The following is a 71,490-nucleotide window of genomic DNA, read 5'->3' on the forward strand; positions in this document are numbered from 1 at the left end:
TAGCAGGGTTGGGTAGGGTTACTTTAACTGGATTACCTTAAATGACTTTTGGATTACTCCAACACCAAATATGCTAATAAAAGACAAAAGAAACTAAATATGAATAAACTGACTCCATTTTGTGCAGGCTTGGGGAGTAACGGAATACATGGAACGGCAAAAATGATGTTGGCAAGCTGTTTGGATTTATTTTCATTTTGTTTCTGTCGCATTTTGTTAGTTTTGCTGGAGATCAAAGACATCAAAGCCAGGAGTGAAAGCTTACCACGTGTTGTGAGTCATCATTTTATTCATATTCGGTTTCTTTTGTCTTTTATTAGCATATTTGGTATTGGAGTCATCCAAAAGTCATTGAAATCCAGTTAAAGTAACCCTACCCAACCCTGGTAGCTGGGTATGTAGCTGGGTAGGTAGCTGGGTAGCTGGGTTGGTAGTAGGTAGCTGGGTAGGTAGCTGGTTAGTTAGGTAGGTAGTTGGGTTGGTAGGTAGGTGGCTGGGGAGTTAGGTAGGTAGCTGGGTTGGTAGGTAGGTAGTTGGGTAGGTAGGTAGGTAGCTGAGTAGGTAGCTAGGTAGGTAGGCAGGTATCTGGGTAGGTAGGTAGGTAGGTAGTTGGGTAGGTAGGTAGGTAGGTAGGTAGGTAGGTAGCTGAGTAGGTAGCTAGGTAGGTAGGTAGGTAGCTGGCTTTTGTTTCTGTCGCATTTTATGTTCGTTTTGCCGGAGATCAAAGAGATCAAAGCCAGGAGAGAAAGCTTATCACGTGTTGTGAGTCATCATTTCATTCAGATTTAGTTTCTTTTGTCTTTTATTAGCATATTTGGTATTGGAGCAATCCAAAAGTCATTGAAAGTAATCAAGTTAAAGTAACCCTACCCAACCCTGGTAGCTGGGTAGGTAGGTAGGTAGGTAGGTAGCTGGGTAGGTAGGTAGGCAGCTGGGTTGGTAGTAGGTAGCTGGGTAGGTAGCTGGTTAGGTAGGTAGCTAGTTGGGTTGGTAGGTAGGTAGCTGGAGAGTTAGGTAGGTAGCTGGGTAGGTAGGTAGCTGGCAGGGTTGGGTAGGGTTACTTTAACTGGATTACTTTCAATGACTTTTGGATGACTCCAATACCAAATACGCTAATAAAAGACAAAAGAAACTAAATAGGAATAAAACGAGTGAATTTTGTGCAGGCTTGGGGAGTAACGGAATACATGGAACGGCAAAAATGATGTTGGCAAGCCCTTTGGATTCATTTTCATTTTGTTTCTGTCGCATTTTGTTAGTTTTGCTGGAGATCAAAGACATCAAAGCCAGGAGAGAAAGCTTACCACGTGTTGTGAGTCATCATTGTATTCGTATTTGGTTTCTTTTGTCTTTTATTAGCATATTTGGTATTGGAGTCATCCAAAAGTCATTGAAAGTTATCAAGTTAAAGTAACCCTACCCAACCCTGGTAGCTGGGTAGGTAGCTGGGTAGCTGGGTTGGTAGTAGGTAGCTGGGTAGGTAGCTGGTTAGTTAGGTAGGTAGTTGGGTTGGTAGGTAGGTGGCTGGGGAGTTAGGTAGGTAGCTGGGTTGGTAGGTAGGTAGTTGGGTAGGTAGGTAGGTAGCTGAGTAGGTAGCTAGGTACGTAGGCAGGTAGCTGGGTAGGTAGGTAGGTAGGTAGGTAGTTGGGTAGGTAGGTAGGTAGGTAGGTAGGTAGGTAGGTAGGTAGGTAGGTAGGTAGGTAGGTAGCTGAGTAGGTAGCTAGGTAGGTAGGCAGGTAGCTGGGTAGGTAGGTAGGTAGCTGGCTTTTGTTTCTGTCGCATTTTATGTTCGTTTTGCCGGAGATCAAAGCCAGGAGAGAAAGCTTATCACGTGTTGTGAGTCATCATTTCATTCAGATTTAGTTTGTTTTGTCTTTTATTAGCATATTTGGTATTGGAGTAATCCAAAAGTCATTGAAAGTAATCAAGTTAAAGTAACCCTACCCAACCCTGGTAGCTGGGTAGGTAGGTAGGTAGGTAGGTAGGTAGGTAGGTAGGTAGGTAGGTAGGTAGCTGCGTAGGTAGCTGGGTAGGTAGGTAGGTAGCTGGGTTGGTAGGTAGGTAGCTGGGGAGTTAGGTAGGTAGCTGGGTAGGTAGGTAGCTGGCAGGGTTGGGTAGGGTTACTTTAACTTGATTACTTTCAATGACTTTTGGATTACTCCAATACCAAATATGCTAATAAAAGACAAAAGAAACTAAATAGGAATAAAATGACTACATTTTGTGCAGGCTTGGGGAGTAATGGAACGGCAAAAATGATGTTGGCAAGCTGTTTGGATTGATTTTCATTTTGTTTCTGGCGCATTTGATGTTAGAGTTGCCGGAGATCAAAGAGATCAAAGCCAGGGGGGAATGCTTACCACGTGTTGTGAGTCATCATTTTATTCCTATTTAGTTTCTTTTGTCTTTTATTAGCATATTTGGTATTGGAGTCATCCAAAAGTCATTGAAAGCAATCCAGTTAAAGTAACCCTACCCAACCCTGAATATAGTACTTTAGCATACCATAGTAAGTACAACTTCTCTTCAATACATTTTAAAGGAGATTTGTGTGTATTTGACCTTTTAGATGTCGCTAAATCACAAATATTACACCCAAATTAAAATAAAACTAGAGATTAGATCAACCATGTAGCCTTTATTTTAAGTTATAATTCCTTCTGATGTTAAACCACTCATTTTTAAAGTATTTGTTTTTTAAATGCGCTATTTTAGCGTCATAAAACATTTGAAAACAACCAAAAGAAAACCCGTTTGACAAATTCTAACACACGACTGACCCCTGCTGGTTGGGGAGGAACACGCACCCTGTTAACGCGGTATTTAACAATAACATAACTTGCTTGGTTATGAATTTTAAAAACTATAAACTTAATATAATGTTAATATCGAGGCTAAACTAAAGAAATATAATAATTAGGTGTAAACGTTGGAGAATTATGTAAATACAAAGCCGAGTTTACGCTCACCACTTTGCTTTCATAGACGAGTCTTGAATTATATAATATAACGGTTGTTTTAATCGCGTTAATCTCATTTTTAATCTCCAATAACGCGACAAAAGGTTTCTACCAGACTAACCGCCGAATGTTGAATATAACTCTTCACTTCGAGCCATAAAAGTCATATCACAATCGAGCTAAAGTTCGTTAGCCTAGCAAGAAAAGGAGGAGGGGGGTTTTACCTCTTGTGGTCTGTATTGTCTCGTTGTCTTCAATCACTCGTGAAAAGAAAATGGATGACTAGAAAATAATATAAATACGTGATTTAATAATGGCGTTAAGACAGCTTGAAATACGTGAGAAACAGCTAAACCAGGGGTGTCAAACTCGGGGGGCCACACCCAAACAAACATTCTCTCGGGGGCCGGACGAGTCGATTAGAGAGGAGAAAAAAACAGGGAAATAAATAAAAGAAAGAGAGGGGAGAAAAGTAGAGAAGGTGGGATAAGGGAAGAGAAAGGGAAAGAAAGAGAGAGAAAGAACGAAAACTGAAGAGATAAAGAAAGAAAGAAAGAAAAAGAGAAGGAGAGAAAAGAAAAGTCGAGCATAAGAGAATGGGAGAAGGACAGAAGAAGAAAGCAAGAGAGAAAAAAGGAAAGCTAAAGAAGGTAAGAAGACACCGAGAGAAAGAGACAAAGAGGAACAAAGAAAGAAAAAGAGAGAGAAAGAGTGAAAGAGAGAGAGAGAGATCTAGAGTGAGAGAAAAAGGGAGCAAGAGAGAGAGAGGGAAAGAGGAAGTGACAGAAAGAGAAATAAATAAGAGAAAGAGAGGGGCAGAAAAGTGGAGAAGGTGGGACAAAGAAAGAAGAGGGAGAAAGAGAGAGAGAAAGAACAAAATCCAAAGAGAAACATAAAGAAAAAGAGAAGTAGAGAAAAGAAAAGGAGAGAACGAAAGAAGGGGTAAAAGACAGAAGGAGAAAGCAAGAGACCGAAAAGAGAGAAAAGGAAAAAGGAGAGAGCAAAAATAGGTAAAAAGACAAAGAGAGAAAGAGACACCGAGAGAAAGAGACAAAGAGGAACATAAAAAGAGAAAAAGATAGAGAAAGAGTGAAAGTGAGAGAGATAAAGAGTGAGTGAAAAGGGAACAAGAGATAGAGAGAGAAAGAACAAAATCCAAATAGTAATAAGAAGAAAGAAAAAGAGAAGGAGAGAAAGGAAAAGTCAAGAACGAGAGAAGGGGAGAAAGACAGAAGGAAAAAGCAAGAGAGAGAAAAGGAAAAAGGAGAGAGCAAAAGAAGGTAAAAAGACACAGAGAGAAAGAAACAAAGAGGAACAAGGAACAAGAAAAAGATAGAGAAAGAGTGAATGTGAGAGAGTATACCACCTGTCCCGTTTTTGCTCCCGTCTGTCCCCCGGCTTCGACCCGTTTTTGATCCTGACTACGTCTACTCTTCCGTCCCGGCTTTCGATCTTTTATGTCCTCAACCACGTCTACTCTCCTTTCCTGGCTTACAACTCGCTTCCGACCCTGACCACGTTTTTCCTCTCCCGTCCCGGCTACTGATCCGTTTTACGCAAATGGGTCCTGTCTCCGTTCTTGTCTTGACAGAAATGACATGTAGAACAGTGGTTCCCAAACTACGGCCCGCGGGCCGGATTAGGCCTGACTCTACATTTGGACTCTACATTTTGCTCCCGTCTGTCCCCCAGCTTCGACCCGCTCATGATCCTGACCCCGTCTACTCTTCGTCCCGGCTTTCGACCTCTTTTTGTCCCCGACTACGTCTTACGACTCGCTTACGACCACGTTTTGGCTCTCCTGTCCCGGCTACTGACCCTTTTTTTTTCTGTCCCCCGCAATGAATGATACACAGAGCTTTAACACCTTAATGATGTCGTTTTATTTGAAAAACAACAAAACCAGCAAGATTTTTTTTGCTGCAAATTTTATTCGCTTGTTCAGTAATAAACAGGTGAAGATCCGACATTCAGGAACAACTTCTACGTCATCCAAGAGCTAGCCAGAGCTTTATTAGCCGAGTATTATCGTGCAGCGATGGAAAATGTCTTACAGGCTGCAGATCCCGTTCGGGTACAGTAGTCCAAAAACCGAAGGACGGTCTGTTTTTGCATGCTTTTGTATCCCGATCCAAGACGTGTTGAATTTTATTGCTCGCCGTAAAATCACAGTGATACAGAAGATCAGTGTTACCATTTTTTAAATTTGCATAGTACTGCTGCGTGATACTCTCAATAAATTGCATGAAATACAGTGATATTCTAACATGGGGTTTACATAGAATACTGTCATTTCCACTTGAATTTTGTGCAGTCCCTTCTCAAGGTTTCTTCGTTTGCCTCATGTTGAGGTTTTGAGTTTTTCCTTGCCCTCATGTCGCTTTTAGATCAGGGGATGGTGTCATAATAGTCTGTAGTTTGTAATAGTCTGTGGTCTGTGAAGCCCTTTCAGACTGTCCCTTCTCAAGGTGTCTTCATTTTCCTCATGTTGAGGTTTTGAGTTTTTCCTTGCCCTCATGCCGGCTTTAGATCAGGGGATGGTGTAGTAATAGTCTGTAGTGTGCAATAGTCTGTGTAGCCCTTTGAGACTTTCCCTTCTCAATGTTTCTTCGTTTGCCTCATGTTGAGGTTTTGAGTTTTTCCTTGCCCTCATGTCGGTTTTAGATCAGGGGATGGTGTCATAATAGTCTGTAGTTTGCAATAATCTGTGGTCTGTGCAGCCCTTTAAAACTGTCCCTTCTCAAGGTTTCTTCATTTTCCTCATGTTGAGGTTTTTGAGGTTTTCCTTGCCCTCATGTCAGTTTTAGATCAGGGGATGGTTTGACAGTAGTCTGTAGTCTGTAGACCGCCAATATTATTTTCATGATCATTTCATTATTATTTTTACTGTTTCATCCCGATTTTTCTTCAAGCACAGGTGTCTCTCTCAGACCAGAGAGCTAATTATCAAGTTTTTTTTTTCACAAAAAAAAAAAACATCCACCCATCCTTTTTTTTAAATCTCAAACAAAATACCAGATTATTTTCAGTCAAACAAAGACACCGACTGACCAACAATAAACTCTACGTTCTCTATTCACAATACAGTAATCCCTCGTTTTTCACAGGGATTGCGTTCCAAAAATAGTCAAAACCCACAAAGTAGAAACCTTAATATATTTATAAGGGTATTTAATTATTTCATACTCAAGAATAAACCCGATTTACCGGCTCAAGTATTTGTTTAACAAGTAGAAATACGATACTTTCTAAAGATGTGTTTTTAAAACTAAATAATATTACTGTTTAATTGCTGTTTGGATTAGGCAGCCGATCCACTTTCTTTGACACGATACTTTACGCCATCATTTGGACGTTATGGAAAACTGCATTCACCTCGTGGTTCCATCCTACAGCAACGACATATTTTTCCATTATCAAACATTTTTGAAAAGAATTGAGCCAGTAGAGAGCACCAAAGTCCCGCATGTGGCTCCAGAGCAGGTTTAGCGGGTGGAGAGGGCTGCCTTTGTTGGCTATAGAAAGCGTCTTTCTCTGTTTAGCCAATCGGGATGCAAAACATAATGCACAATGGGGATTACTGTACTGTATTGCTTATAGAGAACCAGTTATTATTCATAAAATAATGAAAATAAAAATTATGTCAATACATTATCTACTGCAGAAACAGACATCCCCCACTTGATCCCCAGCAATCGTCCCGCACTCCCGAGGTAATAATTTACAAATGTATAAATATAAAATCCCACTGCAATAGTTGTACAGTACATTCATCTCCTTGTGCGTCTTCCGCCTGGTGATTATCCTCGGCACAATTTACCCACAAGCCCCTGCTACTCCAGCGCCCGGTGTGCAATATGAGCGCTAGTCATCAAAGGCCTCCTTTTAGCTTCACTATAAAACAACTTTTATAAAACTAACCTCTGCGATAAGGAAAATACAGCCGGTAGGACAATTAAGGGTTGGACGCGGACAAAGAACATGGCGGTCGGAACGGAATCTTATAAGATTGCACTACTTTGACTGTACTAGATCCTATAAATGCGACATACAGGCCTTGTTTTGAACTGCATTTGTTATTTTTGATAAAAGCAGCAGGACTTGTGAGCATTGTCTAGTTAATTCTAGTATTCGCAGCACTTAATGGTAATATTTTAGTGTGTCGTGTGTACTTTAAAAACACTTGGGTCAGAAATAACCCAACTGTGTCAAAATGGACCGATCCACTTATGAGGGGAAAGGGGATTGTAACTAAACCAATATTATTGTTGCTCAGTATCCACAAATCATAGTACGTTAGGTTTACTATCCATCCATCCATTATCTGCACCGCTTATCCTCAGTAGGGTCGCGGGGGAGCTGGAGCCCATCCCAGCTATGTTTATAGTTGCCAAACCAAATTGGGTCACACTATAGAAAATAAACACCCAAAAACACAAAGACAGTGAGAAAGAGATTAAAAGTGTTATATTAAACCTAGGCAGGCTGGGTTCAGGGTTCATGTCCAGCTACCCGTAACCTCCCCGTGCGGAGTTTGCATGTTCTCCCCCTGCGTGCTTGGTTTCCTCCCACATTCCAAAACCATTAATGTTAGGTTGATTGGCTGGTCTGAATTGTCCCTAGGTGTGTCTCTGTGTGCCTTGTGATTGGCTGGCAACCAGTTCAGGGTGTCCCCTGCCCACTACCCGAAAACGGCTGGGATGGGCTCCAGCACCCCCGCGACCCTACTGAGGATAAGCGGTGCAGATAATGGATGGATGGATGGATTTATTTATCTATTTATTAAGGTTTTCGATTAAAAAAATGACGGGGTCAGGGTTTCAAAATAACCCAGGAAGTTGGGTCGAATGAGCCAAAGTAGTTGATAAGAAGGGTGGGCGTACCGATTCAAATATAGATATCATCGATACTTTTTAGTGCCTAAAATCTTTTTTATTGTAATGACAAACTAATTCAAGGGGGGAAGGGTTCAGGTATTGAATGATCACGACCTTTCCGAGCGAAAAGTATCGATATCGGATCAGTATGGATACTACCCTGTATTTACTCGGATCAAATCGTTACCAAAACTCCCTGGTAGATATTGAAATCGTTTCCCAAATGTGGTAATTTATGACCCAATTATTTTTAAAGTATGTCCGCGAAAATGTGATTAAAAGTATTAATACTCCTGTATCCTGTATCCTGTATTCTGTATGCTGATTCTGTTTCCTGTTTCGATCCCCGATCCGAGCTCTGTTCTCCTGTCCCAGCCACCCGTGTCCTGATTCTGTTTCCTGTTTCGATCCCCGATCCGAGCTCTGTTCTCCTGTCCCTGCTACCCGTATCCTGATTTTGTTTCCTGTTTTGATCCCGGATCCAAGTTCCGTTTTCCTTTCCCAACTTCCCGTATCCTGATTCTGTTTCCTGTTCCAATCCCCAAACCAAACTCTATTCTCCTGTCCCAGCTACCCGTATCCTGATTCTGTTTCGATCCCTGATCCAAGTTCCGTTCTCCTGTCCCAGCTACCTGTATCCTGATTCTGTTTCCTGTTTCGGTCCCTGATCCAAGTTCCGTTCTCCTGTCCCAGCTACCCATATCCCGATTCTGTTTCCTGTTCCGATCCCCGATCCAAACTCTGTTCTCCTGTCCCAGCTACCCGTATCTTGATTCTGTTTCAATCCCTGATCCAAGTTCCGTTCTCCTGTCCCAGCTACCCATATCCCGATTCTGTTTCCTGTTCCGATCCCCGATCCAAACTCTGTTCTCCTGTCCCAGCTACCCGTATCTTGATTCTGTTTCGATCCCTAATCCAAGTTCCGTTCTCCTGTCCCAGCTACCCGTATCCTGATTCTGTTTCCTGTTTCGGTCCCTGATCCAAGTTCCGTTCTCCTGTCCCAGCTACCCATATCCCGATTCTGTTTCCTGTTCCGATCCCTGATCCAAACTCTGTTCTCCTGTCCCAGCTACCCGTATCCTGATTCTGTTTCGATCCCTGATCCAAGTTCCGTTCTCCTGTCCCAGCTACCCGTATCCTGATTCTGTTTCCTGTTTCGATCCCCGATTCAAGCTCTGTTCTCCTGTCCCAGCTACCTGTATCCTGATTCTGTTTCCGGTTTCAATCCCTGATCCAAGTTTCGTTCTCCTGTCCCAACTACCCGTATCCTCAACAAAGCCATGTTTGGCACATGTGCTTAGAAAATAAATTCTCAGTACCAATTGACACAAGTGAGGTGTAAATAATGAATTCCAGTATCTTTGGTTGTGTAAGAGATGCTAGAACTGTGCGCGTTTGTCAAAAGCATGTACAATCCTGTGCATTGCGAGTACATTTAAAAGGCAAAGCCAGGCAGGCACCGTTTTTCCTCCCCTCCGAAAACTACCGTGCTTGTATGCAATACAATAAAGCACCTCTAGGGTTAAAACGCATGCATCTCATTTCTGTTTCGGAGGTTTGGGTTTGGGTTTGGAATCCACTTTCGATCCCGAGAGGCCGTTTTCTGTGTTGTCGATCCCTGATGACGTAACCAGGCACTCCTTACTGCTCGGAGGAAATGGGAGACGGGTTTGGGTTTTTTTTGGGTGGGTAAGGAATTGAGGAAGAAGAAAAGACATCAACAGTCTCTCAAATGTCAACAACCGGGAAGCGGGAGCTTACTTTTTCTCCCTGAGCTTGGAAAGAACAAAGAGGGTGAAGTTCTTGAGCAGCATGAAGCCCATGAGCAGAGCAATAGCGCCCCCCACAGCAGAAGCGATGATGATGGTCAGTGTGTTGTCCACTTCTCTCACTGCACAAGAAGTTAGCAATAAGGAACTAGATATTAGAGGAATACTACATGTTAGAGCAAATAAGCCCAGCACAAAAATAACTTCGACATTATTTGCTTCGAATAATTCACCTTGGAATGGATGGAACGACTATGTCCCCTTTTGGACAGTTAGCCACATTCCAAAACGATTTTCTCACCCTATGTAATTATGTCAAATGGAGGGACATTCACAAATACAGGAAGTTATGCAAATTTCTCACTTCTTTGGCTTTATAACAAGTTTAGCAATTTCAAACACCGTCACCCGATACTGAGTGTATCAGATATCTAATGCCATGCCCATAGAGACATTATCTGGTCGAGTGTCACCGGTCCATATGAAAAGATTTAGCTGAGCGGTAGCCGGTGTCTTTTCTTCTGCCTGGCTGGTTCGTCTCGCACGGCGGCTGCGGCCTTGAGTTTAGCACGTGGGCCATAAGTTGCAACCACCTGGAGCACAAGACCAAATCTCTCCGCAACAAGGAAGAGGATGGTTTCAGATTTACCACCATGTTTGCTCGATCTTGGGAATGAGTGTTTTTCTCTGTACAAGGGAATCACCACAAATCGACTAGCATTATTGCACGAAACCTTGTTTTTGTGCTAGTAACTTCCAGACTTTCAGCGGTCAAAAACTCCCATAATCTCCGGCGCTTTACTCTCCCCTTTTTTTATATCATTAATTCTCTGTGTTAATAAATTGTGTGTGCTATTTCACACAGCCTGGTTCTTTAAATCTATTTTCTTGGGATTAGTCATTCATATCAGAACTCAAATAACTCAAAGTAATAACGGAAATTAAATTCATATCAGTGTCGGAAATTCTAGCATCCTTCAGAGAAAAAAGATTTATGGTGGAGCACAAGCAACACCTAGAGGAAAGTTCGTTTACTTATTACAGTAACGAATAACTTGTTTCAATCCTAACAAGTGTCGTGTCCAGCATGGTCGCCGTGGCAACCGGCTGGCCCCGCCCCCTGGGCAACAGCTGAAACAGATCGCCTAATTTGCGTGTTTGCTTCTTAAGTGGGGTTTGGGGTTTTGCGGGGGCTGGCTCATTGCATTTTCTGTCTGCATTTCCCGTTCTGTTTTGCTCTGTCCTGTTTTGTTTGAGTCGGAAGAAACCTGTGTTTGCACGTTTTTTTGTTAAAGCCTGTTTGTTCTGTCTTGTCCCTGAGTTTTGGACGACTTTTATTTTGGTAAATAAAAGTTTTGATCGTCAACGCAATTGAGTTCTCCCTTCCTGCCTCCTGCCTCCGTTCTGGTCCGGTCTCCCTCGTGACAACAAGTTTAAAGCTAGAAAAATCCCTACATACGAGAGAAAAATATTGAGTAGGGATTCAAAAACATTACCTTAGAATTAATCCTTTATTTTGTTTGTACTGGTAGGGGATTTTTTTTCCAATAGTAATACATGCACCCAAGGGCGTAGTTTTGGCATAGACAGAGGGGACATGTCCCCACCGATATCGTCCAATCATTGTTCTGTCCCCCACCAATATAATGTGATTACTCCAATTCCAAGCCCAAAACCTTAAAGATATGGCCCGCAAGCGGAATCAGGCCAGTTTGATGATTTATTCTAGCCCGTCATAAATTTCTCGAGCGCATTTCTACCAAAAATCATGATTTTTTTTTTTTTTTAAATAAATACAACCTAAATGGGCAGCACGGCGGCGCAGTGGTTAGCGCATCTGCGGCACAGTTCATGTCTTGGGAACCTCCTGCGTGGGTTCAAATCCAGCTTCAGACTTCCTGTGCGGAGTTTGTATGTTCTCCCCGTGCTTATGGTTTCCTCCCACATTCCAAAAACATGCATGTCAGGATAATTGGCCGGTCCAAATTGTCCCTAGGTGTGAATGAGCGAGTAAGTTGTCTGTCCCCGTGTGCCCTGCTATTGGCTGGCAACCAGTTCAGGGTGTCCCCTGCCCACTGCCCGATGATTGCTGGGATGGGCTCTAGCACCCCCGCGACCCTACTGAGAATAAGCGGTGTCGCTAATGAGATGAGATGAGACAAACTAAATGGGGCCACTAGAGGGCAGTAATTGGAGAGGTGGGTCGAGTAGCCAAAAATTTTACTCAAGTAAAAGTACTGTTACTTCATGTTACTCAAGTAGAATTACAATGTAGTCATCCAATTAATTACTTGGTGAAAAAATTACTCAAGTACTTAGTAACTGGGGCAATGTCTATTTCTTCCTTAAGTAACTATTCAATCAGATCATTTATTCATCAAAATCCATCTGATCAACAATAAATGACACTTAATTAAAATTGAGATTAGAATAATTAAAGTAAATTCATCCAGCCATCCATTTTTGTGCACCGCTTATCCTCAGTAGGGTCACGGGAGTGCTGGAGCCCATCCAAGCTGTCTTCAGGCAGTGGGCAGGGGACACCTTTTAATCATCCTGTATTTGAGAGAAAATAATTTAGACATCGGGCAGCACGGCGGCGCAGTGGTTAGCACATGTGCGGCACAGTTCATGTCATGGGAACCTCCTGCGTGGGTTCAAATCCAGCTCCTGTGCGGAGTTTGTATGTTCTCCCCGTGTTTGCGTGGGTTTCCTCCGGGCACTTCCTCATTCCACATTCCAAAAACATGCATTTCAGGTGAATTGGCCTGTCCAAATTGTCCCTAGGCATGAGCGAGTAAGTTGTCTGTCCCCGTGTGCCCTGCGATTGGCTGGCAACCAGTTCAGGGTGTCCCCTGCCCACTGCCCGATGATTGCTGGGATGGGCTCCAGCACCCCCGCCACCCTACTGAGGATAAACGGTGCAGCTAATGAGATGAGATGAGATAATCAAGGTAAGTAAGTTCATCCATCCATTATCTGCACCGCTTATCCACAGTAGGGTCACGGGAGTGCTGGAGCCCATTCAAGCTGTCTTCAGGCAGTGGGCAGGGGACACCCTTTAAATCATCCAGTATTTGAGAGTAAAGAGTTTAGACACCACTTACACTTGTCTACCACAATGAGTTGAAAGATGGCGCTATGGTTCTTGTCTTTTTCTTTAGGGTTCCGTCCAAAGCAGGTGTACTGGCCCCCGTCCTCAAAAGTGATGTTCCACAACAGGATGGATATATTTTGTTTTTTTCCAACAAAATCGAAGCGATCTTTGTAAAACTTCACTTTTGGCACCACGCCCTCTGACGGAATCACAGCGTCGCACACCTGGTGGGAAAAGAAGATGTGCGTGTTAAGGTTTGGGTAATGGACCCATGTGGGGGAGGGAGGAACTAAGGCGGGACTGATCAAAACAAGGACGGTATTTATTAACAAAACCAAGACCAAAGTATTGAAAAGACATGTCATCACAAAGCGATTAACAAAATGACCAAACAAGAAAGCAGAAACAAAAACCAAACCTAGGAGTCAAGTAACAAAGAAACAAGAAACGAGTGGACGCAACACCTAATCACTACAAAAGCTATCTGTTTAGGACAGGGGTGTCAAACTGGTTTTAGCTGGGGGCCACAAAAGCTATAAAAAAATCTCACAGGGGGCCAGACTAGTAAGTTAAAGAGAAAGAGAGGGAGAAAAAGAGAGAGAAAGAGAGGGAGGGAAAGAGATCGAAAAACAGATAGGGAGAACATTAAAAAAAAAATCCTTCAGTACTGGGAGAGCAAGGCGTGGTCGGGGTCGAAGGCGAGTCGTAAACCAGAACGGGAGAGAAGACGTGGTCAGGATCAAAACGGGTCGAAACCAGGGACAGACGGGAGCAAAAAAACGGGACAGGTGGGGGTCAGGGTTGAAAAAGGCTCGCCTAGTGTCCATTGAGGTTCGGACTGACAAAAGGGGACAGACAGGACTGGGTTCAAATACTGACTGCGGCAGTTGGCGCCAAAGGAGCGGACCCAACTGAGTCACATCAGTAATCATGACACTTCCTTGAGCTGTGTAGCACTCGTTTTCTGCTGCACCAGATAACACAGCGACATCTAGTGGTTAAATAATACACACTGTCACTTTAATCTTAGTCCAGTAAATGATGGATTCATGTATTACTGATTGGGTTTTTTCACATTCATTCTTAAGATAGCCGAGGACAGCGGAATGTTTTTATTGAAGGTTTTCCCGATTGGGTCCAACCTCACCCGGACCCTAGCATGTAAATGGGGTCTGAGACAATGTTCCCTGAAATTTTGCAGGGGTCTGAGCGTTCACACAAAGTCGGTGAGCAACGCTTGAAACAACAGTGAGCAATAGCAATCCCAAGTGTGGCAACTAAGTCATTATCAAACATGTCCAAAACTTGACATCAAGTTACATTTTGCTGAGTTTCCGGCAATGAAAAAATATTTTTCTCTTTTGAATGAATTGACTCATGTATTATTGCAAACGTCGTTTGTTCTTACAATTCTTTTACAAGATATCCATTTCTTTGTATTTCCTGAAATATTTTGTCGCATAATATTAACATTTTTGGGGGCTTATTTCGTCGGAACTGTACTTAATCACGTTTTTGAGCGGAAGTACAATGTTGGCGACACGATTCCCTTGATATCGTTGGAAATTATTTGAATGCAACACAAACTTTTTCTTCTTTTTTTCCGTGTTTTTTTCTACTTTTTTTTAAAATTCCTTTAAAAAAATCTCATTGTGTTTATTTTTTCCGAGCTGTTACTTTTTTCGTTTTGTTCTCGATTTACTTTTTTCCTACATTTCTTTTTTTCTGGCTTTTTTCAAAATTTTTCCTTCTTTTTTCTCTTCCTTTTGTTTCTTTTTGTCTCAGCTTTTCACTACTTTTTCATTTTGGTATTTTTTTCTTTTTGGTTCTATTCCCCCCCTTCCTTAAAGTCGTTTTGTGCATCATTTTACATCATATTTGGTTATGTTTGGATTAAAGAAGCAAAAAAAAACCCGAAGAGCCGTTTAGGACCCGGAAGAGTCGGTTCCTTGAGCCGAGCCGAAGAAGCCGGTTCCCCGACAAACTCTACTAACTTTACTCAACTTCGTTCTCCTTCGACTCGACTTCAAAATAGCGCATTTAGGACACAACGTCAGGGGAACCCGTGTATTTTGACCTTCATGCACTGTCACTTTGACTTAAGTCGCTTCTTACTTAGTAATTTTGAGCCCTCATTTTTGTGCGCTGGCGAGATTTTCTTGTGCGCTGAGAATGTGCGAGCAGTGCGCGCAATTGCGCATGCGCGCAGTTTAGAGGGAACACTGGTCCGAGACCCCTCCCCACCAATCTCCCGGGCTTACCGTCTGCATGGTGCCGTTGTCGTTGAACTGCCATCGGAAATAAAGGTTCTCGATGCCGATGCAACTGGAGTATGTGCAAGGCAGCGTGACCGTGCTGCCGTTGACGGCCTCCAGGAATGGAATCTTCCCGACGGACATCTCCAAACCCTGAGAGAACTTCACAACTACAAAACAACACATTTTTTTTTGTATTAGATTGAGTTTACTCATTTTGTTACCGCGTCAAAACAATTCTTAATACACACACAAACACATATAGCTGTCATGAACCAGAACTGGATCAGGACCCAAGCGCGTGACGTTACTCACACAAGCCTTTTATTTTAAGGGAAATGGGGATTCATGCACGTTAGGGAGCAGTCTGGCATGAGATGATAGGCAGCCAGAGGCCGACGAGATCGATACCAATTGCCCGAGTTGATATCGGACAGATGGGGTCGATACTGGACAGGACGCGACAGAGAGGACAGATAATGAAACAGGATATCGAAAACAAACAGAACAAACTAGACAGGAACAAAAACTGGAGAGAGTAATAAACAAGACAAAAATAGACGGGAACAAAACTGGAAACCGATAATAAACAGGACAAAGATAAACGGGAAAAATACCGGACAGAGAAAACCAACAGGAACCAGGACCGAGTCAAAAGCCACGTCTTGCGGGATCACCCACTAAACACGCACACACTCAGCCCTCCGCAACCTGCACCCTTGATAGCATCTGCTCTGTGTTGTGTGCTGTGGAACACCGTGCGTGATGAAAATCGAAATATCGAAAATAATCAGGACAAACTAGACGGGAACAAAAACTGGAGAGAATAATAAACAGGACAAAAATAGACGGGAACGAAACTGGAAACTGATATCAAACAGGACAAAAATAAACGGGAACAATACCGGACATTAAATGCCAACAGGAAAACAGGACCGAGTCAAAACCCACGTCTTGCAGGGCACACCCACCTAACATGCACTCACTCAGCCCTCCGCGACCTGCACCCGTGATAGCATTTGCTGTGTGTTGTGTGACCATGCATGATGACAATTGAAGTATCGAAAATAAACAGGACAAACTAGATGGGAACGAAAATTGGAGAGAATAATAAACAGGACAAAAATAGACGGGAACAAAACTGGAAACCGATAACAAACAGGACAAAAATAAATCGGAACAATACGGGACGGGGAATACCAATAGGAAAACAGGACCGAGTCAAAACCCACGTCTTGCGGGGCACACCCACCTAACACGCACACACTCAGCCCTCCGCAACCTGCAACCATGATAGCATTTGCTGTGTGTTGTGTGCTGCGGAACACCATGCATGATGAAAATCAAAATATCGAAAATAAACAGGACCAACTAGGCGGGAACAAAACCTGGAGAGAATAAAAAAAAACAGGACAAAAATGGACAGGAACGAAACTGGAAACCGATAATAAACAGGACAAAAATAAACAGGAACAATACCGGACAGGGAAAACCAACAGGAACCAGGACCGAGTCAAAACCCACGTCTTGCTGGGCACACTCACCTAACACGCACACACTCAGCCCTCTTCAACCTGCACCCGTGACAGCATTTGCTGTGTGTTGTGTGCTGCGGAACACTATGCACGATAAAAATCGAAATATCGAAAATGAACAGGACAAACTAGATGGGAACAAAAACTCGAGAGAATAATAAACAGGACAAAAATAGACGGGAACAAAACTGGAAACCGATATTAAACAGGACAAAAAAAAAACGAAACAATATTGGACAGGGAATACCAACAGGAAAACAGGACCGAGATAAAACCCACGTCTTGTGGGGCACACTCACCTAACACGCACACACACAGCCCTTTGCAACCTGCACCCGTGATAGCATTTGCTGTGTGCAGTGTGTTGTGTGCTGCAGAACACCATGCATGATGAAAATCAAAATATCGAAAATAAACAGGAACAACTAGACGGGAACGAAAACTAGAGAGACTAATAAACAGGACAAAAATAGACGGGAAAGAAACTGGAAACCGATATTAAACAGGACAAAAATAAATGGGAACAATACCGGACAGGGAATACCAACAGGAACCAGGACCTCCGCAACCTGCAACCACGATAGCATTTGCTCTGTGTTGTGTGCTGCGGAACACCATGCATGAGGAAAATCGAAATATCGAAAATGAACAGGACAAACTTGACGGGAACGAAAACTGGAGAGAATAAAAAAACAGGACAAAAATAGACGGGAACGAAACTGGAAACCGATAATAAACAGGACAAAAATAAACGGGAACAATACCGGACAGGGAATACCAACAGGAAAACAGGACTGAGTCAAAACCCACATCATGCGGGGCACACTCACCTAACACGCACACACTCAGCCCTCTTCAACCTGCACCCGTGATAGCATTTGCTGTGTGTTGTGTGACCATGCATGATGACAATCCAAATATCGAAAATAAACAGGACAAACTAGACGGGAACGAAAACTGGAGAGAATAATAAACAGGACAAAAAAAGACGGGAACCATAACTGGAAACCGATATTAAACAGGACCAAAATAAACGGGAACAATACCTGACAGGCAATACCAACAGGAGAACAGGACCGAGTCAAAACCCACGTCTTGCGGGGCACACTCACCTAACACGCACACACTCAGCCCTCTTCAACCTGCACCCGTGATAGCATTTGCTCTGTGTTGTGTGCTGTGGAACACCATGCATGATGAAAATCGAAATATCGAAAATGAACAGGACAAACTAGACGGGAATGAAAACCGGAGAGAATAATAAACAGGATAAAAAAAGACAGGAACAAAACTGGAAACCAATATTAAATAGGACAAAAATAATTGAAACCACGAAAAGCAATATTGTGATGGATTACTACCTTCTCAAGGTTTCTTATTTTCTTCATGCTGAGGTTTTGGAGTTTTTCCTTGCTAGCATGTTGGTTGCAGATCAGGGGTGTCATTGTATTCCGTGCAGTTATTTGAGACATTTTGAGATCAACAGCGTCACAAATAAATATGAAATATGAGTCTGTGACTGCTTGGCAGGGGCATCCATCATTTTCCTCCCCACCCGAGCTGAATGCTGCCATCTAGTGTTAATTGAGTGAATGACATTGTGACCGAGCTTTTGTGCAGAAATTTAGTTAGAGTGACGCAGAGTAAGGGCAGCACGGCAGCGCAGTGGTTAGCGCGTGTGCGGCACAGTTCTGAGGTCATGAGATCAAACCTCCTGTGCGGAGTTTGCATGTTCTCCCTGTGCTTGCCTGGGTTTCCTCCGGGCACTCCGGTTTCCTCCCACATTCCGAAAACATGCCTGTCAGGTTAATTGGCTGGTCCAAATTGTCCCTAGTGAGTTGTCTGTCCCTGTGTGCCCTGCGACTGGCTGGCAACCAGTTCAGGGTGTCCCCTGCCCACTGCCCTGAAGACAGCTGGGATGGGCTCCGGCACCCCCGTGACCCTACTGAGGATAAGTGGTGCAGATAACGGATGGATGGATGGATAATGGACGCAGAGTGAGCGCATTTAACCCAATATAAGAAAAAAATGGCTGTCGTTTGCGAGGCGCATTTAAATATACAGTGTGATGACCTCAAGGTCATAATAAGGTCAAGCATGACTGCAGCAAATATAGAGAGTCAAGGAATCAGGTCTTTCGGGAGTCCGAGAAACTTATTGATTCCTTTGCCATCTCAACTGCTGCATGCTGAGTTTGCAAACTCTACTAAAAAGGAAACATTAAGAGGAGCCGATGGAGAACAAAACCCAGGCGCATGCGCATGAATTCTTTGGTTTCTGCCGGCCGCGTCCGTCTCCCCCAAAATAACCGATTCGCTTCATGCTAACTGAGGAAAATCCGAAAATAAACATGCAAAAGAGTTCCATTTGAAAATGAACATTACCCAGCAGCACCGTGACCATCAGGTCAAAGCGTAGAAGGCCCAGGGCATGGCACCGGATTCCGAGGACCTCCATGACCATCACGGTTCTTCAGTGGAAAAACGTCCTTCACCCCCTCTCAGCCTCCGCAGTTGAATCTGAAGAAAACAACAGAAGCCAAACTACTTGCAAGTAAAAAGTTAAAAGTCCAATCACAAAGTCCAACCTGCCCGGCGTTCCCTGCGGCCCGACTGCTGCAACGTCAGGGTTCACTCAAGGAGACCGCTCCAGTCCGCATTCTCACTGCAGCGGTTGCAGAAGAAGCCGGCTCCGGAGACAATTACGACAGAAACGTCGCAGCTCGGAGACCCCCCCGCCCAGGAGATGGCTCCTCCCTCTCCTGGCTTCGCACCCCTCCGGGCTATCCGACAACTTTTGCCCGTCCTCTAAGCTGGCGCCGGGCCACTTTTCACCCCCGCCCTCCGCTCCTGTCTCCCGACCGTCACCTTCTCCCCCCGTCTCTTCTTGCTGACTCGGGGTGTGCACGGGGAAAAGTTCTGCAGTGCAGATCGGGCTTGTGTTACGCAAGTCCCGGGGTCGATCGCAGGGATGCTGTACTACCCATTACTCATCGGGATCGTGCGGCACGTTTTTAGAGGACGTGCGTCCTGTCCGACGCGGTAAAGGTCAACCTCTCATGTGTCCCACGGAGTTTACTTGACTCGGGGTTGTGCAGCTGCAAGTGTGGTTAAAGGTATTCCCAGCAGAAAAGATTTAGAGACATTTCGTTGACCCATCTGGCTTGTTTCCTAAACAGCTGTAACATCATTGAATCCCTTTAACACAACATGTGAGGCCAACTCCGAAACAGACTCCTTTTAGGTAGGCAAGTGTGGCGTTTCGTCTGTGTTTTTAATCGCAGTTGGTATAACTTTGCCCGGTTAGCTTCCTGTTCGTGTCGTAGCTTCCGAGGGCTTTCCTGTTTTGTGTGTTCCCGTTGGTTGCCCGGTGTTAGCGCCGGTTTTGTTGTGTCCCTTGGTTTATTCCTAGCGAGCTTTGCGTTTTGCTTCGTAGGTGTAGCCGCTTTTCGTTGTTGCTAGCCTGACCGCACTCTGCGTGTTTTGGGGTCAGCTAGCCTCGCATTTACCCCCCGAGCCTGTATTTCGTTGCTACGTAGCCCCTTTTGGACTGCTCAGCCCTAGTCGTACCATTACTTTTCTGTTAGCCTGGCTGCTCTCTGCGTGTTTTTGGGTCGGCTAACTTAGCATTTGTCCCGAATGAATTTCGTTGCTACGTAGCCCCTTTTGGGCTGCTCACCCTTAGTCGTACCATTACTTCATCTACCTGTAACATCATTGAATCCCTTTAACACAACATGTGAGGCCAACTCCGAAACAGACTCCTGTTAGGTAGGCAATTGTGGCGTTTCGTCCGTGTTTTTCGTCGCAGTTGGTATAACTTTGCCCGGTTAGCTTCCTGTTTGTGTCGTAGCTTCCGAGGGCTTTCCTGTTTTGTGTGTTCCCAGGTGGCGCTCGTTGGTTGCCCGGAGTTAGCGCCGGTTTTGTTGTGTCCCTTGGTTTATTCCTAGCCAGCTTTGCGTTTTGCTTCGTAGGCGTTGCCACTTTTCGTTGGCGCGTTTTGTTTTTGCTTTTCGGTTAGCTTGGCCGCTCTAATGCGTGTTTTTGGGTCGGCTAGCTTCGCATTTGCCCCCCCAAGCCTGCATTTTGTTGCTACGTAGCTCCTAATGGGCTGCTCACCCTTTGTCGTACCATTACTTCATCTACCTGTAACATCATTGAATCCCTTTAACATAACATGTGAGGCCAACTCCGAAACAGACTCGTTTTAGGTAGGCAATTGTGGCGTTTCGTCCGTGTTTTTCGTCGCAGTTGGTATAACTTTGCCCGGTTAGCTTCCTGTTTGTGTCGTAGCTTCCGAGGGCTTTTTTGTTTTGTGTGTTCCCAGGTGGCGCTCGTTGGTTGCCCGGTGTTAGCGCCGGTTTTGTTGTGTCCCTTGGTTTGTTCCTGGCCAGCTTTGCGTTTTGCTTCGTAGGCGTTTCCGCTTTTCGGTGTTGCTTTTCGGTTAGCCTGGCCGCTCTCTGCGTTTTTTGGGTCGGCTAACTTAGCATTTGTCCCGAATGCATTTCATTGCTACGTAGCCCCTTTTGGGCTGCTCACCCTTAGTCGTACCATTACTTCATCTACCTGTAACATCATTGAATCCCTTTAACACAACATGTGAGGCCAACTTCAAAACAGACTCCTGTTAGGTAGGTAATTGTGGCTTTTCCTCTGTGTTTTTCGTCGCTTGTGTTGCAGATGGTATAACTTTGCCCGGCTAGCTTCCTGTTAGCGTCGCAGCTACAGAGGTCTTTCCTTTTTTCCCTGTTCCCAGTTGGAGCTCATTGGCTGTCCCCTGTTAGTGCCGGTTTTGTTGTGTCCCTTGATTAATTACTAGCCAGTTTTGCGTTTTGCTTTGTAGGCGTTGCCGCTTTTCGTTGTTGCTTTTTTGGTTAGCCTGGCCGCTCTCTGCGTGTTTTTGGGTGGGCGTGCTTCGCATTCGTCCCCCGAGCCTGCGAATGCATTTTGTTGCTATGTAGCCCCTTTTTTGACGAGGTTGTGTCAAGGTTGCAATGGCGCCCAATTGGCCCCGCCCATGTGGCGCCAGCTGCGGCTCCTTGACAGATTGGCTTCCCTTCTATTTAAGCTCAGTGCTCTCACTCACCCTTTGTCAGTTTGTCAACAAACCTCTGCCCCGCAAGACGTGGGTTCCCTGCCTGTGTTTTCTGTCTGGTATTGTTCCCGTCTATTTTGTCCTTTTTAATATTGATCTCCAGTTTCGTTTTCGTCTAGTTTGTCCTGTTTAATTTCGATATCCTGTTTTGATATCAATCCTGTCTGTCCCGTCCTGTCCGGCATCGACCCCACCTGTCTGATATCTGCTCGGGCAATTGGGGTCGAGACAGGACGGTACAGACAGGATTGATATCAAAACAGGATATCGAAATTAAACAGGACAAACTAGGCAGCGCAGCACGGCGGCGCAGTGGTTGGCGCGTGTGCGGCACAGTTCTAAGGTCTTGGGAACCTCCTGTGTTGGTTTAAATCCAGCTACCGGACTTCCTGAGCGGAGTTTGTATGTTCTCCCGGTGCTTGCGTGGGTTTCCTCCGGACACTCCGGTTTCCTCCCACATTCCAAAAACATGCATTTCAGGTGGATTGGCCGGTCCAAATTGTCCCTAAGTGTGCATGAGCGAGTGAGTTGTCTGTCCCTGTGTGCCCTGCGACTGGCTGGCAACCAGTTCAGGGTGTCTCCTGCCCACAGGAGATAGCTGGGATGGGCTCCAGCACCCCCCGCGACCCTACTGAAGATAAGCGGTAGAGATAATGGATGGATGGACGGATGGATGGAAACTAGGCGGCAACAATAGCGGACAGGACCGAGTCAAAACCCACATCTCGTCTCGGGGCGGCAATAGCTCAGTAGGTGAGCGCTCGTCTTGGGATCAAGGGATCCCAGTTCAAATCCCGGCTCGTCCGTGTTACATGTCGAAGTGTCCTTGGGTAAGACACTGAACCCACAATAAGCAGGTTAGCGCCTTACATGGCTGCAAGGCCGCTATTGGGAAATGTGGAGCACATTGTAAAGCGATTTGGGAAGTCATTGACTTGAAAAGCGCTAGATAAATGCAGATCATTTCATTTCATGTCTCGCGAGGCAGAGGTTCCTTGACGGACTGACAAACGAAGAGTAAGAGCACTGAGCTTCAATCGACGGAAAGCCGATCCGTCAACGAGCCGCAGCTGGCGCCACACGGGCGGGGCCGATCGGGCGCCGTGGCAACCGTGACAGGTAGGGAAATACGGCGTTATCCAAATTGAGGTTGGAATGGATTGTTGTGTGATGGAGGTCGGAAAAGAGAAACATGTCTCGGGTATACCACCTTGAAGCTCAGGAATAGTAGAAACTCTTCTCAAGCCAGCAGCATAAAGAATCTGAAGTCATGAGGTATTTGAGTGACAGCTGCTGCTACACCCAAAGTGCCTGTTGAGCTGACTGTACATTCGTTTCAAATATTTCCTTAAGTAAACCTTCAGGTTCCAAAAACACCAGAAAACCCACACAGCCACTTCAGTAAAATACACATTTACTTAGCCAGGGGGCCTAAAGGAAGACTCTAACACAAAAAAAACATCTCACATCGGTTTAAAGCAGGGGTGTCAAACTCATTTGAACTCGGGGGCCACACGATACAACAAACATTCTGTCGGGGGCCGGGCTAGTTGATTAAAGAGAAAGAAAAAGAAAGATAAAGAAATAAGAGAAAGAGGGAGGGAAAAGGAGAGAGGGCGGGACAAAGAAAGAAAAAGAGAGAGGGAGAAACAAAAGATAAAAAGTCGTGAGAGAGGGGGAAAGAAAGGGAGAGGAAGAAAGAAATCCAAAGAGAAATAGAAAGACAGAAGGAGAGAAAAGAGAAAAGAAAGCGTGAAGGTTAGGAAGAGAGAAAGAGAAAAGAGAGAAAAGGGAAAAAGGAAGTTGGAGCAAAAGATGTTTAAAGACACAGAGAGAGAAAGAGACAAAGAGCAACAAAGGAAGAGAAAAAGAGAGACACAGAGAGTGAAAGAGACAGAGACCGAGTAGGAGAAAAGGGATGGAAAAAAAGGACAGACAGAGATAGAGAGAAATAAATACAAGTACAGTGTCTTTGTTCGAGGCACCTGGCTTTGGCAACATCAAGTTGACATATTTCAACCTGCAGCTCGTTTTTCTCTTGCGCTTCTCTGAGTGTTGTCTCGCGGGCCGGATTCAATCCCTTAGCGGGCCTGATCTGGCCCGCGGGCCGCCTGTTAGACACCCGTGGTTTAAAGAATGAATTCATTATTCTTCCTCTGGGTGGTTGTGAAAGGGTAATCCAATCGCTGAGATGAGCAGTTTTAATATAACAGAATATTCTGGGCACAAAGGAGCTACAGGACAATGGCTTGTGGGATTTAGGAGTGTGCCGTCAGAATGGCTGACGTTTACTTTCATACTGGGAGGGCGAGTGATGGGAGGATTGTCAATACATTTATTATTAATTTACTACAATGTTAGAATTGGAACTAGACAATTCCCGCGGCAATTGTAAGAGTTGTGATTGATCTGGAAGATGTTGTTAGAGAACCGGCAGCGTTGAGTTGTTAGCATTATGAGTTAGCATAAAGTTTTTAGCTTAGAGAGATGTTTCTGTCATTTTTTACTTGGTTCTGTGGGGGGACTCCTCGTTAAAATATTGCCTTTACCAAAAAATTTTAGCATGAAGAAGTTAGCATTTAGCCGTTAGCATCACTTTTTAGAATGTACCTGTTAGCATAACTCATTAACATGACGCCATTAGCATAATTCGCAATCACAACTAATTCGATTTTTTTTCATTTTATATGGTTCCAAGAGTTGAGTGAAATGTTTTCCTTGGTTTAAAAAGTTTTATTACCTTTTGAACCACTCAACCATTCGCCTGAGAAGAGAAGCTGCTGCTTTGTTGTGTTTATCTGTTCTGTTTGATGTTTCTTGTTTCTTGATCGTCTTTTTGATGATTCTTGGTATGGTGTCCTCTGGTTTTGTTTAACTCTCTTCCTGATTGACCCTGTGACTCAACTGTTTGCAATTAAATAGGGGAGCTGTTGCAGTTCTGGTAAGATGTGAATGAGGCTTTGACTATGAAGCATTTCCTCGTGAGAAGATTGGTGTCACTCGTCTGTCTTATTGTGTGTTTTATTTAGGGATGTAATGTTGTAAACCATAGCGAAAATGAAATTATGGAGGTAGTGGAAAAATCCCTTATTTCCCGGAGCATTTTATCTGACTGCAAACTAAAACCACGTATCAAGAACGGAACTGGACGAGAACCCAAATGCGTGACATTTCTCACACAAGCTTTTATTTTACGGGAAATGGGGAGTCATACACGTTAACCCAAACGCCAGTGATTCGGCGATCGTTGGGTGGAAGACGTAAGGCAGCAGCCTGGCGTGGGATGACAGGAAGCCAGAGGCCGGCGAGATCGATACCAATTGCTCGAGCAGATATCGGACGGGACGGGACAGACAGGATTGATATAAAAACCGGATATCGAAATTTAACAGGACAAATTAGACGAAAACGAAACTGGAGATCAATATTAAAAAGGACAAAATAGACGGGAACAATACCAGACAGGAAAAACATGCAGGGAACCGGACAGAGTCAAAACCCACGTCTTGCGGGGCAGAGGTTTGTTGACGGACTGACAAAGGGTGAGTGAGAGCACTGAGCTTAAATAGAAGGCAAGCCAATCTGTCAACGAGCCAGAGCTGGCGCGACATGGGCGGGGCCAATTGGGCGCCATGGCAACCGTGACACAACCTCTTAAAACAGTGCGAATAACAAGAATGAATGGATATGTCAAGTAATTATTTCAAAATTTGAATAATTACACTCAAATACATGAATAATCATGAAGCGCATTCATGACGACGTAATAAATGAAAGAGTTATGAATGAGTGAAATCATGAAAAGGTAAAAAATGAGGAACACAGCAGTGGATCTTCCGTAGCGAGCGATGGCAGTGTCAGGGACGGAAAAACAGGTCAATAGCAGGGACAAAAGAGCAAAAACGTGGTTGGGGTCGGGGTCTGAAGCGTTTCGTAAGCCAGGAAAGGAGAGTAGACGTGGTCGGGTACAAAAACAGGTCGATAGCCGGGACAGGAGAGCAAAAACGTGGTCGGAAGCGACTCGTAAGCCAGGAAAGAAGAGTAGACGTGGTCGGGGACAAAAAGAGGTCAATAGCCGTGACAGGAGAGCAAAAACGTGGTCGGAAGCGACTCGTAAGCCATGAAAGGAGAGTAGACGTGGTCGGGTACAAAAACAGGTCGAGAGCCAGGACAGGAGAGCAAAACCGTGGTCGTAAGCGACTCGTAAGCCAGGAAAGGAGAGTAGACGTGGTCGGGTACAAAAACAGGTCAATAGAACGTTACTTGAATCTTACTAAAGCGAGTCAGGTTCCATTTTGTTCAATTATTTGATGTGCTTCTTCTCACGGTAGTCTGTGAGGGATAATAGTTGAATAAAGTCCAGGAGACAGGAGAGCAAAAACGTGGTTGGGGTCGGGGTTGGAAGCGACTCGTAAGCCAGGAGAGTAGAAGTGGTCGGGTACAAAAACAGGTCAATAGCCGGGACAGGAGAGCAAAAACGTGGTTGGGGTCGGGGTCGGAAGCGACTCGTAAGCCAGGAAAGGAGAGTAGACGTGGTTGGGTACAAAAACCGGTCGATAGCCGGGACAGGAGAGCAAAAACGTGGTCGGAAGCGACTCCTAAGCCAGGAAAGGAGATAGACGTGGTCGGGTACAAAAACAGGTCGATAGCCGGGACAGGAGAGCAAAAACGTGGTCGGAAGCGACTCGTAAGCCAGGAAAGGAGAGTAGACGTGGTCGGGTACAAAAACAGGTCGAGAGCCGGGACAGGAGAGCAAAAACGTGGTCGGAAGCGACTCGTAAACCAGGAAAGGAGAGTAGACGTGGTCAGGTACAAAAACAGGTCAATAGTCGGGACAGGAGAGCAAAAACGTGGTTGGGGTCGGGGTCAGGAGGGGCTCGTAAGCCAGGAAAGGAGAGTAGACGTGGTCGGGTACAAAAACAGGTCGATAGCCGGGACAGGAGAGCAAAAACGTGTGGTCGGAAGCGACTCGTAAGCCAGGAAAGAAGAGTAGACGTGGTCGGGTACAAAAACAGGTCAATAGCCGGGACAGGAGAGCAAAAACGTGGTCGGAAGCGACTCGTAAGCCAGGAAAGGAGAGTAGACGTGGTCGGGACAAAAAGAGGTCGAAAGCCGGGACGGGAGAGTAGACGTGGTCAGGATCAAAACGGGTCGTAGCTGGAGACAAACGGGAGCAAAAACAGAACAGGCGGCAGTCAGGGTCAAAAAAGGCTTGCCTAGTTTACAATGAGGTTCGCAGACAGACTGACAAAAGGGGACAGACAGGACTGGGTTCAAATACTGACCGGTAGCCAATCAGAACCCACGGCACAGGTGCTTTGCATCAGTTATTATAACAGATCTAACTGCTAAACTCTAAATAAAGAGATTACGTGCTATGTTTTAATAGTTTATTTCAACAAGTATGGTGTAATACACAAAAGGTTTACAAAATACAAACTCGTAAGTGCAAATGTACTATCGTTAAGACAAAAATAAAAACAACCATTCCTGGTTCGTTTAAGAATTTCAATTGATACATATATTTTGCAAAAAAAAAAACAAAGGAGCATGAGCTTTAGCACCACCTACTGTTTGTCTGTGCATGTCACCGTTTCCGTACTTTCAAATAGTGACAGAAAAAAACTCTCTTCTTTGTGATGTTAACATAAAATTGAGGTTATTGCGTATTACTTAGCGACCTCTAGTGGTAGAACATTTCATTCATTCAGATATATATTTTGGGAATATTTAGCAAAAATGCATGAACTATTATATGGATGTCATTTCTGCAGTATTTTTTGGGGGATAGTTTTTCCATAGTAGTATTTTGCATGTCTGAAGTTCTTTAATGATTTTGGTGTTTTTGTAACAATTCTGTTATTTTTTCGTATTTTTCTACTATTTCTGTTGTATTTTGTAGTATTTCCATAGTAGACTTGAGTATGTACGTATGTGGTATATCTGTATTAAAGTATTACTGTAGTTTTATTTTTGTAGTATTTTTGTCGAATTTCCATAGTATAATTTTTGTTGTACGCTCTAGTTGTATTCTTGCAGTATTTCTGTAGTAATGTTTTTCTGGTAGTGTTTTGTATTAAAGTATTGTATTCAAGTATTTTTGTTGTATTACAGTTATTTAATGTTTTTGTAGAAATACTGTTACTGTTTTTTCATATTTTTCTACTATTTCTGTTGTATTTTGTAGTATTTCCATTTTCGACTTGTGTTTGTACATTTGTAGTATTTCTGCAGTAAAGTATTACTGTAGTTTTATTTCTGTAGTATTTTTGTCGTATTCCCATAGTAGAATTTTTGCATCGCTCTAGTTGTATTCTTGCAGTATTTGTGTTGTAATATTTTTCTGGTAGTGTTTTGTATTATAGTATGGAATATAGTATGAAATGGTATTTTTGTAGTATTTCTGTAGACGCATTTTTGATGCATTTCCGAAGCAGTATTTTAGTAATGTTTTTGTATTTTTTTTTGTAGTATTCCCATCATATTGTTTTTGTAATATTACTGTAGCTTTGTTTTTGTAGTAATTCTGGGGTAATATTTCTGTAGTATTTCGTGTCATGGTATTTTTGTAGTATTTCTATACTATACTATACTATACTATACTATACTCAGGGTTGGGTAGGGTTACTTTAACTGGATTACTTTCAATGACTTTTGGATTACTCCAGTACCAAGTATGCTAATAAAAGACAAAAGAAACTAAATATGAATTAAATGATGACTCACAACACGTGGTAAGCTTTCTCTCCTGGCTTTGATCTCTGGCAAAATGAACATAAAATACGACATAAACAGTACTGGAAAAAGCTCTTCCTCTTCAGTTTCCAGTACTGGTACACAACTTGATTACTTTCGAAGACTTTTGGATTACTCCAATACCAAATATGCTAATAAAAGACAAAAGAAACTAAATATGAATAAAATGACTCAATTTTGTGCAGGCTTGGTGAGTAACGGAACACATGGAACGGCAAAAATGATGTCGGTAAGCTGTTTGGATTTATTTTCATTTTGTTTCTGTCGTATTTTATGTTCGTTTTGCCGGAGATCAAAGAGATCAAAGCCAGGAGAGAAGGCTTACCACGTGTTGTGAGTCATCATTTGATTCATATTTAGTTTCTTTTGTCTTTTATTAGCATATTTGGTCTTGGAGTAATCCAAAAGTAATTGAAAGTAATCCAGTTAAAGTAACCCTACCCAACCCTGCTTGTAAAGTAGTAGAAACAACAACAAACAACAAGCAAGGCAGCTCAAGCGTCGAATCCGACAAACCTACCCGGCGAAACGATTGCAAGGCCTGGTCACCTTAGTCCTGAAATGAAGTCGTGTACCAAAAAATGGCAGTCTCTTCCTGAAAGGGACAAATTGTACGCAACTGACATCGGGAGATGATGATCCCGATGACCAACAAGCATTTGTTCCCGTTTTGCCGGGTGAAGTTGTGACTCCGACTTAATCGTCGTCATCATCGTCATCGTCGTCATCATCGTCGTCGTCATCGTCTTCTTCTTCGTCGTCGCCCTCTTCGTCCTCGTCGTCGTCGTCGCTGCTCGGCTCCGATTCTTCATCGTCCGAGCTGTCGAAATGCAGCGTCTCCTTCACGAGAGTCAGGTGAATGGCTTCCTCGGGTTTACTGATGCCGTCCCACCGCATCGCACACACACAGACACACCACATGTGAGAATAGATGCAAATAAGGTAGACAGTATTCCCTCAACACGTTCCTGTCATCCGAATTCATATTAATAAGTCACTGGGAAAAATACGGGCGGAACAGTTCTGAGGTCATGAGATCAAATTCCCCTGTGTGGAGTTTGCATGTTCTCCCCGTGTCTGCATGGGTTTCCTCCCACATTCCAAAAACATGCATGTCAGGTTAATTGGCCGGTCCAAATTGTCCCTAGGTGTGAATGGGCGAGCGAGTTGTCTGTCCCTGTGTGCCCTGCAACTGGCTGGCAACCAGTTCAGGGTGTCCCCTGCCCACTGCTCGATGATCCCTGGGATGGGCTCCAGCACCCCCACGACCCTACTGAGGATAAGCGGTGCAGCTAATGAGATGAGATGAGATAATAAACCTCATTCATGTCGAGCAACTCAGTATCTCCAAACAAAATGTTAATTAACAATATATGATATAACAAAACACGTGTACAATATAACACGTTAAACTACATAAATAATCACTTTTGAAAAAAAAATAAAATAAGGTGTAAGGTTATTTTGTAAGGGAAAATACGACAGTTTGTAAGGGCATGGAGCCGTCGAGGTCGACAGGTTGCGATTAACCGTAAAAAACTGAGGGAATACTGTATCTCAAACTGACCCCGACAGGTTTCTCATACTTGTGGAAAAAAATAGCCAAGGTTACATGAGGAATCATCCAAAAAAAGCAGTTCTCAGGTGTTTGAGGTTCTTCACCCTTCACAGAGAGACAAAAAGAGTTGCAACTGCTGAATGAGAGAACAAAATTAGACATGCCGGAGAACGTTAATCCACTCACTTGATGATTTTAACCCTTAAAAACAGCAAAAAGACAGGACGGGGATAACATTCGCAGCAACAGTTTTGGATCGGGAGTCCTCGTCGGAGCATGACATTGTTGCGAACGGGTTTCTGTTGCAGAACAATGATCAAAACTGCTGCTGGGAATTGAAATGAATGATCTCAAGAAGAGGTGTTCCTCTGAATGCACTTTGTCTTCTCACAGTAATCTGTGAGGGATAATAGTTAAATAAAGTCCAAAAAGTTCACATCAGAGGAAAGATCAAAACACTCCCAAGCTGTTATTAGTCCGTTTCCCAAAAATAGCCACACCAGTCCCAAGAAAAAGTACTGGAGAGGAGCGGCGGCCCCTTGTGGCCCCTCACCACACAGTCGGGTCCTTGTGCTTGGGTTTAGGCTTAGGCTTGGGTTTGGACTTCCGCTTAGGGATGGGTTTGAGCATGGCTTCGGGTTCCGGTTCCACGGGCGTGGGCTCTTGGGCCTGCATCTCCAGGTCCTCGGTCAAACGCTTTTTCCTTTTGTAGAACTTCACGGCCAAGCAGATGCACAGCAGGACCATGATGAAGCCGCAGCCGCCCACCACGGCCACCACCAAGATGGTCATCTCCGAGAGGGAAGCTGCGACAGAGATACAGACAAAATGAATACAGTGGGACCTCGCTACTTCAGAGCTTCGCAGGTCTAAAAAAAATAATAATAGAATAAAATAATTAAAAAAAAAATAATAATAATAATAATATGGGCGTGCCGACTCCTCGCATGGGCGTGCTGACTCCTACCGTGGGCGTACCAGGTGCCAGGTTCACCACCTCCTCGCGGAAGGGCGTCGCCACGTCTAAGGAAAACTCATATCAGCAAAGCTTATCGGCTCAAAACAATGGCGACGTCCTCGTGAGTCTGGCCTTCTCCCGTCAGCACTCACAGAAATTCTGTTCTCAAAAGACGTCTGATGCATTCCGGAAATATATATATATTTTTTTTTAAGCATTTTTGAAGGGGCGACGCTACTTCGTGGTTCCACGTTCGCGGGTTCAGAGCTTTGCAGGGCTAAAAAAAAAAATAATAGAATAAAATAATTAAAAAAATAATAATAATAATAATATGGGCGTGCCAACTCCTCGCATGGGCGTGCTGACTCCTACCGTGGGCGCGCCAGGTGCCAGCTTCACCACCTCCTCGCGGAAGGGCGTCGCCACGTTTAAGGAAAACTCATATCAGCCAAGCTTATCGGCTCAAAACAATGGCGACGTCCTCGTGAGTCTGGCCTTCTCCCGTCAGCACTCACAGAAATTCTGTTCTCAAAAGACGTCTGATGCATTCCGGAAACATATATATTTTTTTTTTTAAGCATTTTTAAGGGGCGTCGCTACTTCGTGGTTCCACGTTCGCGGGTTCAGAGCTTCGCAGGTCTAAAAAATAATAATAGAATAAAATAATTAAAAAATATATATATAATAATAATAATAATATGGGCGTGCCGACTCCTCGCATAGGCGTGCTGACTGCTACCGTGGGCGCGCCAGGTGCCAGCTTCACCACCTCCTCGCGGAAGGGCGTCGCCACATCTAAGGAAAACTCATATCAGCAAAGCTTATCGGCTCAAAACAATGGCGACGTCCTCGTGAGTCTGGCCTTCTCCCGTCAGCACTCACAGAAATTCTGTTATCAAAAGACGTCTGATGCATTCCAGAAATTTATATATATTTTTTTTAAGCATTTTTAAGGGGCGTCGCTACTTCGTGGTTCCACGTTCGCGGGTTCAGAGCTTCGCAGGTCTAAAAAATAATAATAGAATAAAATAATACAAAAATAAATAATAATAATAATAATAATATGGGCGTGCCGACTCCTCGCATGGGCGTGCTGACTCCTACCGTGGGCGTACCAGGTGCCAGCTTCACCACCTCCTCGCGGAAGGGCGTCGCCACGTCTAAGGAAAACTCATATCAGCAAAGCTTATCGGCTCAAAACAATGGCGACGTCCTCGTGAGTCTGGCCTTCTCCTGTCAGCACTCACAGAAATTCTGTTCTCAAAAGATGTCTAAAGCATTCCAGAAATATATATGTATTTTTTTTTTTTTTAAGCATTTTTGAAGGGGCGTCGCTACTTCGCAGATTTTTACTTTTCGCGGGTGGTTTTGGTCCCCATTAACCGGGTCTAAAAAATAATAATAATAAAATAAATTATTATTTATTTATTTTTTATTTTTTAAGGTGCGCCGCTACTTCGCGGATTTTCACTTATCTCGCGTGGTTTTGGTCCCCATTAACCGCGATAACCGAGGTCCCACTGTATCAACGATTCGGAGGAAGGAAAAAGATAATTACTAGCCGAGGGCCTCAGTGCGAATGCAGACAATGGTGATAACATTTGTGAAAATAAATCATGAACCCGAACAGGATCAGGACCCAAATGCATGACGTTTCTCACACAAGCCTTTTATTTTACGGGAAATGGGGAGTCATGCGCGTTAGGCAGCGGTCTGGCGTGGAAGGACAGGAAGCCAGAGGTTGACCAAATCAATACCAATTGCCCGAGCAGATATCGGAAAGATGGGGTCGATACCGAACAGGACGGGAAAGACAGGATTGATATCAAAACAGGATATCGAAAATAAACAGGACAAACTAGACGGGAACGAAACTGGAAACCGCTATTAAACAACGGGACAGACAGGATTGATATCAAAACCGGATATCGAAAATAAACAGGACAAACTAGACGGGAACGAAACTGGAAACCGATATTAAACAACGGGACCGACAGGATTGATATCAAAACAGGATATCTAAATTAAACAGGACGAACTAGACGGGAACGAAACTGGAAAGTGATATTAAACAACGGGACTGACAGGATTGATATCAAAACAGGATAGCTAAATTAAACAGGACAAACTAGACAGGAACGAAACTGGAAAGCGATATTAAACAACGGGACAGACAGAATTGATATTAAAACAAGATATCTAAATGTAACAGGACGAACTAGACGGGAACGAAACTGGAAACCGATATTAAACAACGGGACAGACAGGATGGATATCAAAACAGGATATCGAAATTAAACAAGACAAACTAGACGGGAACGAAACTGGAAACCGATATTAAACAACGGGACCGACAGGATTGATATCAAAACAGGATATCTAATTTAAACAGGACGAACTAGACGGGAACGAAACTGGAAAGCGATATTAAAAAACAGGACAGACAGGATTGATATCAAAACAGGATATCTAAATTAAACAGGACGAACTAGACGGGAACGAAACTGGAAAGCGATATTAAAAAACGGGACAGACAGGATTGATATTAAAACATGATATCTAAATGTAACAGGACGAACTAGATGGGAACGAAACTGGAAACCAATATTAAACAACGGGACCGACAGGATTGATATCAAAAGAGTATATCAAAATTAAACAGGACAAAATAAACGGGAACAATACCAGACAGGAAATACCAACAGGAAACAGGACCAAGTCAGAACCCACATCTTGCGGGGCAGTGGTTCGTTGACAGACTGACCAAGAGTGAGTAAGAGCACTGAGCTTAAGTAGAAGGGAATCCAATCCGTCAACGAGCCGCAGCTGGTGCCACATGGGCGGGGCCAATTGGGCGCCATGGCAACCGTGACAAAATTATCTGTCAGTAAAAGTGATATTATATGGTTTCTCGATTAAAATAAGGACACATTTACACCGAAAGTAACAGCTAGCTTCCGATGAATGTTAAAAACGAGCAAAAAAGTATTAGCTTGTTATTTTTGTTGTGTCTTATTAGATTCTTTGTTTATTGTAGTTGTTGGAATTATATACATATATTTATCCTACAGTTGACATTAATATGTTATAAGTGTTCTCAGCCCTTTTTGTATAGTTTTCAGCCGTAAGCTGTTCTTCAAGGCCATGAGTTGTTCTTTGTTCAGTCTGTTTCACATCCCAGTGGGTGCACCCTGACCTGTGCATGCCATAACTCGAGTTGTTTTTCACCAAGAACCTTAATATTAGAAGGGAGGGTTCGGGGACTTGTTCAGAGCGAGGAGGAGATTTGTAACAGCCTGGTCTCCGCCGCTCTCATGATAATGATTAATGAAATAACCAATTCTCTATGACCGATTCTCTATGTCTTCTTTTATTTCAGAGCGTTTTATTAAAAATGTTGGGGACTTAAACCTAACAGTAGTAAATGAAGAAATTAGATTACAGTATTACAATATTGCAATATTAGCAGTCTCCTGTTTACATTTAGATCTGCTGTTAGGAATAATAAACCATCCGCCCCCGTGTGGAAATGTCGGCCTTCCTGGTCATTTTTCCCTCAAGAAACGAGCGTGCATAATCGTTGGATGAATGTAGGTCGTGTTTGGTTAATGGAGTCAGATAACTAATTCCAACAGTACATTTTGATAGTTAAATCCCAACATGCCCTGATCTTAAACAGACATGCGGGCAAGGAAAAACTCAGCACCAGGAAAATAAGAAAACCTCGAGAAGGGGCCTCACAAGTGGTCGCTTTACAACACAGGTGTCAAACAGGCGGCCCGCGGGCCAGATCAGGCCCGCTAAGGGATTGAATCCGGCCCGAGAGACAACACTCAGAGAAGCGCAAGAGAAAAACAAGCTGCAGGTTGAAATATGTCCGGGTGCCACTCACAAAGACACTGTACTTGTATTTATTTCTCTTTCTCTCTCTCTCACCCATTTTCTCACACTCTGTGTCTGTCTCTCACTCTGTGTCTCTCTTTTTCTCTTCCTTTGTTGCTCTTTGTCTCTTTCTCTTTGTGTCTTTTAACGTCTTTTGCTCTAACTTCCTTTTTTCCTTTTCTCTCTTTTCTCTTCATACCCTTTGCGCTTTCTTTTCTCTTTTCTCTCCTTCTGTCTTTCTCTTCCTAATTGGATTTCTTTCTTCCTCTCCCTTTCTTTTCCCCCTCTCTCACGACTTTTTATCTTTTGTTTCTCACGCTCTCTCCCTCTCTCTCTTTTTCTTTCTTTGTCCCGCCCTCTCTCCTTTTCCCTCCCTCTTTCTCTTATTTCTTTATCCCTCTTTTTCTTTCTCTTTAATCTTCTAGTCCGGCCCCCGACAGAATATTTGTTCTATCGTGTGGCCCCCGAGTTCAATTGAGATTGACACCCCTGCTTTACAGTGTGCTCCACATTTCCCAATAGCGGTCTTGTATTGCAGCCATGTAAGGCGCTAACCTGCTTATTGGGGGTATTAGGGGTTCAGTGTCTTACCCAAGGACACTTCGACATGTAACACGGAGGAGCCGGGATTCGAACTGCGATCTCGATACCAAGACGAGCGCCCTACCTCCTGAGCCATAGGTGATATGTTGAAATTTGTCCACTAAAACAACGACAGAGCTCTGCCGCTTACTTTTCTCGACGACGCTGAGGGCGGTCTCTCGATTATTCCCGTGCACGTCCGGTCGGTTGCGCACGTTGCAGATGTAGGTGCCGTTGAACGTCGGCGGCACGTCACGCAGCGTGATGGAGGCGTCACTTCTCGTGACATCTCCTGACCAGTCCACGTGGTCTTTAAAGCGTCCGCTCTGAGGAGGATACGCTATCTCCTGGTAGTAGTACACCTGGATAGCGGGCACAAAGAAAATTGCGCTACTTACTCATACCTGTCAAGCTGTACGTTTTTGCCGTACAAAGTACGTTGATGATGTATTTTAAGACATGTACGGAAAAACGCAAATTTGTCAATGATGGGCAGCATCCGGTATACACCGACGATCACGAAACGGCAGATCAATCATGTCAAACGAGTTTGCCGCGGTAGCCTCTATCTCGGTATCGTTTTTTTTGTTGCAAACGAAGCGAGCAGTTTGATGCTACTGTGCGCATGTGTCTGCCGCCTGGGGATTTCCCATCATGCATCCTTCCGATCAGGGGTTGATTGAATAAATTTGAAATACATGTGGTCTTAAAAAACATCGGATTTCATGTAGTAGTTGTGTCGTGAAAGAAAGTCCGTCTCTTTTTAGAGAACCGGCTTTTTCGGCTCAACTCATCAAAGAGAGCCGGCTCTCAAACGGCTCACTTGCTTTAATGCATTATATTACGAATGATGATGTTGTATAAAGAAGTTAAGAAAAAAAGGTGATGCTACTGTGCGCATGCGTCTGCCACCTCGGATTTCATGTGGTAGTTGTGTAGTTAAAGGAAGTCCGTCTCTTTTTAGAGAACCGGCTTTTTCGGCTCAACTCCTTTCAAGAGAGCCGGCTCTCAAATGGCTCACTTGCTTTGATGCATTATATTACGAATTATTATTGTTGTATAAAGAAGTTAGTATAAAAGGAGAAAATGAAAAAAGACAGGTTTGTAGTTATCCCTTGAATCAGTATATTACCAACAATAATTGAATGCAGAAAATGAATTCATAATTTGAATAAGAAAATCTATTATTCTACTTAATTCTATTTGCATGTATTTTTTTCCTTCTACGGTGAACGTCCAAGCGACTTCATTTTTAAACTTTTTTTTATAATAAACCTCATTCATGTCGAGCAACTCAGTGTCTCACAACAAAATGTTCATTAACAATGTATATGATATAAGGAAACACATGTACAATATAACATGTTAATCTACATGAATAAACACGTTTGAAAAAAAAATATGGTGTAAGATTATTTTGTATTTTGTAAGGGAAAATACGACAGTTTGTAAGGGCATTGTTGTGTATGTAGTCGGGTTGCAGTCGGATTCAGAGACAGGCACGGACGGTACAGTCATAGAGTATTTACTCAACTTCTCCTTCGGTAGTTCTCTAGCACAAGTACAAGGCTGCGCATAAGTATACAGTGACACCGCAGGAAGGGGAGTGTATTACACGACACCACATATTCCCTTTTTGTTAGCATAGGACACAACAGTAGCATTAATCTAAAATACGCAATAACTCTTCGGTAAGTATGAGCTTGTAGAAAACATACATTTCAATATTCATTACCAGATTAGAGGTAAATATTTATCAGAGGTAAGCAATAACGTAAGGAACTATACTGTCAATATCGGTAAGCAAAAGTGTGTAAACCTTGTAAACTTAAGCAGACTGTATGAAGATCACATCATAAACAAACATGACAATTTTTTTTAACAATGAACATTCATCATGTCTTTTTTTTTTTTTTTTTTTTTACATCATCACATCTTTTCTGTATTTTTTTTTTTTTTTTTTTAAGTCACATAATCTTGAAGCCATGCAGGAGCATGTCGTATTCTCGGTGCACTAGGAGAGGGATGTGTTGAGGGCACAGTTTCAGTTTCGGGTGGCTCAGCAACTTGGTCGCTTGGCAGGAGGCAAGCATCATTATCAGGAGGCTGTGGCGCTGAAACAGCAGCACAGGTGGAAGCATGGGCAAGGTGGAAAGCATTCCACACCTTTCCATCAGACAGCAGATAAGTGGCTGGACCCTTTTGGGCTACCACTGTCAGTGGCTTGGTGAACCTTGAGTGTCCTTTCGCAATGATTCCAGGTTTGCGGATGCGAACCGCAGAGCCAATCTGGAAGCTGGGTGATTTTGCACCGCGACGTTTGTCGGTGTATCGTTTGGACTTCCGTTGTTTGTTTTGTATGTTTTGTAGCATGTTGCCTTTGTCAGCAGTGGGACGCATGGAGTGAAGACCTGTGATGTGAAGCTTTGTATTCAGTGGTCTACCATGCAACAGTTCAGCGGGGGATACTGAAGTCACAGCATGTGGTGTGGCTCTGTAAGTCTGTAAAAACTCAGTGAAGAAGGCTTTCAGTGGTTTACCTTCGATGTTGGCTGTTTGTAGACAGTCCTTGAAGACTCTGTTGAAACGCTCAATTTCACCGTTGGCTTGGGGGTAGTACACAGAGCTGCGACGGTGTGTGATGTTCCTGTCACTAAGGAATGCTTCAAACTCGGTCGACACGAACTGAGGGCCATTGTCAGTAACAATTTCCTGTGGATTACCTTCTCTGCTAAACACAATGGAAAGAAAAGTCATAACAGAGGCAGAAGTAACATTTGAGCAGAGGGCAATCTCAGGCCATCGGCTGTAATAGTCAATGAGGGTGATGGCGAAGCGGCAATCAGCAGGCGCAGAGTGAATAGGACCAACAATGTCCACAGCAACCTTTTCCCAGGCAACAGTTGGGGTAGGCACAGGCTGTAATGGTGCAGTACGCGTGGTTGCGGTTTTGTCATGCTGCAAGCAGGTGGTGCATGATTTGATGGCGAGCTCAACGTGAGAATCCATTCCAGGCCACCAGTACAAGTCTCTCAGTCTTTGTTTTGTGCGAACTATCCCTTGGTGTGTAGCATGAGCAAGTTGGATCATTTTTCCCTGTAGCTGTTGTGGTATCACAACACGATGAGTGCCACGCACAATGACACTGTTCTGCAAGGCAAGCTCATTTTGCACACGGAAGTATGGCACGATGAGGGGGTCAAGGCCTTTTGCAGTACGAGGCCATCCCTTCTGCATGTACTGTCGCACCTTCTGTAGCACTGGACATTCCTCACATGCACTGGAGAGCTCATCAGCAGTGACTGCAGCAAAATCAGGAGACACAGCAGCCACCATCTCCAACTCCATCTCCTCGTGGTCGTCTGTGATGGGTAGAGGCAAACGTGACAAGCAATCTGCAGTAACATTCTCATGTCCCGGTTTGTATTCGATTGTGTAGTTAAAACACAGCAGTCGGGCAGACCAGCGAGCTACCCTCATACCTGCACGTCCAAGGCCTTTGGATGTGAGTAGAGTGGTCAAAGGGCTATGATCAGTCCGTAAAGTGAAGTGATGGCCCCAGAGGTAAGTACGCCACTTTTCAGTCGCCCAGACGCATGCCAAAGCCTCTTTTTCGACTGTTGAGTAATTTCGCTCGCATGCAGTCAGCGTCCTGGAAGCAAATGCAATGGTCTGCTCTATGTCACCTTTCATTTGTGTCAACGCAGCACCGATGCCATAGTCTGATGCATCTGTTGTCACGACAGTTGGCAGGGAAGGGTCGAACAAGGCGAGTGCAGAGCTAGTAGCGATGATCTCCTTCACTTTGGAAAAGTTTGCTTGCACCTCTTCAGACCAGTGAAATGTAGCAGACTGTCTGAGTAGAGCACGGAGGGGTTCCACAAGCATGGCGTAGTTGGGGATGAACTTTGAGTACCACGCAGTCAGGCCTAGGAAAGATCGCAGAGATTGAGCGTCGTGTGGAGGTGGAGCTTCAACCACAGCCCGTACATGGCCAGGATCTGGATGTATACCAGAGGCAGAGATGAGATGCCCAAGGAAGGACAACTCTGTTTTCCTGAAGTGGCATTTTGCAGCATTGAGCTTCAGCCCACTCTCCTGTAAACGTTTGAGGACATCGTTCAATCTGGCGTCATGTATTTCAGGCGTCTCCCCACTAACAATGATGTCGTCCAAATAGCACTGTACACCCTTTTGACCAGCCAGGATCTGAGACATCATGCGTTGAAAGGCACTGGGTGCTGATGCCAGGCCGAAAGGCACTCGTGTGAAACGAAACAGTCCATCTTGTGTTATAAACGCTGTAAGATCTCTGCTGCTTGGATGTAGCTGCACTTGGTGGTATGCATTTTGTAGGTCAATCGTGGAAAACATTGTAGCGCCACGGAGCTCAGTGAACACTTCCTCAATGTGTGGCAGCGGATGACTGTCGATCACCACAGCCTTGTTTGGTTCACGTAAGTCCACACACACACGAAGGCCACCTGTTTTCTTGCTCACGACCACCAGAGGCGACACCCAGGCAGACGCGTCGACTCTCTCGATGATGCCATCATTTTCCAGTTTTTCCAGCTCCTCCGACACCTTGTCACGCACGGCATATGGGAGTCTGCGTAGCTTTTGCTGGACTGGAGGGACGTCTGCACGCACTTTAACTTTGTGTATAAAACCTGTAGCAACGCCTAGAGCATTTGTAGTGTTGACAGTGTAACTCATCTCCGATGCGGCAGGTGTTGCAATCTGCCCATCTTGTATGTGGAGGCGAAGTGCAGTGAACAGGTCCATTCCCAGTAGTGGAGTACCGTCAGGAACTATGTAGAAGTCAGTATGTGCACTCTGGTTGCAGTATGTAGCAGTAAGTTGAAGACAGCCCAACACTGGAATTGGCTTCTTCATGTAGGTCACCAGACGCACAGTAGGCTTTGAGAGAGGCAAGTGCATGAATGACTGTCTGTAAATTCTCTCTGGCAGAATTGAAACTGCTGAACCAGTGTCCACAAGCAGGTCAGTAGTAATTGACTGTTCATCATTCGCATGGAGAGCAACTGTACACGTAAGGCGCTTTGGGACTGCAGCTGTAGGGGCTACATGACACACAGTAAGTTCTGGGACAGTAACTTCTCTTACTGATCGAGTAGGAATTGCGCTGCGGCACACTTTACTAAAATGTCCAATTTTTCCACATTGGTTGCATTTTGCATTTTTAGCAGGGCATTTGGGGTCATTTGCTAGATGAGAGTTGGATCCACAACGGTAGCAGGTTTTGTGTTGATTCCTTTTATCTCTCGAGCGCTGTGTATGTGTACTGCTCTGATTCCTTTTATCTCTTTGTTGCACAAACTTCACAGGAGTGTCGGACACGTGCACATGAGTAATAGCATTAGCTTCTGAAATAGCAGATTCGACTTGTGTAGCAATAGCGATCGCTTTGTCAAGCTTTAAGTCCGTTTCCAGCAGCAAGCGCTCTCTGATTCTCGAAGAGGACATCTTCTCAATGAATTGATCCCTGATCATATCATCAGCAAACGTGCCAAAGTCACAGTTAGCAATTAATTCCCTCAATGCGGCAATGAACTGAGCAGTGGTCTCGCCCGGTCTCTGAGCACGCTGACGGAACTTGGTACGCTGAGCAACGACATTAATCTTCGGTACAAAGAAAATTTCTAGCGCATCACAGGCGGATTTGTAAGAAGTGCCAGTGTCAGGAAGGGAAAGAAAAATTCTCTGCCCTTCTGTGCCTAAACAGTGCAGCAGTAGTGCGCGCTTTCGTTTGTCCGGCATTTCGTTAGCAGTCAATGCTAGCAGGTAATTTTCGAACATCTGAATCCACGTGGAGTACAACATCGTAGGCTCACCCGGGGTTTCAAGCAAAGCAGGGGGTTGTGAAATTCCGATCCAAGTCATCCTCGTCGCCAATATGTTGTGTATGTAGTCGGGTTGCAGTCGGATTCAGAGACAGGCACGGACGGTACAGTCATAGAGTATTTACTCAACTTCTCCTTCGGTAGTTCTCTAGCACAAGTACAAGGCTGCGCATAAGTATACAGTGACACCGCAGGAAGGGGAGTGTATTACACGACACCACAGGCATGGAGCCCTGGAGCGCGACAGGTCTGCTTACTATTAACATTAGCGCCTTCTACTAATACTAGCTGTACAACAGGGGTCACCAACCTCTTTGAGGCTAAAAGCTGATGTCCCCTCCATTTTAAAGTCAATATCAACATGAGATTGAGTAAACGAAAGTAAGCGCGCATGTGAGCTGGAATTGGAAAGGTAGGGTAATGGAAGAGATTGGTGGATGCACCATGTATACAACTTTCAGCGTGTTTCCTTCTGCTTTTTGTTTTGTTTTGTGTTGAAAAACATCTCATTAGTCCGACTGCTCACAAGTACGTGAAAATTATACTCTTAAATTGCTAAAAAAATCTGGTGTTACCTTCAAATAATTTATAAAGTCAATCTTTTTGCCAACACTACTTCCACTAAAAAGTGTGATTACATACACTTCTGTATTGTGCCACCGACTTAATGAATCCAAAACATATTATGATGTTATGAAAAAATGTACTGCTCGATCCGTCCCTTCAAACACACGAGAAGAATATTACTAAAACAGCTTTCTTCCATCTTTGCAACATTGCTAAAATTCGTCCTATAATGTCCCAGTTCTAATGCTTAAATTATAATTCAAGCGTTTGTTACTTCCTGTCTTGATGACTGTAATGCCCTACTCTCCGGTCCCCCGAAGTCCAAAATCAAGAGCCTTCAGCTAGTACAAAATACTGCAGCCAGGTTTTTAACCAAGACAAGAAAGTTTGATCACCTGACTCCGATTTTGGCTAACCTGCATTGGCTCCCTGTTAACTTAAGATGTGATTTTAGGGTTCTGTTTAAATCTAAGCTTAAACGCTCACTTCTACTCTATAGCATATGAATAACCTTTATTTTATGTTGAGAATATCTGTGGAATATTTTCCCTCATGTAGGTTTTAGATGAGGGGATGTTGTCATAATAGTCTGTAGTTTGCAATAGTCTTTGATCTGTGTAGACCTTTGAGACTCTTTGTGATTAAGGGCGTCACAAATAAACATGACTTGACTTGACATAAAAGACTTTTTGAATGTATAAAGTTGTTTTAAAAACAACTGACGATTGTGGAAGATTAGAGGGAACGTTGCTGCTATTTCCCCGCTTCCTGAGTTCTGTGTGTTCTGCATTTTTATCACTCACAAAGGTTTCAGATCATCAAACCAATTTTACAAATATAAAATGCACTTTGTAACTGTTGATTCCATTTAATGAGGCACGGAACATAGGGGGAAATTCAATCTGAGGGAGCAAGTCCATGCATGATTTTGTATACTACCAACAGAACCTTCAAATCACATCTTAAGCTAACAGGGAGCCAATGCAGGTTAGCTCAAATCGGGGTTATGTGATCAAACTTTCTTGTCTTGGTTAAAATCCTCGCTGCAGAATTTTGTACCAGCTGAAAGCTCTTGATTTTGGACTTCGGGGGACCGGAGAGTAGGGCATTACAGTCATCGAGACAGGAAGTAACAAACGCTTGAATTATAATTTAAGCATTAGAACTGGGACATTATAGGACGAATTTTAGCAATGTTGCGAAAATGGAAGAAAGCTGTTTTAGTAATATTCTTAACGTGTGTTTGAAAGGACAGATCAGGGTCAAATATAACACCTAAATTTTTGACCGAGTCACTCTTTGGTGATATTACATTTGTCAATGTTCAGAGCAGTTTTTGAGAACAAGTCACTGCAATTAGATGGACCAATAACTAACATTTCGGTCTTTTCAGAGTTAAAGCGCAAGAAGTTGAGAGACGTCCATTCTTTGAGCTCAGTGAGGGAGGCCTCCAAAATTTCCACAATTCAGTGCGGCAGATTCCTCCATCGGAAGATATAGTTGAGTGTCATCTGCGTAGCAATGGAAACTGATTATACTTGCGAATAATATCACCTAATGGAAGCATGTAAATGCTGAAAAGAAGGGGGCCAGGTACTAAACCCAGCGGAACACCACAGGTAACACAAAAGGGCTCTGATGTCATTTCACAATGAGAAACAAAATAAAGGTTCTGGAGTGGCCAAGTCAAGGTCCAGGTTTAAATCCGATTGAGATGCTATGGTACGACCTTAGACAGGCAGTTCCTAAATGGAATCAACAAAACTGCATTTTGAATTTTGTCGGGTGGTCTCTGTGTGATATCAAAATTAGTTTGATGAAATGAAACCTTTGTAAGTGGTGTTTAGGGCAGAGCGGCCTTTTTAACCTAGGATACGTAATAAAAAGAGGGGGCTCAGGGAAGGGCCGTGTAGGAATTCCTTATCTGAAGGCTTCTCTCCCTGTTCTGTTTGCAAATTCAAAATCCGTTCATGCCTCCTCTCTTAGTATCTATTCTCAGTGTCTGAAATAACGTCTGCTTGATTCCGATTTCGAAATCTTCATTCGGTTTGGAAATTCCGGAATTTCGGTTCGTTTAGCAATTTGCATACTCGTCAGCCAATCGTAAGCCTGCATCGAATAACTTCCTGCTTCCGGACATTCCCGAACGTTATAAGGGCGTGCCTTTGCATATCATTTTCCAAAGTAGACGGTCAGAGAACACGAGAAAAATGGAGAAGTGGTTAGGAATCAAGCCAAAACCTCAGCCCCAGAAGAAAGATTCAAAAGAAGCGAACAAAATTGATGATGCTACAAAATGTAAACGTCCATGAAAAGCATCGTGGAAAGAGGAGTTCACGTGGCTTGTAGCAGACGACGCAACGCAAACATTGCATGAATGAAGATGTTGTTCTGTTAGATAGATAGATAGAATAATAAAGCAAAAAGAATACAATATACAAATGCCCAATGTGACGTGCTAATTCCCACTGTAGCGTGTTATATAGAGTATCTAGATAGTGCTACACAGAATACATATTGCAATAAAATTCGGTAATATGCAATGTAGGGGGTGTGGTTTAATGTGGGCCTTTACTCTGCCGGGTGGAGTTCAAGAGCCTCATGGCATGAGGAAGAAAAGATCTCTTCAGTCTGTCCGTAGTACAAGACAGTGACAGCAGTCTGTCACTGAAGCTGCTCTCCTGTCTGGATATAATACTGTGTAGTGGATGTGATGAATTGTCCATGATTGACCGCAGCTTTTTCAGTGCCCGTCTCTCGGCCACTGTTGTCAGGCTGTCCAGCTCTGTGCCTATTAACGTTAGAGCCTTCCACTATTGCTAGCTGGACGACAGGGGTCAACAAACCTCGATGAGATTAAAAGCTATTGTCCCCTCTATTTTAAAGTCAATATCAACACGAGATTGCGTAAAATGTGAGCTGGGACTGGAATTTCTTTCTGCTTGAGTCGTCTTATCGTGTTTCAGGATGTGAAAAATGGGGCAGGCAAATTTATGGCTGGGCAGGCAACTTTTCAGAGTTGTCTGCTCTGGTGTCCGCTAACTTTTTTTTTCAGACAGTGATACAAAAGTTTAAACTCGTCAACTAGTGAGCTATTTTTGGAACCTGTCTTTTTGGTTACCTGCTACCCACAGGCCGAATGTTGTCGACCCCAGCGGTACATTTTACACTGCCTAGAAATTATTCACCGGGGAATAGGTCGATGTCAAGTCCTATCACGCTTCTCGGCCTTCACGGGTCCGTTTGTACCCACCGACTCTTCCGTTTTGGAATTCAGGGGCCGGAAATTCCAGGACACGATCACGGACTGAGCCGAGACGGGGTGACTGGAGCGGAAGGTGCACTTGAGTTTAACCGACGTGCCGTTCAGCGCCTCCACCTTGGACGGAGCGAAGATTTCGATTCCTGACACGGGTGCCACTCCTAAAGAGAGAAAACACAAAGTTAAGGGCTGGGCGTATTGGTGTACCGTTGTTAATCATTGGTCGAGAGTCTGAAGGTTACGTGTTCGAAACCAACCTGGCGATGGAGGACAAAGACTCTTTCAAACAATAACCACAGAAGTTAAATGGAAAAAAATAAATAGTAAATAAAAATAACATAAAATAAAGTAATGTTATTATAATCATCTACAAGTTTAAAACAGGAAAACCTATGCCCGTGTATTAGCGCAATTTAGAAGGGGCTGCATTTTAAAAAATGTTAATCATCTATTTTTCGAAAACTAGATATTTACTTTTATGGAGGTATTCATTTTGTATTTATACTGCTAAACAACAGAAATATCCAAGAGATTTTGCTCATTATTCTCCTGTATGCGCTGTCCCTTCGAGATTAAAACCTAAACACCTGAATATTTATTACAAATTTTCTTGCTAAACGTTAAGAAATTGTCATGATTACCGATGTGAATCACCTGTGCCCGCTCCTTTAGGACTCTGATTGGCTCCCTGTCCCTATTTAAACCCACTCCTGTCTGTCCCCTTTTGTCAGTCCGTCTACGAACCTCAGTTAAGACTAGGCAAGCCTTTTTCGACCACTGACTGAGTAAATAGGATTTTTTTTTTTGCCACGCAACATGATACAGATTCCTTTCTGTGTTTGTAACGGGGTTCGTGCACCTTTCTCAAGGCTAAATTCAAGCACTTTTTAAGGACTTTCAAAGCTAATTTTCCAATTTCTCCAGTACCATCAAAAGAATTAATCTGGCATAAGTCATATTACAGGGTTGGGTAAGGTTTCTTTAACTTGATTACTTTCAATGACTTTTGGATTACTCCAATACCAAATATGCTAATAAAAGACAAAACAAACTAAATATAAATAAAATTACAACATTTTGTGCAGGCTTGGGGAGTAACGGAATACATGGAACGGCAAAAATGATGTCGGCAAGCTGTTTGGATTTATTTTCACTTTTTTTCTGTCGCATTTGATGTTCGTTTTGCCGGAGATCAAAGAGATCAAAGCCAAGAGAGAAAGCTTACCACGTGTTGTGAGTCATCATTTCATTCATATTTAGTTTCTTTTGTCTTTTATTAGCATATTTGGTATTGGAGTAATCTAAAAGTAATCGAAAGTAATCCAGTTAAAGTAACCCTACCCAACCCTGGTCATATACTTTGCGGTTTTTAATCTTGCAAGAGCATTTATCAAGGAATACGATTTTAGGATCTTGAGTAAATCGTCAATATATTAGTGGATCTGAACGATAGATAAATATGTAAATATTTCTGTAACAAATACATTTTCAGTAGCGGAAAAGTTCTTCCCATTGCAATTTGCCACTGGGAAACGCTACCCTAATATTTTGCACGGTGTCATGATGTTTGGCGCCAACTGCCGCGGGTTCTGATAGGCTCCCTGTCACTATTTGAACTCAGTCCTCTCAATCCCCTGTTGTCAGTCCGTCTGCGAACCTCAGTGTATACTAGGCAAGCCTTTTGCGACCCCGACTCCCACCTGTCCCGTTTTTGCTCCCGTCTGTCTCCAGCTACGACCGTTTTTGATCCCGACCACGTCTGCTTTTCCGTCCCGGCTTACGACCGTTTTCTGACCCCGACCACGTTTTTGCTCTACTGTCCTGGCTATCGACCTGTTTTTCCGTCCTTGACACCGCCATCGCTCGCTACGGAAGATCCCAATCCGTGTTCGGATCACTAACAGAATACGAGAGCAACTTGCTTCCCACGCCTAGCGAACGCCGGATCGTGGGCGCAGCACTTCCTCTCTCTTTCAATAAAACTTGTGGTAGACGTCGCGCAAGTGGGTCCTGTTTCTGCTCTGGTCTTGACACACGGCCCATAATAAATACTCATAACGTAATCCAGCACTAACACACATTTCATAGCGCCCTGTTTGGGTGTCATCTTGGGTGTGACCCGTCGAGGTCAATGACGCTTCATCGGCCATACAAACTAATGAAGGTGCCGTTCATCACAAGGGAACAAGAAATTAAATGGCAAAGCTAAGCCAGCAAAGAACAGTGTCAGTGTCATTTTTTAAGCAAACTTGTTTTATGTTCTTCAGTTAGCGCCCGGTCTATCGAGTCAGACTGCCGAGAACATTGCAACAATTTCAAGCATTTACAAGGACTTCACCCAAAATCCAAGCACTTTTCAAACCTTTAAAACACAACATTATACTTTAGGCCTTTTTCGAGGATTTCAAGCATCCGTACGAACCCTAAAACTCCTGGCCGTGAGACAATACTGAGAGAAACACAAGAGAAAAATGAGTTGCATCGCGTCAATGACTTGCAGTTTTAAATATGACCACTGGATGTCACCAAGGCCACGTGGCATTCGCACAGCGCAATCTGTAGCTGTATTTGTTGACTATCATTAATCAACCAGATTTAATTTAATTGTGAGCCTCAGAAAAGACCCCCAGCCCAGGCACGCTTTTTATGCCATTCCTTTACTTATCCGGCCCCTGTGAGAATGTTTTTTCTACCATGTGGCCCCTGAGCTAAAATGACAGTGACACCTCTGCTTTAGATATTGCCTCCAGCCATGACACCTGATAGCTAAACTGAAATCTAAACATCATAAGTAGTATATTGAATACCTCGAAGTAGTACCTTCAAGTGTCAATAAATTTGTTCAAACCAAACCTTCAAGCAACTGGATTTGTAATCTTTTTCGTTATTAATTCCCTCCACACAAATATTAGTAAAGTAAGTTGATAAAAAGAACTTGAAATACTGTATCCAGAAATAACTACAAGAGTAAGGCTTATAATACAGCCCTACTTTCATTTTGACCATTGAACTTGGATAGAGGATTGCTTATATAATGCCAGGTTGTGTTACTTTGACTATTGTCAAGAGAGTGTGCACTGTTGTTCCCATTTGAACATTTAATACTTGCGGAGAAGAACTGCTTAAATTGCCATGGTTGGGATATTTTGACTACTATTAAGAGATTGCCCACAATTGTTCCCATTTTAATATTAAGCAGTTGCAGAGATAACCTGCTTAAATTGCCAGGGTTGGGATATTTTGACTCTTATTACGAGATTTCCCACTGTTGTTCCCATTTAATAATAAACACTTGCAAAGAAGAACTGCTTAAATGACCAGGGTTGGGATATTTTGACTATGAGTAAGAGATTGCGCACCGTTGTTCCCATTTAAATATTAAACACTTGCAGAGAAGAACTGCTTAAATTGCCAGGGTTGGGATATTTTGACTATTATTAAGAGATTGCCCACTGTTGTTCCCATTTGAATATGAAACACTTGCAGAGATGAACTGCTTTAATTGCCAGGGTTGGGATATTTTGACTCTTATTACGAGATTTCACACTGTTGTTCCCATTTAATATTAAACACTTGCAGAGAAGAACTGCTTAAATTGTCAGGGTTGGGATAATTTAACTATTATTAGAGATTGCGCACTCTTGTTCTTATTTGAATATTAAACACCTGCAGAGAAGAACTGCTTAAAGTGCCAGGGTTGGGATATTTTGACTATTATCAAGAGATTGCGCACTGTTGTTTCCATTTGAATATTAAACACTTGCAAAGAATAACTGCTTAAAGGACCAGGGTTGGGATATTTTGACTATTATTAAGAGATTTCCCACTGTTGTTCCCATTTGAGTTTTAAACACTTGCAAAGAAGAACTGCTTAAATTGCCAAGGTTGTGATATTTTGACTATTAATAAGAGATTGCGCACTGTTGTTCCCATTCGAATATTAAACACTTGCAAAGAAGAACTGCTTATATTGCCAGGGTTGGAATACTTTGACTATTAGTAAGCGCTGTTAATTGGAACTTGAAAGTATCACTTTCACCTGAAGTCTGATTGTAATACAAAAGGAACACTCCTAGACCGAACAATTTCACAGTACTGTAAATATAATGTGATTTAAATCACTTATGTGGTTTCTCAGTTTTGCTACTTCAAACATGTTGTCACAACAGAAAATCTTTTACCTGTACTCATCATAACATTGTGGTCACTCACTAAGGTGTGTCTCAGCGTATTACTAAGCCTTTGCTAATTTAAAAATTCACTCATATGTTTTAAATACGAAAACATAAAATAAAGTAATGTTATTACAATCATCTACAAGTTTAAAACGGGAAAACCTATGCCCGTGTGTTAATATGTTAATCATCTATTTTTCTAAAACTAGATATTTACTTTTATGGAGGTATTAATTTGGTATTTATACTATATGCTGTTCCTTCGGGATAAAAACGTGAACAGCTGATTATTTATTACAAATTTTCTTGCTAAATGTTACGAAATTGTCATGATTCAGCTGTGGCAACTGCCTCGAACTCTGATTGGCTCCCTGTCCCTATCCGTATTCCCTATTTAAACCCACTCCTTCCTGTCTGTCCCCTTTTGTCAGTCCGTCTGTTAACCTCAGTTAAGACTAGGCAAGCCTTTTTCGACCACTGACTCACACCTGTTTTTGCTCCCGTCTGTTCCCCGGCTTCAACCCGTTTTTGGTCCTGAACACGTTTACTCTCCCGTCCTGGCTTTCAACCTCATTTTGTCCTTGACCACGTCTACTCTCCTTTCCTGGCTTACAACTCGCTTACAACCCTGACCACGTTTTTGCTCTCCTGTCCCGGCGACTGACCCGTTTTTCCGTTCCCGACGCCGCCATCGCTCGCCACGGAAGATCCACTTCCGCTTTCAGACCGACCGACCTGCTTCACCTGATCGTGGGCGCATCCCTTTCTCCTTCTTCCAATAAAACTTGTGAGAAACGCAACGCAAGTGGGTCCTGTCTCCGTTCTGGTCTTGACAGAAATGGCATGTAGAACAGTGGTTCCCAGCCTACGGCACGCGGGCCGGATTTGGCCTGACTCTACATTTAGTCTGGCCCCCCTGAACAAAGCCAGAGAGCATTTTTGACTAATATTGTTTACCTAAAAAAATTACTCAAATTCTAAGTGCACATTTTTTTAGTGCTGTAATTGACATATGCAAAGGAATTGGGTTTTATCTTATAATCACACTATTTCTAGTCACAGTACTAGAGAAGAATGTTAACTTGTTGCGCATTTTACATGTCACATTGAGAATAAATGTGTCACTTACAATGCTCAGAATATAATAGAATAACATAATTTATTGTCATTGCAGCATGTGAAACACACAACAAAATTAACATTTGTCTCTGGTACTATGACTAAAAACAGTGTGATAGTGAGATAAAAACCACTGCCTGGTCCAATGCTCTGCCAATAAAACAAATCATGGACCTTTCACTGTCATGATTACTGATTGAGATTACCTGTGCCCGCCCATTTGGCGCCAGCCGCTGCGGGCTACCTGATTGGTTCCCTGTCCTTTTTTAAGACCAGTCCTGTCACTCTCCGGTTGTCAGTCCGTCAGTGAACCTCTGTTGTTACAAGGCAAGCATTTTGACCTTGACTCCCGCCTGTCCCGTTTTTTCCACCCGTCCGTTCCTGATCTCACTGATTGTCTCCGACTCCAACTCCGACCTGTTTTTGATCCTGACCACGTTTTGCTCTCCCGTCCCGGCTTACAACCCGTTTTTGATCCCGACCACGTTTTGCTTCCCTGTCCCAGCTATCGACCTGTTTTTTTCCCATCCTCGACACCACGATCTCCCGCTCCGCAGGATTCACTTCCGCATTCGGAACTCGTTCCGATTCTGTGCACGGCTTCCCGCGTCCAGCGAGCTGCCATTCCCCTCTATCTCATTAAACTTGTGAGTAAATGTTACGCGATTGGGTCTGCCTTTTGTGCTGGTCATGATATACACATAAGTTTATGTTCCATGGACCTTTTACGTGAAGATCCCACAAAGCTTTATTTGTTTAATATATATTTACAAATAGTGTCAAGTCATATTTATTTACAAGAAGTCTCAAAGGGCTTTACAGACTATTAAAACACCATCCCTTGATCTAAAACCTGCATGAGGGCATGGGAAAACTCAAAACCTCAGCATGAGGAAATTCTCTCCTTTTTCTTTCTGTATTCCTCCCTCTTTCTCTTTTCTCTTTCTGTCTCTCTCCCTCTTTCTTTATCTGTCTGTCTTTCTCGCGGTGTCTCTTTTTTCTGTTTCTTCTCTCTTTCACACTTTCTTTTTATGTTTCTCTCTTTCTTTCTCATTCTCTTTGTATTTTTCTTTCTTCCTCTTTCTTACTCTCTTTATCTTGTCCTTTAGCTTTTTCTTTCTCCCTCCCTCTTGCTCTCTATTTTTCTTTCCTTTCATCGTTCTCCCTCTTTCTTTATCTCTGTCTGTCTTTCTCGCGGTGTCTCTTTTTTCTGTTTCTTCTCTCTTTCACACTTTCTTTTTATGTTTCTCTCTTTCTTTCTCATTCTCTTTGTATTTTTCTTTCTTACTCTCTTTATCTCGTCCTTTAGCTTTTTCTTTCTCCCTCCCTCTTGCTCTCTATTTTTCTTTCCTTTCATCGTTCTCCCTCTTTTTTTCTTTCTCTCTTTCTATCTCCCTATTGCCCTATTTCTTTCTCCCTCTCTTTAATTTTCTCTCACTTTCTTTTTTCTTTCTATTTTTCTCTCTCTCTCTTTCTTTTTTCTATCTATTTCTCTCTCTCTCTCTCTCTTTCTTTCTTTCTTCTTTCTATTTTTCTCTCTCTCTTTCTTACTTCTTTCTATGTCTCTCTCTCTCTCTCTTTCTTCTTTCTATTTCTCTCTCTCTCTTTTCTTTCTATTTCTCTCTCTCTCTTTTCTTTCTATTTTTCTCTCTCTCTCTCTCTCTCTTTTCTTTCTATTTCTCTCTCTCTCTTTTCTTTCTATTTTTCTCTCTCTCTCTCTCTCTTTTCTTTCTATTTCTCTCTCTCTCTCTCTTTTTTTTCTTTCTATTTCTCTCTCTCTCTTTTTTTTCTTTCTATTTCTCTCTCTCTCTCTCTCTCTTTTCTTTCTATTTTTCTCTCTCTTTCTCTTCTTTCTATTTTTCTCTCTCTCTCTCTTCTTTCTATTTCTCTCTCTCTCTCTCTTCTTTCTATTTCTCTCTCTCTCTCTCTCTTCTTTCTATTTCTCTCTCTCTCTCTTCTTTCTATTTCTCTCTCTCTCTCTCTCTTCTTTCTATTTCTCTCTCTCTCTCTCTCTTCTTTCTATTTTTCTCTCTCTCTCTTCTTTCTATTTCTCTCTCTCTCTCTCTTCTTTCTATTTTTCTCTCTCTCTCTCTTCTTTCTATTTCTCTCTCTCTCTCTCTTCTTTCTATTTCTCTCTCTCTCTCTTCTTTCTATTTCTCTCTCTCCCTCTTCTTTCTATTTCTCTCTCTCTCTCTTCTTTCTATTTCTCTCTCTCTCTCTTCTTTCTATTTCTCTCTCTCTCTTCTTTCTATTTCTCTCTCTCTCTCTCTCTTCTTTCTATTTCTCTCTCTCTCTCTCCTTTCTATTACTCTCTCTCTCTCTTCTTTCTATTTCTCTCTCTCTCTCTCTTCTATCTCTCTCTCTCTCTTCTATCTCTCTCTCACTCTTCTATCTCTCTCTCTCTCTCTCTTCTATCTCTCTCTCTCTCTCTTCTTTTTATTTCTCTCTCCCTCTCTCTCTCTCTTCTTTCTATTTCTCTCTCTCTCTCTCTCTGTGTAATCTACCAATTTTCTGAATTTGTTCTGTGAAGAATCCAGAGAGGGTCATTTGGTTAGTATCTATTTAATTTATATTGTTTTTATTTATTTTCTGAATTTTGTCATGTGAAGAATCCAAAGTGGCTTTCTGGAGAACATATTTTCCATTTAGGCACTCTTGCAATAGTCAGTATTCTGTTACAAACTGACCCTGGACCCATATCGGAGAAAGGCCATTTTGTGACCCTCAAAGGTAGAAGTTTGGGGACCCCTGATCTCGAAAGACGGTAGCCCAAAAGGGGCAAATTAAAGAAGAAAAACACGTCAACATCTACCTGGTATTTATGTGGGTTTTTTTTCATTAACATGCAAAGATTTCCCATTTTAAAATTCAAAAGAGTAGACCTGATCCCACAAGTCCAAAAACCGACATTAAAACGGTATTCTAGAAATGTTTAGAAGCGGGGAAAAAAACAAGTGTCAATTTCGTTCTCACCTCCCAGGAGAAGCAGAAGCCATGTCGGACATATGAAGCAGACGATCATTGAAGCCGCCTCAACTCGGACAGTCCCTCGGCGAAAGGGGGATTGAGGCAGGCATGAATGCTCCTGCAACTTGCATAAAAAAATAAAAAAACACGCGAATCCCAAAAAAAAGAAGAATGCGGAGGTCGAAACTCCGCTGCACCCCACACTTCCTCCGCTCCCAGCGTGTAAATCTTGAGTCACCTCTCGGAAAACACGCACACCTGAATGAAGGCGGCGTTTGGCCCACTTCTTGCATAACCTGTTGCTCTACCTCGAAAAACGTGTCTCCACGTCGTCGAACGCTTATCAAGAGAAGGTTTGCAGGTTTCTTCAGGTTAGTCCTTTAAACGCTTTGGTTCCACCTGGCGGCCAAAGTGGGATTACAACGAAGAAATCCCAAGCGATGAATAGCAATCCATCGTTGTCAAAAGCAGCGAAGTACCAACCTTTATTTATTGGTTTACTTTATTAAATACTCCATTATTCATTGAAGCTTGTGATGGCAAAATGAAGCCCCATAAAGCAGTGAAGCCCCACACACAAGTAGGGGCTTCAAAGTGTTTGTTTCTGGGAACATTTGAGCTTTTTCTTTGAGTGTTTTTGTACATTTATCTCGGTTGCTGAATTTGTTCTACTTATTTTTACATCCATCTATTTTCTGCACCGCTTATCCTCAGTAGGGTCGCGGGGGTGCTGGAGCCCATCTCAGCTAATCGCAGGGCACACAGAGACAGACGACTCACTCGCTCATTCACACCTAGGGGCAATTTAAACCGGACAGTTAACCTGAAATGCATGTTTTTGGAATGTGGGAGGAAACCAGAGAGCCTGGAGGAAAACCCATGCAAGCACGGGGAGAACATGCAAACTCCACAACAGGAGGTTCGATCTCATGACTTCAGAACAGTGCCGCACATTAATTTTCATTAAATACTCTATTATTCATTGAAGCTAGTGATGGCAAAATGAAGCCCCATAAAGCAGTGAAGCCCCGCAGGGAAATGCTACACACACACAAGTAGGGGCTTCAAAGTGATTTGTTTCTGGGAACATTTGAGCTTTTTCTTTGAGTGTTTTTGTACATTTATTTTGGTTGCTGAATTTGTTCTACTTATTTTTACATCCATCCATCCATTATCTGCACCGCTTATCCTCAGTAGGGTCGCGGGGGTGCTGGAGCCCATCTTAGCTCATCGCAGGACACACAGACGGACAACTCACTCGCTCATTCACACCTAGGGACAATTTATATAGTTGCCCTGGAAACATCTGAGGTTTTTCTTTGAGTATTTTTGTGCCTTTATTTTTATTGTTGATTTTTTTAAATATATTGATACAAATATATGCACATTTATTCATAAATTGATGTAATCGTCTGTGGTCTTTGCAGCCCTTTGAGACTTCTTGTGATTACAAATAAACTGTCACGGTAGCCATGGCGCCCAATTGGCCCCGCCTGTGTGGCGCCAGCTGCCGCTCATTGACAGATTGGCTTTCCGTCTATTTAAGCTCAGTGCTCTCACTCTTCCTTTGTCAGACCGTCAACGAACCTCTGCCCCGCAAGACGTGGGTTTTGTTCCTGTTGATATTTCCTGTCCGGTATTGTTCCCGTTTATTTTGTTCTATTTAATATCGGTTTTCAGTTTTGTCCTGTTCATTATTTTCTCCAATCGTTCCCGTCTAGTTTGTCCTGTTCAATTTCGATATCCTGTTTCATTATCAATCCTGTTTGTCCCGTCCTGTCCGGGATCGACCCCATCTGCCCGATATCTGCTCAGGCAATTGGTATCCATCTCGTCGGTCTCTGGCTTCCTGTCTTTCCACGCCAGACCGCTGCCTAACGTTCATGACATTTCCTGTAAAATAAAAGCTTGTGTGAGAAACATCACGCTTTTGGGTCCTGATCCTGTCCCGGTTCATGACATAAACTTGACTTGACTACGTCATCATGTGCACTGAATACACTTTCCCGCGATCTACATAAGGAGCACCCATGCTTTAAACAACATTGACTTTGCTGCATTAAGACCAGTCCTGTCACTCTCCGGTTGTCAGTCCGTCAGTGAACCTCTGTTGTTACAAGGCAAGCATTTTGACCTTGACTCCCGCCTGTCCCGTTTTTTCCACCCGTCCGTTCCTGATCTCACTGTTTGTCTCCGACTCCAACTCCGACCTGTTTTTGATCCTGACCACGTTTTGCTCTCCCGTCCCGGCTTACAACCCGTTTTTGATCCCGACCACGTTTTGCTTCCCTGTCCCAGCTATCGACCTGTTTTTTTCCCGTCCTCGACACCACGATCTCCCGCTCCCGTTTTCTGCTCTCCTCGCAAAATTGGGGCCAGTCAATCAGAAATGCTGGACCACAAGTCAATTTGCTGAACGCATTTAAAATCAGTAAAATGTTGGACAGTCCTTGCAAACTCTGTGCATTACCCTAGATCAGCGCTTCTCCTTTATTTTCTGACTCGAAAGCGTAGCAGCAAGTTGGCAGACGAACATGGCGGTGGCCTGAGGTAGGGATTCCACTATGTAAGAAAAATACAAATTTCTTGACCTAAGATTTTTTTTTTTTTAAAGAAAAAATAATATTGATATGATAGTTCAGATATTTTTGTTTCATATTCAAATCAATGTTTTTTTTTTACTAAATGAAAGTTATTTTACCACTAGGAGGCACTAAATATTACACACTGTCCCAGTAAAAGCCTAAAAAACAAGGCAAAATTGTAGGGGGAAAAAATGAATACTATTAAAATGAATACAAAATAAACAATTTCCCACAATTCCTTGCAAACTTTACGATACTCAGTAGAGAAATGTAATACTTTTTTTTTTTTTTTTTTGGGTGTGCTTTCATAATTTTAAGAAATTATTTGTATTTTTATCAATACCTGTGCTCTATTTATAAAGTCCAAAACAATCTCCCATAATTCATTGCGAACTTTATAATATGCAGTATATGATTTACATTTTTTTTGTGTGTTTACATAAAACGTACAATAAAATATTTGTATTTTTGTGAATTATTATTTATTATTATTATTAATATTATTATTCATAAAGTCCTTGAAACAATTAAGACAAAAATATAGAAAAATAAATACAGTTGATGAATGAATTAAAAACGAAGGAAGAAAAAAAACATGTCCCATGATTCACAGCGAACTTTGTAATAAACAGTAAAAAAAATATAATATTTAGATTTTTTTTTTAAATTTATTTATGTGTGTGCGTGTGTTTATACATAATATACAGAGTATGGAAGTATATTTGCAAATATATGTATGGTATACTTAAAGGCCGAGAAATGATTAAAGAAAAATAAATAAAGAAAAAAAATATCAATCAAAATGAAACTGTACTATTTCCCATAATCTTTTTTTCGTGTGTTGTATGTGGGTGTGTATATATTTGGTATTCATATAGGTCTAACAACTTGTTAAATTAAAATTGTAAAAAAAAAAAAAATCAATACAGTTAAAATGAATCGAAAAAAAATAAAATCAATAATTAAAAAAACATCTCCCACAATTCATTGCGAATTTTAGAATACGCCTTAGAAAAATGTAATATTTGTATTTTTTAAGTGTGCTTTCACATAACGTTAAGAAAACATTTGTATTTTTGCGAATATTTATGTACTATTCATAAAGTCCTGAAAACTTTTAAGGCAAAAATCTAGAAAAATAAATATAATTGATGAATGAAATAAAAACATTTCCCATGATTCACAGCGAACTTCATAATAAACAGTAAAGAAAAATAATATTTTGATTTTTTTTTATGTGTGTGTATGTTTATACATAATATACAGAGTATAGTAGTATGTTTGTGAATATATGAATGGTATTCTTAAAGGCCTAGAAATGATTAAAGAAAAATAAAGAAAGAAAATAAAAATCAATCAAACTCATACTTTACTATTTTCCATAATCCGTTTTTTTTGTGTAGTATGTGGGTGTGTATATATTTGGTATTCATATAGGTCTAAAAACTTATTGAATAAAAATTGTAAAATAAAAACAATCAAAATGAATCGAAAAAAAAAGTAAAATTACTCATTACAAAAATCTCCCATAATTCCTTGCGAAATTTAAGATACACCTTAGAGAAATATAATATTTGTATTTTTTAGGTGTGCTCTCACAAAACGTTAAGAAAATATTGGTATTTTTGTCATTACCTGTGTGTTATTGATAAAGCCCTAAACAATAGTGAAGGTAAACGTTCGACCCGTGTTGACAATGTTTGACGGTCGCCTTCCTGACACGCCTTTTGTTGTCTCGCTTAGCTTGGAGCCTTTTTGATGCTACTCGAGAGAGCATCCGCCGAGACAGCTGTCAGGTTTCGCAAAACAGCTAACGTCAACCTCGGGTCGTCGAGTGACGCTCTACACTCTACCAGGTATTATAATATTCCTGCAAATGCAATAACGCGTTATGTTATTCAATGCTTTGCCATCGAAAACGGTGCACGCTAGTGTCAGATGCAGCTGCAGGAGCGTGCAGCGTTTAGCTAGCTAACGAGTAGAGAACATGAAGCTCCACGGTGGTAAAAAGCGGTTTGTTTTTGTTGTGGAGTTGATTATGTGAAGTTATTTGTAAAGCGAAAGTAGTCTGGCTGCATATTAGGCCACCCCCCCATCTGCTCCCAAATCGTTAATCTGCTGCTTCTGCGGCTAATGTTTATGCTAGCTGATGCTGGGGTTGATGCTTTGCTCTTCAATGAAATGGCGCAGATACTGTGAAGCTTTTGCATTTTTATTTTTCCTTTGCATGTTTTTCCTCTCTTTTCAAACCACATCTGCGTCTCCTCTAGGATGAGTGGCGATGATTGTGGTTTCAACCCCGCTGCAGTGGCTCAGCCAGTGGAGGATGTGCAAGGAGATGGGCGGTGGATGTCACAGGTATGGCGCTGCTACCATGGTAAATGGACTGTGTTGTTATAGCAATTTTAATCAGTCGCTGAAAACCTTCAAGGCGCTTCACAATGCACTTCATCCATCCATCCATTATCTGCACCGCTTATCCTCAATAGGGTAGCACCGTGCTGGAGCCCATCCCAGCTATCTTCAGGCAGTGGGCGGGGGACACCCTGAACTGGTTGCCAGCCAGTCACAGGGCACACAGGGACAGACAATCCGCTCGCTCATTCAAACCTAGGGACAATTTGGGCCGGCCAATTATCCTGACATACATGTTTTAGGAGTGGCAGCACGGCGGCGCAGTGGTTAGCGCATGTGCGGCACAGTTCATGTCTTGGGAACCTCCTGCGTGGGTTCAAATCCAGCTCCAGACTTCCTGTGCGGAGTTTGTATGTTCTCCCCGTGCTTGCGTGGGTTTCCTCCGGGCACTCCGGTTTCCTCCCACATTCCAAAAACATGCATTTCAGGTGAATTGGCCGGTCCAAATTGTCCCTAGGTGTGAATGAGCGAGTGAGTTGTCTGTCCCTGTGTGCCCTGTGATTGGCTGGCAACCGGTTCAGGGTGTCCCCTGCCCACTGCCCGATGATTGCTGGGATGGGCTCCAGCACCCCCGCGACCCTACTGAGGATAAGCGGTGTAGCTAATGAGATGAGATGAGACATGTTTTAGGAATTTGAGGGGAAATAGGAGTGCCGGGAAGAAACCCACGCAAGCACAGGGAGATCATGCAAACTCCCCACAGAATGTTTGATATCATGACCTCAGAACTGTGCCGCACACGCGCGAACCATTGCCCCGCCGTGCTGCCCAAAATGTACTTCACACTTTATCAATTTACGCACTCACACACCGATCACCAGAGCCATCAATGCAAGGCACCTACCTGCCCATCGGGAAGCATTAGGGAATCAGGATCTTAACGAAAGACACTTAGCCATTTAACTCAGAGGAGCTGGGAATCAAACCTGCAACCGCTCCTGAACTACTGCTGTCCATGATAGAGGATTTATCAAAACAACCAGGGATCGGTTGCTATTTTGTGCCTTAAATATCATGCAATGTAAGTAGGCTGCATTTTGAAACTCGCAGCTCACGGATCCCTTCACTGCATGGGTTGTAGGAGCACCACTTCTTGTGGTTTGTCTTGAGCAAGTACAGTCTGGCGGCGCCCATCCCTCTCCGGAACTATTTGATGAAACTACCTTTCACTAAATGGCAGATGGCTCAATTGATGATCTTGCGGCTGATGTTTTCATGTGACTAACTAGGTCATGACTTTCTTTGTTTCAACTAACAGGCCAAATTTTATGGCAAGAAAGTCCCTTTTTTGTTTTCAAAGGATTACTTGAGAATTTATTATATTATTTCAAAAGATGAATCAATGCAAAATCACAACACTGGATTCCCATCAAATCAAGCCATTCGTTTAGCACTCTACAGAAAACTAATTGCAACTCAAGGAGTTATATAAAAACATTCGATGTACATCAATAAACTCATCCAAAGACACACACACATACACACAATTGCCACAATAAAATAAAATGAATAAAAAAGCTTTTTTCAAATGGTGGCAAGGCACACTATATTGGAAAAAAAAAGTCCAAATGGCAATTTATTTTGCTAACTTTAGCTATTTTTTCTTATTTTACTGTCTTTTTTTACGTATTATTGTCCACAATGTTTATTAGGTTTTGAACATGTTTTCATAACCTCTCAGACACATTAAAAAAAATCCTCAAAATGATTTGAATTGTTCAGTGATCATATTCATATCTTGTTTTATCTTCTGTATTTTCAAGTTGGTTGTTCTGTTGGAATAAACGATACATTTTAGAACTTTTACCATTTCATTGAAAGTCAAGTTTAAAAATACAGTGAAACCTCGGTTCTCGACCATAATCCGTTCCAGAACCCTGTTCGAAAACCGATTTGTTGGATCACCGAAATCATTTTTCCCATTAAAAATAATGTAAATTGTTTTAATCCGTTCCAACACCCTGAATGTTTACCTTGAATGTTTAACGTAAACATAAAGCTAACCCAGGCTAATCGTAAGTTCGCGTTATCGTAATCTTTCGTACGAAAGATTACTCTAACATGAACGTGTGAAAATAAAAAAAGGAAAAGAAAAGAATTATGAATAGGATTTTTTTTACCTTTGTGGTGGTCAGCAGAAGGTGCAGGTGGACGGTTGGGAGAGGAATGGAGGAGGAAGGAAAATTATTGTTTGGAAGGATGTTCTTTTCTCTTAAAATACCGATCTAATGACACTTGCTTCTGCCTTCTTTTTAGCACTTTTCTAAAGTGACTCATGACAGTGTCATTAAAGTCCTTATTCTTTAGTATCGTACTGATCGAAGATTTAGCCATGCTGTATTCCCGAACAAGATCAGACACTCGCACACCTCCTTGATATTTTGCTATTATTTCTTTCTTAACTGCAATAGTTGTACGCACTACTTTTCTTTTTTCACTTGTAGCAACTTTGCTGCTTGCGCTGACTTTCTTCGGAGGCATAATTAGGGGCTAAAACACCCGTACGCCGCTCAGCATGGCACCCTAGCGTACGCACTCACGCATTACCGGCGTTCGAACTCCGATTTTTGGACCGAACAGCAAAGCAAGAATTTCTCGAAATTTTTGGTCGGACTCCGATTTGTTCGAACTGAGAGGCGTTCGAAAAACGAGGTTCCACTGTACTTAAAATAAAGAAAAATGGTATAGGAATTACCTGTGTCCTTTTACTTTGAGTAAAATGTATCTCAATTGATGGCATTCCATTTTAAACTTATTTTTTTCAATGAGTGTTGGATAATTTCCCTTATCTATTATTGCTTTGATAAAGTAACTTTTTTTTAAGAATTGGTATTTTACAATAGTCATGCACTCTGGTTTCAAGGAAAATGAGAAAAATAATTCTATTCTTTTAAGACTGGGAGGAGAGAGTGAGAATAATTTGGCTTCATGGCAAAGCTCTATTCTGCTCCTCTTTAAATATATATAATCGGCCGATTGAATTGATTTAAAAAAAAAAAAGCCGATACCCGTCAAATTCCCAAATAACGGTGCCGATAACCGGTTGTCTTCTATTTGTGAATCTTATTCAATCTTAGCCACTCTTTATTCTAACACAATCTGGCTCTCCAGGTGAATCCCTGAGCATTAATCCTGTCTGCATTTATTTTGCAGCACACCCGATTCGTGCAGGAGTGCAAGGATGGAGAACCCGATGTGCTTTTTGTTGGCGACTCCATGGTACAGCTAATGCAGCAGTACGAGGTGAGATGCTCATTTATTTGTGCTATTTAGAATTTCAGCTGCATCTAGGGAACAAGGAGATCTTATTCAAGCAGAAACCAAAGTCAAGTCATTTTTATTTGTATTGCCCTTAATAGAAAAATAGTCCCACTATTACAACATTCCCTGAAACCTTTATGAAAAATGTCACTGTGGGATGAGGAGCAAACATTGATTTAAAAAAAAAAAAACAACAACAAAAAACGGTCAAGATGAAATATTTGTGTCGACACTTCACCTTAATGATGTTCTTAATGAACTTGTTATGCAGATGGCCTAACTGGGTCGGCAATAGAGAGGCTCATGATGTCAGACGTAGGGGGTTGGTAGTGGATCGAGGGGTTCTGGGTACAATTGATTGATTGATTTTATGTGTGCAAATTTCACTTGTAAAAAGCGATCGTTACACCCTTACCACGAATAAAATATCCATTATCTGCATTATCTGCACCGCTTATCCTCAGTAGGGTCGCGGGGTGCTGGAGCCTATCCCAGCTACATTCGGGCACTGGGCAAGGGAAACCCCGAACTGGTTGCCAGTACACAAAGACAGACAATTCACTCGCTCATTCACACCTAGGGACAATTTTGAGCGGCCAATTAACCCAACATGCATGTTTTTGGAATGTGGGAGGAACCTGGAGTGCCCAGAGGGAATCCACGCAAGCACGGGGAGAACATGCAAACTCCACACAGGAGGTTCGATCTCATGCCCTAAGAACTGTGCCGCACACGCGTTAACCAATGCGTCGCCGTGCTGCCCACGAAAAAAATAATACATTAATCTTACTTTCCTCTGAGGTATTGATAAATTATTAAAAATTGTCCTCTGTTGTAAGAAAATACAAACACACTTCAAAAATACCCTTTTTTTTCTAGAGAATATAAAAACATGAAAGCAACAATTCATTTAAGCAGATTTACAAAACAATTACTTTTATAATTCTGATTACCAGTGAGGGGCAAATTATTCAGTAATATCAAATAACAGATTTCGGAGTATTTACATGACAATGACAATATGGTAAAAAAAAATGTTTGCGCTGTCTTGTGATTATTTTTTAAATGCATACATATAATAACAACGGCAGCTGACATATTTGCTCTTTTTAACTCATTCAGGGCCAAAAAATATAAATAAGTTTGCAGAAGCATTATCCCTGAGTGGCAAAAAGTAAAAATACATTTTTTTAAATTATTCTAAGGGCATTGGTGCAGCTCTTTGGTGAGTATCAAGTCTCTGGGAATGATTTCAATATGATAAATCACCACTAGATGACAGGAGTGGATTTTATCAGATCTTTGTCATCACACTTAGTGCCTAGTTTCGTTCCTATATCCACTTTATGACACCGTATGGCCGTGTGTAGGCGCCGACCCATTTGATGAGTATGAGCAGTGTGGTGAGAATGGCAAAGATATAAGTAGAGACTGTTAAAGCTTCAAAGTGCATCGTCGGGAGAGAGGAACGACGTTTAGTACACGTCCGCGATGGCCATGTTGACCCGAGTCATGTTATACATTCTCCCGAAGGGGGCTGAAAGGTTCTTGCAACGTTCACACATCACTCATGCACAAGTTCACTGTTCTTGCAAAAAAATGTTTTTTTGCAAGTAAAGTGACATTTTGTTTATGGAAAGCATTTTTTTAGATATTGGAGGTACAGTAAAACTCGGATAAGTCGGACTCGCATAAGTCGGATTCTCGGATAAGTCGGACAAATTGCGTGGAACGTTTGTTCTCTAGGCTTTTCTGTAGTATTACACCTCCCATAAGTCGGATTTTATAAGTCGGATCCTCGCCTAAGTCGGATGGATTTTTCCGTACAATTGACCCTTTTTAATGGTTTTCGCCTCTGATAAGTCGGATCGGTATCAGGTCGCCTAGGACATCTCCCAAATGCTCTAAATTTCAGCCTCCAGTGGCAGTAAGCGATGGAATTTTCCGGGAAGATTTTCACTCCTCACAGATTTTCCGGGAAGATTTTCACCCCTCCCAGATTTTCCGGGAAGATTTCTTGATGTGACGTGGCGTTCCGTGATTGGCAGAGGCTATTCATCAAACTCCTCCTCAGTGTTGAATGATAGCACTCTCAATCACAGCACGCGGTCATAGAACAAAGCCTCGTAATCATAATCCCATTGTTTCTTATTACAGTAGTGCTAGCATTCAAATTGAATTTGTGTGAATTTCTTTGGACTTCCTTGCGGTCTGTGCGGTCTACGGTGTGGCGATGGCCTCAAGTTCTAAAACCAAAGGCAGGAGTCTCAAGACTAGAACGTATGAAGAAAAGCTCGCTATCATTGAATTCCAAGAAAAGAATCAGCACATAAAGCAAAAAGACATCGCGGCGAAGTTTGGAATGAGCCCTCAAACTTTGAGCGACATTCTGAAAAGCAAGTATGCACTTTTCTAAGAGTTAAATTTCTTCTTAGTTCGAAATTTTGCGACCTCGGATAAGTCGGATCCTCGGATAAGTCGGATGAAAATGACCGGTCCATCTGGATCCGACTTATCCGAGGTTTACTGTATTATAACTATATATTTTTCAAAAAAGCAGAAAAGTGCAAGCTGTTTTTTTCTCAAAGGGTTTCTTGGAAATTAGTATTTTCAGGAAACTTAGTAGTGTAAAATTCCTTTTAAACTATAATGCATTGTATTTATTATATTGTTCTCTAGTTCTTCCATACTTAAAATATTGTGCAGAAGTCTGGCGCAATAATTCCAAAAGGTGACTACAGCCCCTTTTTATCCTCCAAAAACGTGCAATTAGAACCATACACAGGGTAGGATATCGGGATCGTACTCATATTTTATTCCTGCAGTCCAAATTATTAAAATTGGATGATTTAGTCAAATTTTTCACTTTACAACTGCTATTTTAGGTCAACAAAAACATAGTGCCAGAAAACATCCAAAAATTATTCACTCAAAAAGAGGGAATTTTTAACTCAAGGGGATGTAGTAAATTCAAAATCCCAAAGGTGAGAACCACCAGGAAAAGTATGTGTGTGTCTGTGTGTGAGGGAATCTCAAATGAATGAGTTAAGGGGACATTATGAATTATGTAGCACCTCTTACTTGATGATAAGCAACCAGCAGTATGACTGATTTGTATACACTTTTACCAGTGCTTCTCAATTACTTTCTGTCATGCCACCCTAGAAAGAAGAAAACCTCTCCATCGATCAATTTTTTTTAAGTGATTACATAATATTGGTGGGGACAAAACAATGATTGTTTGATGTTGGTGGGGACACGTCCCCCCTGTCAATGCTAAATCTATACTCTTGCTCGGCACGTTTTTGCTGAAAAAAAATAATGAGCGTGTTTTGGTTGTAATGACAGATTATTTGTTTGGCTTCTTGCTGTCCGCTGCTAACATTTTTAGACATAGAGGGAACACCGGTCATTCCTCGTCTCCCACTCCGTGGTCGCAGTGAAGCCGCATTCTAAAAGCTTCGTCAAACTTCGTCTTAGGAGTTTGGGACACTTTAGTTTTTTCTTCTTTATCCTCGTGTGTTTGCCTTTCTCATCCCTGTTAGATATTTTTTTCATGGGGTCATTTAAACGTTTGCTGCACTTTGTGTCTACACATCATAATCATACTCTGTAGCTGGGATGCAAACAAAACACTCTGCCATGAGAGCGGTACTACGCCCCTAGTGTAGATGAGTTGCTATTGCATTTTATCCTAGGATAGTAAAAGAAAAAAGATGTTCCCTAAGGTTCAAGTGCGCCCCACTCGACGGATCCTTCCACTTCCCCTCTATATGTTAACCAGACTTACACTGAGTAGAGCTGAAGCTAACCACTGTAACCCTGGTAGTGCTAACAGCTAATACTAGCATAAATGTTAGTAAAGCTTGCCTCTAGTCTAGTGCTAGTAGCCGTGTTGTTAAGGCTACTTGCGAAGGTTAGTGATACAGAGACACCTTACTACTTGACGCTTTGGTTAGCGCTGGTTAACTGTTGTGCAGATTATGAATATAATTCTCTTTATTGTGATTATTATTATCAACATATGGTGCATTGTGTTCTGCAGCAGACACCACACAGCAAATGCTATCATGGAAGCAGGTTGTCAGTGCTTGTGTTGGGTGGGCGTGACGGATAGGCTGGTGTTTGCTGTCAGGCCGAATGCCGGGGTTAGTGGGCACATAAGTCAATGTGTCCACCGAACTACAAACTGCAAAGCATGGCTTCCGCTAGTATTTCAGAAGCTTGTTACATTAAAAATAAATTTGTCAGTCAAATTGGACTCTGAGGAAAGTCAGTAGAGTGGAAAGAAATAGTAATCACCAGCGGGTGTTCTGCGGATTATCTGGTCCGGGAAGAGACTGAGGCAGCATCGGGAGAGGAGGCAATAGCGGTGCCACAGGTCCGGCCCTACTGCGGCTAGGCTATGTAACAACTCCCACAAGCTTCCCTTGACGAGCCTATATCGCACCAACGCCAGATCCATTACTCATTAAACAAATGACCTGGGGCTACGACTCTTTGGAAAAGGTTACATTACAGTCTGTTGTGTTTAAATCATCACAGTCCTGGCTCAATCCGAGGATACCTAATGCTATCGTGCAGCTATCCGCTCTCTAAATCACTTTCATACACTGAAAGGAGAAGCCCTCCAAATTTGCGGTACTTTTGTATAATCACAATAAAAATTATTCATTCATCTTCAGGTCTGTGTTTTTATTCTTAAATTTATAGTTGATATTTTGTTATAGTCATATACTCTGTCGGTAAGGACGCCATCTTGAGGTAAGTTGAAGGGGCGTCCCTACCTAAATTTTACGGAGGTTCCTGTCCCTCATTAACCGGGATAACCAAGCTTATATTGACTAAGGGTAATGGCCTGCCATTGTTTGATACTTAGACCGAAAATCCCAATTTTTTTCGCTCCCGCAGGTCTGGAGAGAATTGTTCTCACCACTTCACGCGCTCAACTTCGGCATCGGAGGCGACACCACCTGCAACGTGTTGTGGCGGCTGCAGAACGGAGAGCTTGAAAATATCCGGCCCAAGGTTGGTCTGACGCCGCTATCTCGCTTTCTTAGCATGCGCAGGCGTTTCCTTCAAGGACACACAAACGAGGCTTGCCTGCCCGAGACCTTGTAGTCTCGGTTGTATTTACAGCAAGATCGTAAAAGAAGTTTTGAATTCTAAAGGCCAAAGGAAATGTTTTTCTTTGATTTTGCTTTAAATCTTTGTTAGTTTGAAACAGATTGTGGCTCCCGCAGATGTGAAAACCTAGAATTTTGGTAGTGTGAAAATGGTGAAAGTGAGAAAAGGCTTGTTTTCATGTACAGTGGAACCTCGGTTTTCGAACGCCTCTCAGTTCGGACAAATCGGTGTTCGACCAAAAATTTCGAGAAATTCTTGCTTCGCTGTTCGGTCAAAAAATCGGAGTTCAAACGCCAGTAATGTGTGAGTGCGTACGCTAGGGTGCGATGTTGAGCGGCGTACGGGTGTTTTAGCCCCTTATTATGCCTCTTAAGAAAGTCAGTGCAAGCAGCAAAGTTGCTACAGGTGAAAAAAGAAAAGTAGTGCGTACAACTATTGCATTTAAGAAAGAAATAATAGCAAAATATGAAGGAGGTGTGCGAGTGTCTGATCTTGCTAGGGAATACACAATGGCTAAATCTACGATCAGTACGATACTAAAGAATAAGGAGGCTGTGAAATCTGGTGATGTGGCTAAGGGAGTGAGTGCTATAAGCAAGCAACGGCCGCAAGTTTGGGAAGAGGTTGAAAAACTTTTGATGCTTTTCCTCTCCCCACCGTCCACCTGCGCCTTCTGCTGACCACCACAAAGTGAGAAATCCTATTCATAATTCTTTTTTTTTATCCTTTTGTTTTATTTTTACACGTTCATGTTAGCGTAATCTTTCGTACGGAAGATTACGATAACGCGAATGTACGATTAGCCTGGGTTAGCTTTACGTTAAACATTCAAGGTAAACATTCAGGGTGTTGGAACGGATTAAAACGATTTTACATTACTTTTAATGGGAAAAACGATTTTCGGTGATCGAACAAATCGGTTTCCGAACAGGGTTCTGGAACGGATTATGGTCGAGAACCGAGGTTCCACTGTACAGTCCGAACGCCAATACATGTTAGAAAATTAGGACATCATTTTGTTTTTTTACTCATGCATTGCCGAGGTATTCAATCAAGACTGGCAGATAGAAAAAAAAAAAAAGAAATCAACCCTTTTTCTCCCGGCCGTTCGCCCAAATGGTTAAACTCAACGAGTCCTGCAACTCAAACAGTTTGGTCGAGTGAAACGGGATGGTGATGAATTATAGAATAGAATAGAATAGGATATACCTTTATTGTCATTGTTACAAAATGGGTCAACATATTGTGACAACAAAATTGGGCATGACACTCCAGTTTCACACATTCACAGTGAGGTAAAAAACCAAGAAGATAAGGAACAGAGAAGATAAGGTTATAAAACAAGTGCAAACTTAGTAGTGATAACATTCTCCGAAGTTAATTGAAGCTCATTCTAAAACACTGGAAATGTCAAAAGGAACAATAAAATCCAGCCTAATATGTATTTTTTATATTTTATTGATTTTTTTTTAATTTTTTTTTTTAGGTTGTGGTTGTATGGGTAGGAACAAACAACCACGAACACACAGCAGAGCAAGTTGCCGGAGGAGTTCTTTCCATCGCAAAGCTGCTCACCTCCCGCCTGCCCAAAGCAAAAGTTGTCGTGCTGGTAAGTTGACTTTTGCTTTGTTTATCAAAAACAATGCATGGTTTCGATTTTTTGGGGTATAATACTTAACATTTCTATGATAGTTCATGAATATTTGCCTTGCATTCATCTCATCTCATCAGCTGTACCGCTTATCCTCATTAGGGTCACGGGGGGGCTGGAGCAGGGGACACCCTGAACTGTGGGCAGGGGACACCCTGAACTGGTTGCCAGCCAATCACAGGGCACACGGGGACAGACAACTCACTCGCTCATTCACACCTAGGGACAATTTGGACCGGCCAATTCACCTGAAATGCATGTTTTTGGAATGTGGGAGGAAACCGGAGTGCCCAGAGGAAACCCACGCAAGCACGGGGAGAACATACAAACTCCGCCCAGGAAGTCTGGAGCTGGATTTGAACCCACGCAGGAGGTTCCCATGACATGAACTGTGCCGCACATGCGCTAACCACAGCGCCGCCGTGCTGCCCCTTGCATTCATATCGGGGGTTTTTTTGTATTTTTTATTGAACATATTTCAGTGTTCATTTGACTTGTGAAAAGTGATGGTTCCCGGGGACTCGCATGCTCAAAAATCTATGGGTCCCAACAAAGATCTATGGCTCCCCAAAATTTTGTGTAATCGAGGTTGAAATTGTAAATACGCGACAAATATTTAATATAAATCTATATATTCATTCAGTTTTAATCATCACAGTTAATTGATAATACAAATCAGTTATCACTTCAGATTTTTCAGTTCACAACAATATTGTACATTATACAAAATAATATTGCTGAAATAATTATATTAATCTATATTTTCATTCAGTTTTAATCATCACAGTTAATTGCTAATACAAAAGGAGTTATTACTTCAGATTTTTCAGTTTGGTTTGCTGTCCCGCCACAGTTGTAATGCCTTCTCAAGGGCCAATCCATTATCATCCTCCTCATAGCGTCACCAGGAATATAATTGAGTCCATTTTGGCAGAAAAGTCCTTTTCTTGCTAGGAGTTTTCTTTTGTTTATTTTCTTTCGTCGAATCGTTAGCTTCAACACGCGTGTTTTCCTTGCCTCCGCAATCTTCTGAAGAATTTCTCCGCCGATTTTTCGTGCCGGAATTAATGCCGTTGTTATCACTCTCTGCATTGTTTCGACCTTTTACTGACACTGAAGAAATTACCAATTTTGTGTTGATTTGCGCCTAATACTAACGGTTTTTTCGGAGGCATACTTCTCTTTCACTCGACGACAAGCACCACAACAATGACGTAATCTTGAAACGAGATCTCGTTTGCCGAGATCGGCGAAAACTCGAACCGCGAGACCAAAACAACAATGGCGGATCTGCCTGACAAAAAGTTTGGAGTTTGGTAAATCTTTGTTTGAAAAAAAATAATTGGGTAACAATGACAATTTTGTGTCAAAAAAGTTTTGTCCCGGGGACGCACGTTGATTTGACGCTATGCGTCCCCAGCAAAAATGATGCGTCTAGGATGCAGGGACGCGGGCAAACCAGAACACTGATGTTTTTGTACCACTAGCAGGCACTAGATATTACACACTGTCCCTTTGAGAGTGTGGAGGCTCATTTTTGACCTAAATAATGGTTTCAAAACAAGGTGCAGGCAAGGTTTTCTTGTAAAAATGTCACAAAATACAGCAAATGATAAGGATTTTGTCACCTTTACTTCAGAGCAGACTGCACTGATGAGGAGAGCGAAGCTAGTGCTTCTGCCCACTTCTACCACTCCCCCAATCTTATTGCTATGAGTGGTTTGCTGGGGTTTTGGAGTGTTTTGTATGGGTTTTCTTCCTAAAGTAGCTCCACAGTGAACATACATAGTTTAATAAGCTTCCATTTAAAGGATTTCTTATTGACTTACTCCCAAAACGGAGTGTGGGTGTAACACCCTGACTGTAAACTGTAGTTAAGAATGTGCCCTGCATATACTGGACTGTACCTAATGTTATTCAGTGCTGCCCTGGCTTCACATAGACTATAATCAGGGTGTTAACCATATGACTTTGTAACGTGGCAAAGAAAAGTGCTATCTCTGAGCCATATGTACTCATGAAAAGAGCCATAAATGGCTCACGAGCCATAGGTCTCCAATCCCTGATCTAGGGACTCTTCACTCCGTTGGAAATTGTGTCTGTCGACTAATTGTTGCAGCCCTACAAGGATTTCCATTATGTTTTAAAGATCTATTTTTTAGGTTGTGCTAATAAGACGATTAGATGTTTTATTAGCTTTGCCATGTTGCTCATCTTGTGTTTTTATCTTTTTAATATTTGTAATATTATTTTTTTGTATACATGTATATAGTTTCTTAGTTTTATTGCTGTGTGGACAGCAAAGTAAGAGTTTAATCGTGCAGGGAATCGTGATTCTTTAGTGCAAAAATCATTTTGAATCTCTGTGAATCAGGGGTGGCCGACCCGGTCCTGGAGGTTTCCTCTTAAATCACCAGGACCAGATGATAAACTCCAAAAACATGCAGGACATATGTGGCTTTAGGACTGGGTTGGCCCACTATGCTCTTAATCAGAGGTGTACAAACTTTTCAGAAAGCGGGCCAAAATTGGTAAGTTGGAAATGTGTGAAGGCCGGATAGTCAGCCTGGTATTCTTTGAAGTCTTAAAGAAATTCACCCTCTGTGAAAGGTTTGCAGCTCGTCGTAACCTGGTAGCTCCCCTTTGTAGCATTTTCATTTGCTTTGCAGGGTCTCATGAAAAAGCGCTGCTGTGCCGTTAAATCAGCTTCCTTTTGCTTTCCCTTTTACAGCATTCGTTTCCAGTTAGCTTGTTGTACTCTTTGCAGGGTCTCATAAAAAAAGCGCTGCTGTGCCGTTAAATCAGCTTCCTTTTGCTTTCCCTTTTACAGCATTCGTTTCCAGTTAGCTTGTTGTACTCACCATATTTAATTTAGCTGTGCCTCTTGACATTCTATTCTTTGAAACCAGCCACAATCTCTCTGCAAATTAGGCGGACGCATTTGTTCCGGATTTCAGTGAAGAAATACTTAAATTTGCCCTCGTCCTGGATGCGGCGGCCCTCAGAGTCAACTTTCCTTTTTGTATTTATAGTCGCCTTGTCGGAAATGGGGTAGGTTAAAATTCTCAGAGAAAGCCGAGGACAAACGGGTACTGCTATCATCTGGTTTAATAGTGCTTTTTTTTTTATGTGGGTTTTTTTTTTGTACAAATATATTTAATACTGCAGTCAACC

General features: G+C 42.5%; 3 protein-coding genes across 3 annotated transcripts in view; 1 reads left to right on the forward strand and 2 right to left on the reverse strand.

Moving 5' to 3' along the window:
* Nucleotides 1-5,089: 5,089 nt before the first annotated feature.
* Nucleotides 5,090-19,188, reverse strand: scn4bb (sodium channel, voltage-gated, type IV, beta b). The gene is made up of 6 exons (XM_088321430.1): nucleotides 19,081-19,188; nucleotides 18,878-19,012; nucleotides 14,965-15,128; nucleotides 12,714-12,927; nucleotides 9,599-9,728; nucleotides 5,090-9,481 (listed from the first exon to the last, which is right to left on the reverse strand). The coding sequence occupies exons 2-6, from the start codon at nucleotides 18,954-18,956 to the stop codon at nucleotides 9,376-9,378; spliced, it is 693 nt and encodes a 230-aa protein (XP_088177556.1). The 5' UTR covers nucleotides 18,957-19,012; nucleotides 19,081-19,188; the 3' UTR covers nucleotides 5,090-9,375.
* Nucleotides 19,189-26,963: 7,775 nt separating this feature from the next.
* LOC148348973 (myelin protein zero-like protein 2) lies at nucleotides 26,964-53,627 on the reverse strand. The gene is made up of 5 exons (XM_088320638.1): nucleotides 53,284-53,627; nucleotides 45,008-45,177; nucleotides 35,475-35,685; nucleotides 30,455-30,707; nucleotides 26,964-29,220 (listed from the first exon to the last, which is right to left on the reverse strand). Exons 1-5 carry the CDS (start codon nucleotides 53,330-53,332, stop codon nucleotides 29,040-29,042), a joined length of 864 nt encoding a protein of 287 aa, XP_088176764.1. The 5' UTR covers nucleotides 53,333-53,627; the 3' UTR covers nucleotides 26,964-29,039.
* Nucleotides 53,628-57,392: 3,765 nt separating this feature from the next.
* Nucleotides 57,393-71,490, forward strand: part of pafah1b2 (platelet-activating factor acetylhydrolase 1b, catalytic subunit 2) — a 15,285-nt gene continuing 1,187 nt past the window's right edge. Inside the window, exons 1-6 of the mRNA XM_088321534.1 lie at nucleotides 57,393-57,534; nucleotides 57,606-57,718; nucleotides 58,133-58,220; nucleotides 61,431-61,520; nucleotides 66,450-66,566; nucleotides 68,152-68,274. Of these exons, the coding sequence (XP_088177660.1) occupies nucleotides 57,621-57,718; nucleotides 58,133-58,220; nucleotides 61,431-61,520; nucleotides 66,450-66,566; nucleotides 68,152-68,274 (516 nt within the window). The 5' untranslated portion in view covers nucleotides 57,393-57,534; nucleotides 57,606-57,620. The remainder of the gene's footprint in view (nucleotides 57,535-57,605; nucleotides 57,719-58,132; nucleotides 58,221-61,430; nucleotides 61,521-66,449; nucleotides 66,567-68,151; nucleotides 68,275-71,490) is intronic.

Source organism: Urocampus carinirostris, chromosome 17, assembly GCF_059441175.1.
Source record: "Urocampus carinirostris isolate Australia breed hairy pipefish chromosome 17, RoL_Ucar_1.0, whole genome shotgun sequence".
Classification (NCBI taxonomy): domain Eukaryota; kingdom Metazoa; phylum Chordata; class Actinopteri; order Syngnathiformes; family Syngnathidae; genus Urocampus; species Urocampus carinirostris.

Coding starts and splice junctions, on each gene's coding strand:
- scn4bb (XM_088321430.1), bottom strand. CDS start 18,956: ATGGTCATGGAGGTCCTCGGAATCCGGTGCCATGCCCTGGGCCTTCTA. Junction 12,928..14,964: donor ACAACGGCACCATGCAGACG/GTAAGCCCGGGA, acceptor TTTTCCCACCAG/GTGTGCGACGCTGTGATTCC. Junction 9,729..12,713: donor ACTCATTGTGGTAGACAAGT/GTAAGTGGTGTC, acceptor CTTCTTGTGCAG/TGAGAGAAGTGGACAACACA.
- LOC148348973 (XM_088320638.1), bottom strand. CDS start 53,332: ATGATCGTCTGCTTCATATGTCCGACATGGCTTCTGCTTCTCCTGGGA. Junction 35,686..45,007: donor ATTCCAAAACGGAAGAGTCG/GTGGGTACAAAC, acceptor CCCGCTATCCAG/GTGTACTACTACCAGGAGAT. Junction 29,221..30,454: donor CACAAGGACCCGACTGTGTG/GTGAGGGGCCAC, acceptor GGACGGCATCAG/TAAACCCGAGGAAGCCATTC.